Source organism: Neovison vison, chromosome 6, assembly GCF_020171115.1.
Source record: "Neovison vison isolate M4711 chromosome 6, ASM_NN_V1, whole genome shotgun sequence".
Classification (NCBI taxonomy): domain Eukaryota; kingdom Metazoa; phylum Chordata; class Mammalia; order Carnivora; family Mustelidae; genus Neogale; species Neogale vison.
This window is the reverse complement of record NC_058096.1, coordinates 39916558-39988646: the sequence shown is the minus strand read 5'-3', so window position 1 is coordinate 39988646 and position 72089 is coordinate 39916558. Positions and strand designations below refer to the sequence as shown.

General features: G+C 36.1%; 1 protein-coding gene across 2 annotated transcripts; it reads left to right on the top strand.

Moving 5' to 3' along the window:
- The first annotated feature begins 54426 nt into the window (after positions 1-54426).
- On the top strand, positions 54427-71207 carry POU1F1 (POU class 1 homeobox 1). 2 transcript variants are annotated; one of them, XM_044255002.1, is made up of 6 exons: positions 54427-54568; positions 56999-57070; positions 66418-66642; positions 69076-69240; positions 69957-70017; positions 70956-71207. In XM_044255002.1, the coding sequence occupies exons 1-6, from the start codon at positions 54427-54429 to the stop codon at positions 71164-71166; spliced, it is 876 nt and encodes a 291-aa protein (XP_044110937.1). In that variant the 3' UTR covers positions 71167-71207. The 2 variants fall into 2 exon arrangements, with proteins under 2 accessions (XP_044110937.1, XP_044110936.1); XM_044255001.1 differs by having other exon boundaries at positions 56921-57070.
- The last annotated feature ends 882 nt before the right edge of the window (positions 71208-72089 follow it).

Below are 72089 nucleotides of genomic sequence, written 5' to 3'. Positions count from 1 at the left end.
TGGATCCCTAGTGTGTGGCATAGTACAAATGCATTTTATTTATTTGGATTTATATTGACTTCAGATTGTCTCTTTATTATTTTGCTCAGACACTCACACATTTTGCCGCATTAATTACTCTCACACCCAAGAAGCTTGAGTGAGCCCGTTGTGCATGAGAGAGCAAGAACAGGGGCTTCGGCACAGCCCAGAGCCTCTAGCGTTCCGTCAGAGGTCTCTGATTCCTTTTTCCATCATTGAGGCTATGTGCCTCATAGAAGTACAGTACAATATCAGAGAATATTTTTATTATGTCTGCCACTGCTCATTAGTTTTTTATTAAAAATTATTTCATTGGTGGAACTGTCAAAACCACAAATTCATTTAACATTTTGAAACCTTATCAACTTTTCTTTTTTAATTTCCACTTTGCAGTGAGAATATGCAACGCTGTTCAACTCTTCCATAACTGAGATAATCCTTTATAATAATTTTAATTGAAAATATAAATTGGCTATCAGCATAATGAAGAAGGCAGTAAAACATTTTACAAAAGATTTATTGTGGAGTTCAAGAAATAAAGCACAGTTATCCAAAGCCATGAGTTAAACAGAAGAAAAGAGGAAGTAAAGAAAATTAAAATTAGACCAGACTAGGAATGAAATAATTTTAGAGGAAAGGATCTTGCCTGGTCCTTGGATATATGATTTTTATAACGTATGAAACAGGCCTTATGGATTTTTCCTTCTCAAATGTTTTACAACAACTGAGAAAAGTTCTTAAAATATTTTCCCTCTGGGTGCCAAGATCTTCTTATACTTCCTTCACAAATGAGCTTCTTTGAAATGCTGATTAATAAGACAGAGATGCAGTTGTATTAGTCTTTTGATTTCTCGTGTTTGTTTCTCATTTTCATGAAAAGTGGGATAAGATTCACTCCCTAATCAAATTCTCTGTGTCCATTAATGTTGAACATCACATCGTCCCCTTGGCTCTTGGGTCATGCTTGTCCTGATACTTTTTTTCTTCTGCTTTTTCCTTTAAGCAAGGCTTCAGAGTAGCTGTGGCTTGCCACTTACCTTTTTATATTCTTCGTCAGGTAGAAATCATATAGCTTACATCTACCCTTTTCATTTTCGTTGGATTGGCACCTTTTCATCTACCCTTTCATCCTACTTTATATTGATTTTATAGCATCTTTTATCTTTGTTTCCATTACAGCTTTTATTACTGTTTTTATACAAACAAGTATATAATGGGGCTCACTTTCCATCAATCTTGTGACAGTCCATTCAATAATTCAACAAATACTCTGATGACTTCTTGAATGTTGCTTTTATAAACCAACAAATCTCCTATCTTCTGAATGTGACTTTTGTGTCGTTTCCTTTTAGGTCCTGTGAATTTGCTTTCCATTGATGTTTGCACTTTAAAAAAAAATATTTTAAAGAAGTAGTCATTGTTTTGCCAGTATTGGAGTGTGTATACATTCAATTAATCTTTCCTAAATTCTTGTCCTTTTCTGCCATGTTCTTATTAGGTTATAAAATACAAAAACACTCACATAGAAATCATGGTTTTTCCTCCTCCAGTGAAAGATACCTTAGATATGTTTGTCTCATAACATCATGAAAGAATCTCTAAAAATATACAGTGTAAGGATGTGAAATAACTAATTTACAGATAGACACATAATTCAAATCATATTTATATTAAAAACCTAGAAATTCATAAAAAGCTAATATTTACCCATACTGTTAGCCCTTTTAAAAAATTATATAAGGAAATCTCTTCCTTTTGGCTCTTCAGTGCCATCCTGCAAGTTAACAATTCTAAAGAGTTTTCTCCCCTACTTACACAGACATAGCAATATGTATATTATATACCTATTTTTACAAATCTCTCTATATATGTGCATATGTATGGGACATATTTTTATTACATATCAGTGTGCAACCTGCTTTGTTACTTAAAATTAGTTTATCACATATGATACATTTCCTTTAAGCAGATGCATAACATTGGGGCACCCGGGTAGCATAGTCAGTTAAGCCTCTGACTCTTGGTTTCAACTCAGGTCCTGGTCTCCCAGTAGTGGGATCGGCCCCTCCTCAGACTCCACTCTTAATGTGGTGTCTTCTTCAGATTCTTTCTCCCTCTCCCTCCGCCCTTCCTCGCCTGCTCTCTCTCTTTCTCAGATGAAAAAATAAAATCTTAAAAAAAAAGATGCATAACACTGATGATACTTTAGATCATTTCAAGTTTTCGTTAATACTAATAATACTACAGTGAAATTCAAATAAATATGTGAGTGTGTGTGTATATATATATATATACATGTATGTATACACACATCCTATCTATATATATGTGTGTGTATATATATGTATATATGTGTATATATATGTGTGTATATATATATATTCATACCTATTATTTATGTGGATAGATAATTGTAGGGCCATGGATATGTATTTTTTTATACTTCTATTTTTATTTTCAGTGTTTTCCGATTTTACAAATAAATTATTTAAGTTTGCTTTTTTATATCATTGTTTCCCAACTCCCTTCTTACTCTCTAAGCTCATCCAGTATGCAAGGAATTCTTACCAACTCTGTCCCCATATTGATTTGTGCTACCTCCTCTCTTTTTATAAGAATTTTAATATCATGCCATGCTTTATTGATTCTTACAGCAATTGCCTTGGCATAGTCCCTGCGTATTAAAATTTAATCCTTGTCTCTTCTCACTTTCTATTACTGTCTATGTGATAATGTCAGTGAAGGCCATTAACAACCCTCAGTTCATCTATCAGTCTCGTATTCCCTCCTTTCCGGTTTATCCTTCATTTTTTACCCTGACGTGTTTGCTCAAGAATTATCTTCATTCAGCTAAGAATTGCATAAGCAGGCTTGTTTCTTTAATTTCCTTCATCTGTGAGCACATAGACCACAATCATCCCCAACAGCCTGTGTCCATATTTGATCAGTCGTTTAGTGAAGAAGGCATTTGGAGAATGAGGATTATAATTAAACGTTTCACTTTACCTGCAGTAGCCATGATTACACTGGGCCTTTGTCCAAATCACTTCCGTGATCTTGGTTTTTGGCAATAATAGGAAGGTAATGTCTGTGGAACAGAAATGAAACTATTGCTTTTCCTTAGTGGCCTTGAAAGTTCAGCCCTATAAACCACTCAAATGGAGCTTAAATGTCCTGATGTCCTGCTTAAGGAAAAAATAGCAACTGTGTATGAGGCTGGCTAAGCTTCAGGTCAATATATAACATTCTTTTTTTCACTGCACATATGTCATTTCCCAGAAATTTTCTATGACTTTGGATTTTATATCTTATAACAAACCAAAAATCTTTCTAATGGGCTTACATTGAATAATTTTAGTTCTAATGTCTGGGCTATATGGATTTGCTAAGTCTACATTTATACTTTCTGGGTTATTTTTTCTTAATACAGGCACCGTTTTTGCCTATGTTAATAAGTAGAAGTACCTATTAGTGCTTGGGCAAGGATACAAACAAGTTTCTATCTCTCTTTTCTTTTTTTAATCATGTGGATGTTACCTTACCTTGCACACCTGCCATGTAAAGCACATGACTCCCACTTTAATCAAGAACACAAAATGTTTGAACTCCAGATGCTCATAGAGAGATTAACTGTCTTATTTGGTAATAATGAGAGTCATCAATTCAAGTTAGGAGCCAAGTTTATTTTTGAGAAAGGTGAAATAAAATGCATGGCAAGCAATCATTCCTTCAATTTTTCTAAGTTTTATGTTTATATAACTGCAATGCGACATAGAGAAACTGCTCATTTGTAATATCCTTACATAAGAGGCAGTTTAAAAATTAAAAAATAAAGAAGCAGTCATGTAAGAAAATATTCCTGCATCATTTACCAAATCTTGTTTCTATCTGACCCAGGGCATATAGCTTTGCCTTGTTAAGACACAAATTTCTAGAGGTCAAATTATAGTCTTATATGACATCTTTTTTACTTTTCTAATGTTCATTTTCTATAATTCTATAAAGGAATATATTAAAGAAGTTCCATTCAGACTAAAAAAGTCAGGAGAAATTCCCTCTTCTAAAGAATGGGGTGGGCATCTGGGTGCCTCAGTGGGTGAAGCAGATGAGTTTTGACTTCAGTCTGGTGGAGATCTCAGGATCTTACGATCCAGCCTCCCCATGGGGCTCTGCAGTCAGCAAGTAGTCTGCTGGAGAATTCTCTCCTTCTCCCTCCTCTTCTGCCCCTCACCATGTTCATGCTCTCTCTTGCCCTCATTCTTACACACATACATCTTTTTTTTTATCTTTAAAAATATTTTATTTATTTGTTTATTTATTTATTTATTGAGAGAGAGAGAGAGAGAGAGAGAGCACTCTGTTGAGCAGAGAGTCCTGATGGGGGGCTCAATCCCAGGACCCTGAGACTATGACCTGAGCTGAAGCCAGACACTTAACCAACTGAGTCACCCACGCACCCCTAAATAAACCTTTAACAACAACAGAAAAAGTGCTTTTTTAAAATCAGAAAATAGATAGAAAATCACTCTTGTGCTTTCTCGTCCCCCCTTGACTGCTAGAAAACTCAAATTTTATGTTTAGTTGCTATAGTTTTCTTGGTTCTTGGCATGATATCTACCAACTCTATAATTAGCTTAATTTTTATTTTTTGAAATGAATTTTGACTACGGCATAGGTATTCTACTCTAAGCTAGCTCAAATCTTTTTGGACTTAGATACACTATAAATATGTAGAATGCATTTTTACTTTGACCACCCAGCTATATTGCTTGATTTTTAAATGTTTTTTATTATGAATTTCTTAAAATGTTTAAATAAAAATCATTTTTCTTGATTATAAAAATTCTATATTTTCAATATGCCAATTTGCGTGATTCAAAAAAGTACACAAAAGAAAGTTAAAATTATTCACCTTCTCTTCGTGAATTGTTTGGTTATAAGAAACCTGACTTTACTTAAACAACTAATGCCAGAAGGGGCACTGATTGACAGATCCAGGGACTTTTATGAAACCCACAACTGAAAAAGACAGAAGATGCTTACAAGGGAAGAGTCAGCAGCTACAGAGATCTTGTTTCCTCTTTTCCACTTGTCAGCTTTATTTCCTTTCTCTGTAAATTTGTTCTTGCTGCTGCAGTATACAATTAAATGTCTGTAGTAGAAAATGACTGGTCCAGCCTTATTTTTATCATGAATTCCAGTTTAAAATTCCCAGGGACTGAGTTTTTTTTTTTAAAGATTTTATTTATTTATTTGACAGAGAGAGATCACAAGTAGGCAGAGAGGCAGGCAGAGAGAGAGAGGAGGAAGCAGGCTCCCTGCTGGGCAGAGAGCCCGATGCGGGACTCGATCCCAGGACCCTGAGATCATGACCTGAGTCAAAGGCAGCGGCTTAACCCACTGAGCCACCCAGGCGCCCCCAGGGACTGAGTTTTTAATTGGCTTAACTTTGATTAGGTGCCCTCTAGCAGACACATCTAAAAGCTTAACTCTTTAATAGCATCTGTGGGTAATGAAAAGTTTTCAAAGAGGCAGTGGGAGATTCATCTTCCTCTCCAAAAGATGACCACCACTTCTATCTTCTTCTTGCTGCCTAGATTACTGTTTATGTATATTTTTCTATAAATTCAGTTTTAGATTTTTGTAAGGTCATGAATATAAATGATATGTAAGGTCTGGATCCTGTAATTTCCATTTAACAATAGCATAAACACTTTCTTTTCTTATCATTAAGAACTTTTAGGCCACAAAGTTTTCTATTACTACCTAACAAATTACTGTAAACATGGCAGCTTAAAGCAGCAGGTACTTTTTAGCTGATAGTCCTATAGGTCAGGTGCACAGGCAAACTCAACTGGATTCTCTGCTTAGGGTCTCAGCAGACTGAAAGCAAGGTATTGGCTGGGCTGGGCTTATTTGGAGGCTTAGGGGAGAATCCTTCCAAGCTCATTTAATGTGTTGGTAGACTTGAGATCCATGCATTTGTAGGGTTATGGCTACCATTTCCTTTTTTTGCTGACAGGAGGGGACCTCTTTCAGAAGTCCCCTTCTTTCAGAGGTCCCCACTTTTTCTTACTGCCCTGCTCAGTTGTCAAAGCCAGGGATTTGAACCCTGTGTCCTTGGGATCTTTCTCTCTCTTATACTGTGGTAGAAAATAAAAGACTTTATTTATTTTTTTTTAAGATTTTATTTATTTGAGAGAGAGCATGAGAGAGGAGAAGGTCAGAGGGAGAAGCAGACTCCCCATGGAGCTGGGAGCCCAATGCGAGACTCGATCCCAGGACTCTGGGACCATGACCTGAGCCCAAGGCAGTCACTTACCCAACTGAGCCACCCAGGGACCCAAGGCTCTACCTTTAAAAGAGTTCATGTGATTAGATTAGGTTCGCCTGGGTAATTTCCCTATTTCAAGGTTATCTGGGGCCCATAACATAGCATAATCATGGGAATGATATTTCTTATAATCAGTTTCCAGGGATTGGGTATGAAATCTTGAGGACACACCACAAAAAGCATATAAACAGATTTGTTTAAATAAACAAAAAACCCAGTCACTTGCTTCAAAACCATTTACTGACTATTTATTTGGTTCCTAATGGTTTGTTATTACATATTTATAAACTCTTAATTTATATAAATATTAACAGAATAGATAGTATTTCCAAGCTAACTATTTGTTCCATTATAGTCTTCTCATGCTTATTGACATATTTTAGTTGTTTAGTGAATGTATCATCATAATAGAATACCTAGAAAGGCAAATTTTCCTTGAACTTTGTTAAATTCATGTTTGGCAATTTTTATTTTTCAAATTATCTTAGCTACATATGCTTATGTGCCATGCTAGATAATTTTATGTATTTTTTCTTATTTTCACAAAATGTTGACATTGGGTTGGCACCGTATTAAACTATCATTATATGTGGGCAAACTTGAAATTCAATCTAAGAACATTAGTCGAGGTCCATACTTACCTTTCACTGTAATTATAGAAAGCTCCTAATTTTTTACCCATATGTTCTCAAAAATATATGCAAGGTCTTAGTAAGTGGTCACTATACCCCTAAGTTAAAAGAAAATTCTGAAAATCTCAGTATCGCCAAAGCTAAAATCTTATTATATATAATTTAATATAAACTTCCATTATGAGTTCAAAAACACCAAATTTCCTCAACTGTAAAAATAATCACAGGATTATTTTAGAGAACAGGACTTTTGAAAATGATACTATATTTTATCAAAGGAAAAATGAATTTTCAAACAGTGCAAGTAGTTTAAATATAAACTTATAGTTTTAACTATAAGATCTTATTCTATAATGAAGCTATAAAAATTAATACAGAGTTGTTGTATAGACCATCAAACGAAACACTCAATATAAAACAGTGGGAAAATAGAGATGTATCAGGATTAATAAAACAAAGAATCACTTCTAATCAGTGGATTAAAACTATACTTTTCAATTAATAGTTTTCTTTTTTTTTAAGATTTTTATTTTATTTATTTGACAAAGAAAGAGATCACAAGTAGACAGAGAGGCAGGCAGAGAGAGGGGGAAGCAGGATTTCTGCTGAGCGGAGAGCCCAATGTGGGGCTCGATCCCAGGACCCTGAGATCACGACCTGAGCCAAAGGCAGAAGCTTACCCCACTGAGCCACCCAGGTGCCCCTCAATTAACAGTTTCTGCTGACTGACTAGCCATTTGAAATATTTGATGAATGAAATGAAAACTGTAAAAGTTAAAAAAAAGAAATATTTGATGAATGAAGCTCTGTCTTTACTTCACTGACTGCATCCAAATAAATCATAAATCAATCTATTTATTTATTCAACACGTGTTTTTGAGCACTAATATTTTGTCCAGGTTCTATTCTATGCACTTGCGATACAGCAACAAAGATTTAGAGGAAAAAAATCATTGAAAGTGATAGAATAAAACATTTTTAGGTCTTCATATACCTCAGGAGAGAAAAATACATGAATTCAAAAGCCAGGAAAAAAAGAAGAAAGAAAAAAAGAGGTACACTTAACTGTACACGTAGTTAAAATTTCTGCTGGAAAAAAGTTCAGGGCTAGGGGCGCCTGGGTGGCTCAGTTGTTAAGCATCTGCCTTCAGCTCAGGTCATGATCCCAGGGTACTGGGATCGAGCCCTGCAGCATTGGGCTTCCTGTTCAGCAGGGAGCCTGCTTCTGCCTCTCCCACTGCCCCTCCTGGTGTTCCTCTCTCACTGTGTTTCTCTCTGTCAAATAAATAAATTCTTTAAAAAAAAGAAGTTCAGACCTATCAGGAATGTAATAATAACAAGATAAGATATTAAAAAACAGAATGACAATAATGTTTCCAGCATTTATTGCAAAGCAGTAATTTCTTGAATACAAAAAAATTACTTTTAATTGAATATGATGATTAACCAATAAAAATACACAACACCTTAAAGTTTCACTCATATTTAAATTAATGCAAGTTTCTGAAGTAAGGTGCTGCTTTTGCCCGTTATAATGGCAAAGATTAAAAAATATCATATTAGTTTTCTGTTGCTGCTGTCCCAAAGTGAGTGGCTTAAGACAACACACATTTACAGTGTTACTGTGATGGAGATTAGAAGTCTGAAATGAGTTTCAGGAGTCTAAAATGAAGGTCTTGGCAGAATCATGTTCCTTTTGGAGCCTCTAGGGAGGAATCCATTTCCTAATGTCTAGTGGTGACCACATTCCTTGACCCATGGTTCTCAACCAGCATCTACATGAGTCCAACCTCTTCCACCCTCATCCCATCTCTTTCTCTGCCTCTTTCCCTCTTTCCCTGGTAAGGCCCCTTGCAATTGCATCAGACCCACCCAGGTAATCTAGAACAATCTCTCATCTCAAAATCTTTACCTTGATCACAGTTGCAAAGTTTTCTTTTGCAACCTACGGTAATGTATCCGTCGGTTCTGGGGATTAGGATATGGACATCTTTACAGAGCCATTGGTCTGCCTATCACACTAACATCCAGGATTGTGAGGAAAGATTGTGAGGAACTGGAGGGAATGGATGCCATCTCTAAAATATCCTTTTCATAGCCTTCAGATTAAAGTCTCACATTCTCCTTGACCCAGTGGCAAATCATACATTCTTCTAGTTGTGAATCATAAACCCATGCTCTAGGCAGTATTCAAAATGTATGTATAGGGAAGCTTAGTACAGCACTGTTTGTGCTAGCAGACACTTGTAAGAATTAAATATTTACTTATTAGGAATTGATTCAATAAATTATGATACATCCACACAATAGTTTTCTGCATTAGTATAACATTATTCAGGTATATCTGTACGCCCTTATATAGAAAAATGCTTACACTAAGAATTCCTTGTAAAAATAAAAAACAAAGGTTAAAGGATTCTATGATTTCATTAGTGAAAAGATCCTCTTTATATATTTTCCTAAGATGCTAACTTTTTTGCCATGAGCAAGAATGACTTCTATTAGAAAAACCAATTCTAACGCAGTATTATGAGTCTCTCACATTTATTCATGGCTTATAAGCAGAAGCACTGACAACTTTGTACGCTAGACTCTCAGGGATGTTTGCTCAGTAGACAGCTTTAGAAGACAGAGATAGTTTCCCTTTAGAGCAGAGGGCAGGTTTGTTTTGTTTTGTTTTTTACTGCCAGTATAATAATGTCTCCCTCTAGTGAAGAGATTGGGTCAGTTTGCTTGCAGTGTTCTTAGAGAAGACTGAGTTTCCTAACTCTGGGTTCTCCAGTTGTGACATAAACTCACTGTGTGTTTGGCATCTGTCTATGCCCACCTCACTTCACCCCATGAGGCTTGGTTGGCAGCAGAGATGGCAAGTGTTGGTAGAGCATAAAGCTCATACCGCTTATTGTACCTTGAGTAATAAAAAAGCCTTTAGTCTCCAACCCAAGAGTCTGTCTCCTTCTGCCGGGGTCCATTAAAGTGTCTCTTTAAAGAGGCTAAATTTGGGTACCTGGGTGACTCAGTGGGTTAAAGCCTCTACCTTTGGCTCAGGTCATGATCCCAGGGTCTTGGGATTGAGCCCTACATCGGGCTCTCTGCTCAGCGGGAAGCCTGCTTCCTCCTCTCTCTCTGCCTGCCTCACCACCTACTTATGATCTCTGTCTGTCAAATAAATAAATAAATAAATAAATAATGGGCTAAATTATTAGCTTTCGAGTATGGTAAAATCTCTCCATGTTTCTTGACCTGTGAATTACACAAAAATTTATTTTGAATAAGATACACAACATTGGGGTGCCTGGGTGGTTCAGTGGGTTAAAGCCTCTGCCTTCAGCTCAGGTCATGATCCCAGAGTCCTGGGATGGAGCCCCAGATCAGGCTCTCTGTTCAGCAGGGAACCTGCTTCCTCCTCTCTCTGACTGCCTCTCTGCCTACTTGTAATCTCTGTCTGTCAAATAAATAAATAACATCTTTAAAAAAATTTTTAAAAAAGATACATAAGATTATAATTTAAATTACACAAAAATTTAATTTATAACTTAAAGAAAATAAAATATTGTGACACATAGTATTCTGAGTGATCACATTTTCATTAGAAGAAAGAAAAAGAAGCATTTATCATCCAAGTTATTATTAATATTCCAAAAGAGTGGTTCACTTGAAATACTGTCTGCCACAGTGTAGCACATTTTGGTTTAAGTGGTATCAGAAATTAATAGCCCTATCTTTTAGCATTATTCTGGAGAAAAAGTTCAATAATAGTAGGATGCACTATATCATTATAGAATTTGAAGGGTAATATAATAAGCATCGAGACTTCATGTATTCCTCAAAAAAAAAAAAGGCAATTCAGATTATTTAGAGGTTCTAGAAGCAGATTCTTAAAGACTAGCCTTGGGTAACAGTCATTCTTTAGAAATTACTTCCAGAACTATCAAATAAAAAGCAACTTTTTGGTATTAGCATAATTTTGTTGAATGAATTGCATTCTCTATGCAGTGAAAATGCTTTCTGCTTTTATGACCAGTAGTTACACGCAGAGGTTGAGAGAATTAAAATTAAGTGGTCTCATTTACAGTCAGATGAATTCCTTATCCACTTCTATAAACCCTCAAGAGCCTGCTTAGGATTCTTTCCATTTGGCTCAGAATGTAAGACTTGGACCAATCTGAGGGGAAAGACACAGTTGCTTCTCCACAGGATGGAGGACACTGTAAGCTTATATAACTGCTGTGAATCCTGAGATTATCGAGATGAAATATTATGAGTTTGTGCTTTTATTATTTTTAAGATTTTATTTATTTTTTTGACAGACAGAGATCACAAGTAGGCAGAGAAGCAGGCAGAGAGAGAGGGAGGAAGCAGGCTTCCCGCTGAGCAGAGAGGCCGATGCAGGGCTCGATCCCAGAACCCCAGGACCATGACCTGAGCCAAAGGCAGAGGCTTAACCCACTGAGCCAGCCAGGTACCCCGTGAGTTTGTGCTTTTGCAAGTGTGGATGCTTCAGGTCACCTAGAGTTCTTCTGCTTACTTGACTTATTTCCCTCTTTCTCTTTCTTTTTTCTCAATGTCTTTCTTTTTTCTCTAGTCAGATCATCTCACTCCTTGGTCCAGAAGCCTGCACTCAAAGCAAGCCAAAGTCTTACCCAGTCATAAATGACCTCTGTGATCTGACTTGACCTGGCTATCCTGCTCTCTCTTCACTTCCCATTTTCCTAAAAGGCAGAGCTGGAGACAAGGGCTTACAAGCAAGAAATTTATTTGGGGAAGTAATTCTGGAGAACCAGAGTGAGGGAACGAGGGACACCAAAGAGGGTCAGAGAAATGAGCAAGGATGAGCTGCCCTCTGTGGCAACTGTAGCTCAATCCTCGGGACCCTTCTGAGGTCAGGGGTCCTGTGTGCCTAGACACAGTGGGGGAAGCTGGCGTCCTTCATTGTTCCTGAGCTGCTCTGGGGCATGGCAGCCAGGAACTTCCAGTTTTGCTCAGGACCGAGAAGAAAAGGCCAGGACTCACGGGCATCCTCCCAGTACACAAGCAGCCTAGGGACTCAGTGACAGCAGGTCCCACGGGTCTCCTGAAGCAACAGTGGCCAGAGTGAAAGAGGGGTGAGAAGGAAAGGATATTAGGTGGCACCCCAACACAACACACACACACATAATTCCTCTCTGAGCTCCCCTTCCAAGACTTACCCTCTCTTTGATGTCCCTTTACCAAACCAGGCACCCTCTAGTGCCTTAAGAGCCTTAAGGCATTTGCATCAGTTGTTCTTTCTGTGTTAAAGGCTATTTCCATAGTGTCTTCAGGTTTTTGTTCAGACACCATCTTAAGGAGGCAGATATTGGTCAATCCCTTTAATATCACATTGCCCTCGGTGGTCTTCCCCACAACACACACTCTCAATACCCCACACCTCAATTCCCCACAAACTCAGCCCTTAAATGATTGCTCTCTCCTTTTCTTAGCCATTATCACCTTCAAACCAGCTTTATCACTTATTATTTATATTTATTACTAATAAATTTTCTCCCACCCCTAATGTATAGAATGGAAGCTTCTTTAGGGTTTTAATTTGATTTATTCACTGATGAATATATTTCAGACTTTGGACCCATCCCAGTTCCTTCCTTTTATAATATGTTCTTTTTTTTAAAGTGTATGATGTCAAAGTTTACATTCTTTCATTTTGTGAATCCTGTCACTGATTTTTGTAGCTATAACTGATTTTTACTGCTTTTATCTTTAATTTCTATACCAATTTTATAAGTGATTTCATAACCTGTTTTGATTCAAATAAAATGTGACACCAATTACGCAGGTTCAAAAAATAGAAATCAAGGGACCAAAGGTCCTACCTTTTTTTTGCAGTGACTATTAAACATCAGTGCTCTTAAAGGAGAATAAAGTGTTCAAGATGAATTCAAAGCAATTGCACTGTTTTGAACCTTCTAAAGGCATCAAGTGCAAATCTCTTGTAGTTTGGATAGTTTTCGCATTATAAACCTTAGGTCAATATGTTCACTTGATGAATATTTAAAGTAAAAAAGATGACCACATAGTTCAATAATAACTAATTGGCAGGGGTAAGGCAACAGTATTATGAATTTTACATTAGAAAAATCTATCTACCTATTATCTATCTATCTGTCTATCTACCTGCCTATCTATTATCTTTTTAAATGTCTTTTGAACTTATGCCACCTTTGATATCTGCTTATTTCATATTTTTATGATTTTATCATTTTAAATGTTATACTTTAATATAGTTAACATGAATTTCCTTTATTCCTCAGCTCATTTGAATTAAGTTTCTTTAGCTTTCAATTAAAAATCATACAACACATAGAAGTTTACTCATTTCTCCTAATTTTGGATTTATATGTATGAGCTGGGATCTGATTGCAGTTGTTGAATGAACTAAAATATGTACCAGATAACAATCTTATACAGAACAAAGAGACACCAAATTGAACTTTCCATATGTGAAGAACACTTCATATTCATGAATATAATTTCACTTTCAATTTTTACAAGCTCACACAATGATGGGTATATAAGAAAGCAATGGCAGAAGGAGTATATGAAGGAACATCCCTATATCCTATTATTATTAAAACTGGCCAAAATATTTTAGGGATTTTGAAGGGGAGGAAAATATGCATCTCAGAAGGGATGAAATATCGCATCGCTCTTGACAGAGAGAGAGAGAAGCATCATAGGAGTGCTACAACAAAAGCTTCTTGAAACTTCAAGGTAGGAGAGAGAATTTTTATTGGAAAGATCAGGAAGATATTTCTGGAGGGAGTGGTAGCTAAGATGAGCTTTGATAAGTTAGGATTTGGCAGTCTGAGCCTGTCTATAAATGTGACACACAGAGAAAATAGCAACAACAAGGCAAAGAATGCATGGGCATGCTCAGGAGATAGCAAATATGAGAGAAAACCCTAGAGAAATGCAGTTATTGCTATGGACTGGATTTTTTCCCTCAAAATTAGTATGTTGAAGCCATCACCCTCAAATGCAACTATATTTAGCAATGGGGGCATATAAGGAAGTGAAGTTAAATGAGGTCGTAAGAGTGGGACCTAATCTGATAGAAGATATTGTTAAAAAAGAGGACAAGACACCCGAGTTCTCTCTCCACGTGCACAGGTGCACAAAGGATAAAACGTGTAAGGACAGAGTGAGAAGACAGTCATCTACCAATCAGGAAGAGAGAGACTAGAAGAGAAAGAGAAACTAGAAGAGAGAAAACAGAAACTAACCCCAAGGGCACTTGGATATGGACTTCTAAGCCCTAGAACTGTGAGAAGATAAATGTCTGTTGTTTAACCACCCAGCCTATGGTGTTTTGCTATCAGGGCCTGAGTAGATTAAGGCAGTGATGTGATTACTGTAATAAGAGAGAGCATTCAATGAGCATCTATTCAGTGAGTGACACTCACTGATAATATTCAGGGAGTGTCTATTTGTTACTTTGCATGCTACTTTGCACATAGGACCTCTCTTTCTCAAAAATCCCTACACAGTGAAGGTTACTTGATAGACAGAAAATAAGATGAGATTTTAGTAGCTTGATCCGAGCCATATAATTGGTGAACAGACAAAACCTCGAACTGATTCCAGTACGCTAATGGGTGTTCTGGAGCTGGCTTGTTCCAGATCTTGAGAACCGATTGTGGACATCTCTTCCCAAAGGATCATGCTTGAAACCAGCCATGGTTGGAGTACTTACACCACAGAAATTGGCCAACACTAAAATTAGGTCTTCCCCAACTTCCCCCCACCTCAAAGAAAGCTAGTTATTAAACATTTATTAAACATCATCCTACTGATGACAACATATTACCTCCTACATAAAGAAGAGGAAGAAAAAATTGCAAAGACAGGTTGAAGTCACTATAGAGCATTTACTTTATTTGTTTTATTTTTTTTAGGAAGGTAAGAGTTTTTTACCTTTTTTAAAGATTTTATTTATTTATTTTTAAATTTTTATTTATTTTTTAAATTTCCTTTCAGTGTTCCAGAATCGATTGTTTAAGCACCACACCCAGTGCTCCATGCAATATGTGCCCCCCATAATACCCACCACCACGCTCCATTTTAGAGAGAGAAAGAGCACACATGAGCTGGGGGAAGGGCAAAGGGAGAATCCCAAGCAGGTTCCATATCAGGTAATGGAGCCTGTTATAGGCCTCGAACACAGGACCCTGAGATCATGACCTGAACTGAAATCACGAGTCCACCACTTAAATGACTGAGCCCCCCAGGTTTCCCAACTGTAGGGGGTTTAAATGATGATTATTATTTGTTGTTGCTGCTGAACAGCACTGATTATTCAAGTTTAGTTGATTGCCAAAATATTAATTGCATTGAAATTACAGTTAATTTTTTTTCTTATTGTCTAATAAAAGAGAATATGGAGTAATATTCTAATGTTCTCAGCCAAGAAGAAGACCACCATTGTGTTTTTCTTTCCTACGCTCGTGGCTTTTTATAAATGCTTCGTCACTCTGCTTTAGTCTCTGCTTTTATGTTGCTTTCTAGAGAAAGTATGAACTGAAATGGCTGGCAAAAAGCTGCAGCAGAAGGTACTAGAGGGATGTTGAAAATGTCTAGAAAAATTGCCATACTGGGTATAGAAATGCAAATTTTATGAATGTTCAGGGCAGGGGAATATCCCAGGAATTGGTGGAGAAAACAGATGGCAACAAGGCCATATTAGAGATTACTGCACATTGTCTTCTATCATAAAAGGCGTCGTAAAAAGTACTACGATCTGAGCAGAAGCAAAAAGCAATGCGTGAGTGGTATCTAAAAGAAACTGTAGCTGAGGGCCAAACCTCAAACTCTGAGGAGCTGAGAAGAAGGAAACCCCCAATGTCTTGAGCACATTTCCATAACATCTAGACTCTAAAGGGATGGACCACTGTGTATTTCATTATGATCACACCCCCACTTTGATGAGCATCATCTGTCTATAGTTTTTGCTATGTGGATGAAGAGATGCTGATAGGGTTTGTGTAAAAAAATAAGTTACTTTGAGTGTTGTTTGACAGAAACAATTAAGTCTGATTTTACTTAATGTTCTGATTTGCTATTTTGGTTTGCCAACAGTGAACCTCTGTACTTCACAGAAACCGTCATCTGTACCTATTGATAAGCATAACCATAGAATTGCATTTTATGTTAAAAATTCAACTTCAAAGATAGATGAAGTCAGCTGAGTGTGTATGCTTTATAAGGAACCCAATGGGTCCGAAAGAATAACTGATAATAGTATCAGGCATACTGTTTGGATTACTATAGCTTTGTACTGTATCTTGAAATCCAAAATTGTTATACCTCTAGCTTTGTTCTTGTTTCTCAAGATTGTTTTAGTTATTCGGGGTCTTTTCTGGTTTCATATAAATTTTAGCATTATTTGCTCCGGGTCTGTGAGAAATGTTGTTGGTATTTTGATAGGGATTGAATTAAATTTGTAGATTGCTTTGGGTAATGGACAGTTTAACTATTAATTTAATAAATCCATGGGCACCGGGTAGCTTTCCATTTGTGTCATCTTCAATTCCTTTCATTAGTGTGAAAGAAAGGCCAAGGTCTTTCTTTTCCTTGGTTAAGTTTCTTCCTAAGTTGTTTCTCCTTCTCCTTCACCTTCTTCTCCTTCTCCTCTTCCTCTTCTTTTTTTTTTGAGAGAGGAAGGGGATAGGGGCAGAAAGAGAGGGAGAATCTTAAGCAGCAGGCTCCACACCCAGTGCAGAGCCCAAGGTGGGGCTCTATCTCACAACCCTGAGATCATGACCTGAGCTGAAATCAAAAGTCACTTAAGCAACTGAGCCACCAAGGCACCCCTTAAGCATTTTATTCTTTTGGATGCAATAATAAATCGAACTGTCTTTTAAAATTTCTCTTTCTGCAGCTTCATTTTGAGTGTATAGAAATGCTACCAATTTCTGGATATTAATTCTATATCCTGCAACTTTACTGACTTCATTTATTCTAGTGGTGTTTTGCTGGAGTCTTCAGGGTTCTCTGTGTATAGTAATGTGTCATCTGCAAATGGTGGCAGTTTAACTTCTTCTCCTTACCAATATGGATGACTCTTCTTTCTCTTAGCTGAGTGCTGTGCCTAGGATGTCCAGTACTATGTTGAATAAAAGTGGTGAGAGTGGATATCCTTGTCTTGTTCAGACCTATAAATACAGAGAGCAAACTGGTGTTTGCCAGAGGGAAAAGGGTGATGGGTTGGGCAAAACGTGTGAAGAGGAGTGGGAAGTACAGACTTCTAGTTATGGAATGAGTAAATCCTAGGAATAGAAGTAGAGCATAGGGAATAGAGTCAATGATATTTTTTAAAAGTTTTATTTAATTTATTTATTTAAATTTCAATTAACATACAATGTAATATTTGTTTCAGGTGTGCAATACAGTGACTCAGCACTTCAGTGCTCATCACAACTAGTCAATGATATTGTAATAGCATTCAGTGGTGTCAGATGGTTGCTACACGTTTTGGTGAGCACAGCATTTAACTACAGAGCTGTTGAATCACTGTTTTATACTTGAAACAAATGTAACAGTGTGTGTCAACTATGCTTAAAAATAATTTAAAAAACTAGTATCAGGCAACTGAAAAATGGCTTCTTAAAGGAAGTTCAAGATATTCCATGATATATTGTCTTAGAATTTATTTAGTGTATTTTAGTTACAATGAAGACATGGAGAAGAAACCATCATGCAAAGAGATAATGGAAATAATGCTATTAACATAAATATAAAAATATTTCAATCACATAATTTATGGTAATAGTTACTATTTTATACTAACTTATTATCTTTTTCTGTCCATGTTTCTAAGCAAAAATAATGAAAAGGGTAATACTTAGAGAAGAAACTTATGTAGAAAGAACTGTCCGGTAGTGTTTTATCAACTGAAATTTTTTTTTAAAGATTTTTATTTATCTATTTGACAGAGAGATCACAAGTAGGCAAAGAGGCAGGCAGGGGCGGGCAGGGGTGGGGGGGGAGCAGGCTCCCCACTGAGCAGAGAGCCCAATGTGGGGCTCGATCCCAGGACCCTGAGTCATGACCTGAGCTGAAGGTAGAGGCTTAACCCACTGAGCCACCCAGGCACTCCTCAACTGAAATGTTTTTAACTGGAATACTAACATGGTTATTTTTTTAATTAACATATGAATGATTTTTAAATGTTAAATAGTTAAATCTTAGAATTTGATGAAAACACATGTGAGTATAGTTGACCTTTGAATAAGAGAGGTTTGAATTGTGCTGGTCTACTTACATGTGGATTTTTTTTTTTTAATAAATACGATACAGTGCTCTAAATGTATTTTATCTTCCTTATAATTTTCTTAATATTTTCTTCTCTTTAGCTAACCTCATTGTAAGAATATAGTCCACAATACATATAACATAAAAAATAAATCTTAATGACTATTTATGTTATTGGTAAGGTTTCTGGTCAGCAGTAGACTATTAGAAGTTAAGTAGAAGTTAAGTTTTGAGGGAGTCAAAAGTTACACTCACATTTTTGACTGCACGTGGTGTTGGTGCCCCTAACCCCCACATTGTTCAAGGTCAACCTTTATATGAATTGATGTATCATCAACTCCAGTAATTTTTTTTTTAAGATTCTATTTATTTGTTTGACAGAGAGAGAGTACAAGCAGGGGGAGTGGCAGGGAGAGGGAGAAGCAGGCTCCTGCTGAACAGAGAGCCCAACATGGGGCTAGATCCTAACAGCCTGGGATCATGACCTGAGCCAAAGGCAGAGGCTTAACTGACTGAACCACCCAGACATCCCCAACTCCAGTAATTTGATCCAATCATTTGAACAAACAAAAGCACATAAATAGGATATGTGCAATGGAACAAAAACCAGGTTGTCTTCAAAATGTATCTGTGCTGGATGCCTGGGTGGTTCCGTTGGTTAAGCATCTGCCTTTGGCTCAGGTTACGACCCCGTGTCCTGGGATTGAGTCCCGCATTGGACTCCCTGCTCAGCAGGGAGTTTGCTTTTCCCTCTGCCTGTTGCTCCCCTTGCTTGTGATTGCTCTCTCTAACAAATAAATAAATAAAATATTAAAAAAAAATGTATCTGTGCAATATCAAATGATAGGAAAAAATGAAACAATATAGTATTTTGAAATTAAAAGAATGAGTGCTCAGTCACACATCATTTAGGTATAATAGTTAAATATGCAAAAATAGATCATCTTAATGATTAACTGCATAAAGATTTGCTAAAAAAGTGAGAAATGAATAAAAATTAGGAACTCATTATCTAGGTTATTATGACTGAAAAGGATTTGACTTGAGCATTAAATCATATCAACATACAGAGCTACCATAATTTATTGTAAATTTTCATGCAAAGTTAAATTAAAAATGAAAAAAGGGAATATCAGATAATAATTAAATTCTGAGTTAAATTAATGAAATTATGTAAAAGGATACAGATAGTGGGGATATTGTTATTTCAAAGAGTGGAACAAAAATGTTGTATTTCTGACATTTAGTATAGGAGTTTCAAAATGATTGTTATAGTCTTTACTTGTATAAGAAAAATGGAAACCATGAATTTTTAAAATTTACTATAAAATATATTGAAACATTTTGATGGAAGAAAATGGCTCCTAGAATTTATTGTTAAGAAATAATCCTATATGTACCATAAAGTACATAAATATTTTAGTACTACATTATTTTTAACAGCAGAAACTTGGAAACAACCTCTTTAATGCTAGGAAAAGAGTTATATAAGTTTAGTTATCCATAATATAGTTAATAAGTAGGCATTAAAAGTGATGGTGAGAAATAATCCTTTTTTTTTTAATATTTTATTTATTTATTTGACAGACAGAGATCACAAGTAGGCAGAGAGGCAGGCAGAGAGAGAGAGAGGAGGAAGCAGGCTTCCCGCTGAGCAGAGAGCCTGATGCGGGGCTCGATCCCAGGACCCTGGGATCATGACCTGAGCCGAAGGCAGAAGCTTTAACCCTCTGAGCCACCCAGGCGCCCCGAGAAATAATCCTTAATACTAAGGAAATGCTAAAAATTTTGAGTGAAAAATTAAAATGTATGTAATCTATGTGTGTATGCACACTTAGGCACACTACACACTGCATACATAGGACATAAGAAATTCGCTACCTACCTGAACTATATGCTGAAATAAGGACACAAAAATTTTTCCTGTTGTGTAATAGTCATGAAACCTTTGGTAATGCTTCCTCTTTAGGTAATGTTTAACACATAGATATAATAACAGTTAAATTCTATAAAGTCACGACAAACATTGAATCAGTCATATTAAACTATTACTCCCCAGGAAAACACAAAATTATGTCCTATAAGCTTTTGTTCACAACATTTTCATCAATTAATCGATATATAAACTTGTTTTATGTGTTTCTATTTAAAAACACTATATGTATTTCTTATAAGTAATTATGTTCAGCATTGCTTTATAATAAAGCGCTGGTCATGAAAGGTTCACATTTTCCTGATTCTGGGTACGTGGCTGTAAATTACTTTGGCTTTCAGCCTCACGACAGTGATGTCCAGAACACTTTTTTTTTTTAATGTCATCATCTCATAAATTCACAAATTTAGCCATTTTCTATTTTTTCCATAACTTAGCAGGATAGGTGTTACTTTAGCACTTTCTGGAGCAGCCTCATGTATAAATCAATGAATTTTTTCTTCTTTATCCTGGATGTGTCATGTTGTTGATTCATTAACATTGGACTCAAGGCCAACAGTTCTATAACTCAGGCTTGAGTGAAACTTATCCAACACATGCATTTTGTCCTCCTCAAGACACAGCATAGCTTCTTGTTCTTAGGAACACTAGATAACACTTCAGTCCTGTATTTGGAGCCCATTTTAAACAACAAATCACCAACAAAAAGTCCATGAATGCAAACTCATGTCACTAAACTGACTAGGAAAAGGACACTTGCTTATAACCTACGAGCTGGAGCAAGAAGGCAGAGTGCAGCCTTCTTTGACCTCAGCTGGTAATGTGTGTTGAAGGGTGAATCAGATTTTCACTGCTTTGTGCATGTCCACAAATGATCTGGAATGATTGTAAAAAGCATTGAGAGTATTGATTTGGGGATTACAAATAAATTTTAGTAAGTGAATTTGCCAATCCAGAATCTGTGAATAATGAGGGTCAAGTGTGCGCGTGTGTGTGTATGTACCTATTTATAGCATAGTTTATTGTATTCACATGCTTTTATACCTAGAAAATATAATTGGCTGAGAAAGTTTTTGTCTATAAAATTTATCAGTTTTCTTGTATATAAAGAAAAAACCTCATTCGTAATGATAGAAATTCTTAGTTCTTAATATTTAATATTTAAATTAAAAATTTTTATTTAATTACAAATTTAGTTGGTTATCAAATTTGATTGGTTAATTATAAACTTAATAATTTTGGTAGGGAAATTTTGAAAAATTTTTTTAATTTATTTTTTAAGATTTTATTTATTTGACAGAGAGAGTAGGCAGAAAGGCAGGCAGAGAGAGAGGAGGAAGCGGGCTCCCTGCTAAGCAGAGAGTCCGAGTGGGGGCTTGATCTCAGAACACAGGGCTGGATCCTAGGACGTGGGGCTCGATCCCAGGGCCCTGAAATCACGACCTGAGCCAAAGGCAAAGGCTTTAACCCACTGAGCCACCCAGGCGCCCCTGAAAATATATTTTAAAGAAGTCTGGAAAAATATGCAAAAAATGCCAAATGGTATTTTCAGAAAAAGCGCATAGTATTTCTTAGCAAATATTAAAACAAAGTCACAGAAGACGACAGAAAAAAAAAATGGAGCAGGATATATAACCAGAAACACCCCTTATAAGCATTTAATAAGTAATGAAGAGACATCATACCTTAGCAGGAAAAAAAATCAGTAAATATAGGCATACCTCATTTTACTGTGCTCTCCTATTGCACTTCATATATACTACATTTTTTTTCTTTATTTGAGATAGAGCCAGTGTGAGGGAGAGCACGAGTTGAGGGAGGCAGAGGGAAGAGAAGCAGGGTCTCCACTGAGCAGGGAGCCCTCCACAGGGCTTGATCCCAGGACCCTGAGATCAGGACCTGAGCCAAAGGCAGATGCTTAACCAACACAGGCACCCCAACAGATACTGTATTTTTTTTTTTTTTTTACAAATTGAAGTTTTGTGGCCATCCTGAATGGAACAAATCTATTGGTGCCATTTTTTCCAACACCATTTGTTCACTTTGTGTCTCTGTGCCACATTTTGGATATTCTTGCAGTTTTTCAACTTTGAAAAAAATTATATTTGTCAGAGTAATCTATGATCAGTGACTATGACATGCCAAAAACTCAGATGATGGTTACTACTTTTTAGCAGTAACTTTTTTTTTTAAGATTTATTTATTTATTTGAGAGAGAGAGAGATAGATAGCCGGGGTAGGAACAGAGAGGCAGAGGAAGAGGGGGAGAGAGTCTTAAGCCAACTCTGCACACAGAGCAGACTCTGAGATCACAATCTGAGCTGAAACCAAGACTCAGATGCTTAACCAACTGTGCCACTCAAGTACCCCCAGTATAGAGTATTTTAAATTAAGGTCTACACATTGGGTTTTTTTTTTTTTTTTAGATATAAGAGTATTGCATACTTAATGGACTACAATATAGTGTAAATTTTATATAAAGACCAAAAAGTTTGACTAGCTTTATTGAGACATTTGCTTTATTGCAGTGGTCTGGAACCGAACCTGACCGTATCTTTGCAGGATGCGTATGGTGTTAGGTTAATTGAGACCCTTATTTATTAATGTGTTTATGTGTATGTGTGTTTGTTTACACATATATTTTAGAGTTTTATATCACAAGCTGCTTCAATATTAATTAAAACTATTATTTTAATAAGTTATTTTTTATTTAAAACAAGGCACTCCCAAAAGTTTATTTTTGCTTTTGTTTCCTTTGCCTTTGGAGACATATCTTGAAAGAAGTTGCTGTGGCTGATATCAAAGAGATTACTGCCTATGTTCTCCTCTAGGATTCTGATGGATTCCTGTCTCACGTTGAGGTCTTTTATCCATTTTGAGTTTATCTTTGTGTACGGTGTAAGAGAATGGTTGAATTTCATCCTTCTACATATAGCTGTCCAGTTTTCCCAGCACCATTTATTGAAGAGACTGTCTTTTTTCCACTGTATATTTTTTCCTGTTTTATCGAAGATTAATTGACCATAGAATTGAGGGTCCATATCTGGGCTCTCTACTCTGTTCCACTTGTCTATGTGTCTGTTTTTATGCCAGTACCATGCTGTCTTGGTGACCACAGCTTTGTAATAAAGCTTGAAATCAGGTAACATGATGCCCCCAGTTTTATTTTTGTTTTTCAACATTTCCTTAGCGATTCAGGGTCTCTTCTGATTCCATACAAATTTCTGGATTATTTGCTCCAGCTCTTTGAAGAATACTGGTGGAATTTTGATCGGAATGGCATTAAAAGTATAGATTGCTCTAGGCGGTATAGACATTTTAACAATGTTTATTCTTCCGATCCAAGAGCATGGAATGGTCTTCCATCTTTTTGTGTCTTCTTCAATTTCCTTCATGAGTGTTCTGTAGTTCCTCAAGTACAGATCCTTTACCTCTTTGGTTAGGTTTATTCCCAGCTATCTTATGGTTCTTGGTGCTATCGTAAATGGAATCGATTCTCTAATTTCCCTTTCTGTATTTTCATTGTTAGTGTATAAGAAAGCCACTGATTTCTGCACATTGACTTTATATCCTGCCATGTAGCTGAATTGCTGTATGAGTTCTAGTAGTTTGGGGGTGGAGTCTTTTGGGTTTTCCATATAAAGAAACAAAAGCGAAAATAAACTTTTGGGACTTCATCAAAATCAAAAGCTTCTGCACTGCAAAGGAGACAGTCAAAAAAACAATCTGAGGGGTTTGAAGTGGCGGGGGGGGGTGGGAGGTTGGGGTACCAGGTGGTGGGTATTATAGAGGGCACGGATTGCATGGAGCACTGGGTGTGGTGAAAAAATAATGAATACTGTTATGCTGAAAATAAATAAATTTAATTTAAAAAACAAAAAAAAAACCCCAAAACAAGGCACTCAAACCCTCTTCATCTTGAATTCTTTATTTATAAAATGAGGTAGTAGATCTATAATTCTATAATGGATGATTGATAGCCTTAGTACGGTGGCTTTGGGAGCAGGCCCTCAGGCCCATGAAAGCTGACTGAACATGTCTTTTCCAAATTCCATTTTTTTTTTTTAAGATTTTATTTTATTTATTTGAGAGAGAGAGACAGTGAGAGAGAGCATGAGCGAGGAGAAGGTCAGAGGGAGAAGCAGACTCCCCATGGAGCTGGGAGCCCGATGTGGGACTCGATCCCGGGACTCCAGGATCACGCCCTGAGCCGGAGGCAGTTGTTTAACCAACTGCGCCACCCAGGCGTCCCTCCAAATTCCATTTTTAATGACAGCAAGTTGGTAGCTTGACCATGGTGGGAATATTTTCACAGGGAAATTGACAAATGCTATGAATTAGGCTTTTTTTTCTCCCAGAAGATCAGTGCTTAAACACATGTCCACACACTACTATTTATACTTCTATAGATTATATCTGTGTTAAATATAAAACATTTATTAATCCAAAATAATTTCTAATGAGTAAGAATTTCAATAGCATGAAGGGATTCTTTGTAAAAACCTGAAGGCTATGAAATTATATTTTGGTATAAACGTAAGATGGAGATTGAGAATAATATGGAGATATTTGGGATATAAAATACGTGTTGCCCGGGGCACCAGGGTGGCTCAGTGGGTTGAAGCCTCTGCCTTCGGCTCAGGTCATGATCCCAGGGTCCTGGGATCGAGCCCCGTATTGGGCTCTCTGCTCATCAGGGAGCCTGCTTCCTCCTCCCTCTCTCTCTGCCTGCCTCTCTGCCTACTTGTGATCTCTATCTGTCAAATAAAATAAATGGAATCTTAAAAAAAAAAAAAATACGTGTTGCCCTTTCAGGCATGTCAGTGATCTAAAGTAGTGATACTCAGTTTTGACTACACATTTGAACGACATGAGGCACTTCCTGAGATCTTTCCTCCCAACATTTTATGATTTAGTTGATTTGAAGTGGGGCCCAGGCACCCATGTTTGTTTAAAAGTTTCTGAAGTGAATCTACTGTGCAGTCAGATTGTCCTAAGGTAAATATATAGTGATAAGGTAATAATAAAGTGATTAAATAGTGTTATTTAACTATATAATTAGGGAGCTTCACCTTCCAAGTTCCCATTTATGCCAAGACATGCTTGAGGATAAAGTTTTGTTTAGTTTTAAAAGTTGCACTTAAAAATTTCAGTTTTTGTATCTCTGCCTTTACAGATTGTCAGGGAGAAAATGGTAAATGAATGACCTCGAAGCTACTTTCTTTGGCTATTAAAAAAAAATCAATCTGTTGCTTAGACTACCAAATTAATCTATGAATAGAATGTCTATAATTCTAAGGCTGACATATAATTTCCAAATCAGCAGAGAGGAAAACAGGAAATAAGGAAAATCCAGCAATCGAATAGGAAACAAAAAAAGGAGTGAGGTATTTGATGCATAGAAATAGCATTTCTCAGGATGCCTGGGTGGCTCAGTCAGTTAAGCATCAGCCTTTGGCCCGGGTGATGATCCCAGGGTTCTGGGATCAAGTTGTGCATCAGGCTCCTTGTGCAGCCCCTCCCCCTGCTTGTGTGCTCACACACTCTCTCTCTCTTACTCTTCTGTCTCTGGCAAATAAATAAATAAAATCTTTGAAAAAAAGACATACCATTTCCCAAACCACTAATATGATTGAAATAACATCTATGACAAAAGTCTAAAGGAACTAAACATGACAATTAGAAGATGAGAAAGACTTTACTAAAGAATATCCCAATTATATGTTATATGTATATATGAGAGAGACACAGAAACATAAGGGAAAGAGAAAGTTCAGCATTTGCTCATTTTTTCATTTACTCAATTTTTTTTTCCTGAGTGCCTACTATGTGCTGGGCAACATTCTGTGTTCTATTAGTAGGGCTAAAGAACAAATCTCTGCCCTTTTGGAGCTTCTGTTCTTGGAGATTGGGGATGGGGCCAAAGGGTGACAGACTATAACTAAAGTAACTGTTCTATTCTATATTAGTAGAGGGAAATTGTTATGCCTGAGTTTTCATGTCCGGGAGACCGCCAAGGAGCCAAGCACCGATGCAATCACACGAGGGTTTATTTGACAAGCTTAAGCTTGGGCCCAAGTATACCCGACTTGGGTAGGTACTTGGACCCTGAGGCTAGTTAAGGCACGGGTTTTTATGGGTCATTACAAGAGTAGGGACTTGGACTTGGACCCTGAGGCTAGTTAAGGCAGGGGTTTTTATGGGTCATTACAAGAGGCTTGGGGTGGGGAGGAGGAGAAGTTTCAGACTTTTCTGCAGTAAGCTGATTAGCTGTTGCCGGGGTGTTGCAGGGTGGGGTACTTTCTTGGAACTAAAGCAGGGTGGGGGTCCCTGGAACTAAAGTAGGGGAAAGTTCAGCCCATGGTCACAGGGGCCTGAGATGACTGCTGAAGCTAAGATGGCTGTACTTATGCTAAGGCTAAACCTGAGGTGGGAGGGCCTTAATTTTTCTCAGCCTCCACAGAAATGTTTTATGAGGAAAAATAAAGCAGAAAAAAGCAATAGAAAATTTGAAGAGACTGCAGTTTACCAGGCCCCTGGGTGGCTTGGTGAGCTAAACCTCTGCCTTTGGCTCAGGTCATAATCTTGGAGTCTTGGAATGGAGTCCCACATCAGGCTCCCTGCCTGTTGGGGAGTCTGCTTCTCCCTCTTCCTCTCCTCCTGTTTGTGCTCACATGTACTCTCTCTCTCTCTCAGGCTCTGTCTCACTCTTTCTCTCATGCTCTGTCTCATGTTCTCTCTCTCTCAAATAAAGAAAATATTTAAAAATAAATAAATAGAATGATGAGAGGCAGAACAGAAAATGAAATTTGAGTAAATCCAAAAGGGGAGGGCATTGTTTCAACAGCATGGCTATTGGGAGCTGGATCCTGGAAGGAACTGGACACTGGGGAGCCTGCCTTGGATATTCAAGGACTGGCAAGGAAGCCTGAATGAGCAGAGGAAATGAGGACAGGGAGGTCTTGTCCAGACTGCACAGAACTTTTTGAGTCATATAAGGATTTTGCCTTTTATACTGAGTGGAATTAAAAGCTACCAAAGTATTATAAACAGTGGATGAAACTGGTTTTCCAGCTAAGAGTCACACCCTAACAGCTGTATGAATGAGAAAGGGACAACCAGGAGGATGTTGTGTTGATCTGCATGAGAGAAGATGGTGATTTAGACCCAGATGGTAGCAATGGAAATACTAGCAAGTAGAGCCCAAGGGATTCTGTCATAATTGCATAAGAACAAAGAAGAATCAGAGAAAACTCTAGAATTTCTGACCTGAGTAATGGGACCTAGGAAATTTACATTAGCTGAGATAAAGTTTTTAGGGGTTGCAGACAGGAGAGGGAGAAGGTAGGATTTTGAGTTCAGGTCAATGTGAACTGACAGGAATGTCAGTGGAGATTACGGCTGCTTATAGTGAAGTTGAGAAGAATGGAAGAGGAGGAGCCAGAGTGAGCTCAAACAGTTTTACAGGAACGAAAAGAAGAATGGGACAGTAGTTGAAGGGCAAAGAAGTGCCAAGACTTTTTATTCATGGGATCTATAAGAGCATGTTTGTTTGATGATAGGTTAAATCTCTGGTAAGGAAGTATTTTTGAAACATTTTGTATGTATTTACAATAATCCTTAAATTTACATGACATCACCAATATTCAAGTTGAAACAAACTTCTAAACTTTCAATAATAAATACGAAATATATCACTTTTTCCAAATTTCTTAAACTTGAAATCTATAGTGATTTATTCTGTTTTAAATCAATTCCACATTTGTACTATTTTATATTATTTTGTACTCTTTTTTTTTTTAACTCTTTTCTGAAAGAGGGCTCTTCAAATCTGTAAGCTCTGGCCCCACAAAACCCTGGATCTGCTCTTGGCAAGATGTCCTTGAGAAGTTTAAAGAATTTAGAATGCAAAAGGAGGTTTCATTCATTCAAATTAGAGATGAGGTAGAGTATGTGGATAAAAATGCAGGGAAGTGGGAGAAGAGGTAGTGGGAGCTTTAGAAACTTTTTGATTATTTTATGTTTTCTCAGTGAAATAAGATGCCAGGTGGTTATCAGGGAATGAGGATGAGAATGGATATGATAGAAGTTTGAAGAATGAGAAAGCGACATAAAATCAATGTGAAACAGAGGGAGAAAGTAAATGGATTGGGGAAATACCTGATTCCTGCACAGCCCTGAGAGCCCACTTGAGGCCAGTAATCATGAGTATGAAGTAGCACTTAGCCTGGCCTTTTGGTTTCCCTCTCTGTGGGAAGATGCACGAAACAGCCAAAATGGCTTTATCTGTGTGATTTCATCCCACTACGAGAGAAGGTCAAGATAGTTGAAGAAGTGTTCCAGAGAATATCGGAATGCATGATAAAAAAGTTCATTTGGCTAAGGAGAAGAAAGAGGACACAAGAGAGCAGCAATAAGAAGTAGGGTTATTGATGGATTATAGGTCCTTGAGGGGCATAAATAATATTAAAGTCGAGTTATCAGAAATACGGTCGGTGATGTATGGGAAGCTGGATATTTCCATAGAGATAAAAGGAAATGTCACCATTATTAGTAATGACAGTCTGTTAAATGCCCACTAGCATTGGAGGTAGGGTGGGGGAGGAATCAAGGAACTGAGTAACCAGTATCCTGGAATTATTCATCAAATGGATATTGAAATCAACAAGAATTATGTCAGGAATAACATTATAGAGAGTGCAATGAATCTAGATGCTGTGGATGACAGCAATGGAAAGGGAGTGTAGATGATGTAGTTAAATGATAGGACATTTAAAGCAGAGGAGGTTTTGAGAGGAGGGGGCAGTGAATAATCTTATAGCCAGGATGAGGAACAAGGGGAAGATTTTCCTAACCCCCTAGCCCAATGTCACTTGAGGATGGAAAAGAGAACTTCTTCTTTTTTTTTTCCCTTTCCTTTCCTTTTCTTTCTTTCTTTCTTTCTTTTTTTTTTTTTAAGATTTTATTTATTTATTTGACAAAGAGAGATCACAAGTAGGCAGAGAGGCAGGCAGGGAGAGAAGAGAAGCAGGATCCCCGCTGAGCAGAGAACCTGATATGGGGCTCAGTCCCAGGACCCTGAGATCATGACCTGAGCCAAAGGCAGAGGTTTAACCCACTGAGCCACCCAGGCACCCAGGAAAAGAGAACTTCTAAACTTCAGAGGAAAGTGCTATTTCCATGGGACAGCAGTAGCAAGTGAGAGGCACAATAAGGAAAGTAAAATGATGTAACCAAGAAAAATAAAAACAAATTGATGGCACTATATCAATCCAGCCCAAACTGACAAAGGCAAATAAGCAATGTTAGAGATGATTTCTAAACTTTTTGGTTCCATCTGTTCCTATAAACATAGCCATGATGATTGGTCCACACAGGAGTTGAAAAACTAGTATCCAAGTCCTCAAGAGAATCTACTTGGCACCCACCAACACACGTTCTGAAAGTGCGAAGGAGTTAACACTGGTGAAGCCATTCTTGACCAGTGAGGATCAAAGTGCTTTTGTGTCCTGGGCAAATAGTCCGGACATGCATTCATAAGGTAATTAAGAATATTCTCTGGAATGTAGTACTAGGTGGTGCCAAGAGTCATGACCAACTCCATAAGGCATCCTTGACCAGCCCTCTACCTTCCTTATTCCACTTGGCTTGTTCCCCACTCTTGCTCCCTGGCACCCTCTCCAGATAAATTACCTGCCTGCAAGCCTTTGTCTCAGGTTCTGCTTTTAAAGGAAGCCAAGCTAAGTATGTAATTATAATATTTTTGTAGCCTGGTTACATACAGACATATGTGTATAGTTAGAAATAGATCTTATAATAGCTCCTACTGTGATCATTTATATGCACTTTGTGTACCTTTAGAAGTTCCAGAACTTAAGAGAACATGATAACTTAGTCATGTGGTTTCAGCTGAAGAGGAGAATTTGATGAAATGTTTAAAAGATTTATAAAATCAAGATCTTAAATCTTAAGCAAGGCTATGATAGCTTCTCTTTGTGCAAAAGATGTCTCAGATGCTGAAGATACTGCCAGAAGTCTAGCCACATTTTCAAGGGGCACAGAGAACTTTCAGCCTTCCTTGGGATTTTTTAAGAACTTTGGAGATAAACAATCCAGGAAGCTGTGGGTGATGGGCTCTGGGCCTCAGAGCAGCAGAGCCCGCGGCCTCAGGGATCCCAAGGAGGGGTATGTGGTCTCTCTGTGTCTCCCAGTCAGTCCGTGTTGAACTTGGTCTTCTCTTCCCCCGCTATAACACAGGCACACGTCACTGATTCCTAACCCTCTCTTTGTGTCGTTGAAGTCTCGCGTGTCCATGTCCCTGGAGCTTGTCACTGAATCTCCAACTTCAGTAGCATCATGTTGCTCATTTTCTCCCCAAAACTGGGTTATTTCCCTTTATTCAGTTTGGCCTTTCTTGCACAAGGAAACCCAGAACAAATATTCCAAAACCTGGCTGTACTTTTTATGAGTGTGAAGAGACAGGTTAAAAAAAATTTTTTTTGCTTATTTATTCATAATGACAAAATAACCAAAAAAAGTGGGGGGGAAGGACTCATGAATCAATTAGCCAACATGCTATTATTCAGTAATGAGTATTTTCTCCTATTTTGAAGTGTTTCTTGGGGAAAGATTCCCATAAGTGGAATACTGAAATAGAACTATATATAAAAATTATTATATAAATTTATAATTTATAATAATATATATACATGTGCACTGTGTTTGATGCCCACTAGCAAATTGAACGCCTTACATTACTCACAAGAAAGCAATAAACATACTAGTTTGCCTTCATTATGGCTGGCATTTTTTTTTTAAAGAAGTTGCTGATTTAATAGTAAAAATGAAAATAAGAACTGACCACACAACCATTAACGTTCTTTTACAACTGCTGCTACTGGATAATGATATTCTGTAATTTTTCTAAATTATTTTTATTAACAGGCAAGTGGAAACAGCCCACTGTTTGTGTACAATGTTCATTTGAAACAAAAATTATTGTTTAATTATATCATCATCCATTGAGAACAGGCATCTGAACAATTTACAAACAAGGCTCCTCATTATCTGTAAAAGCTGAGTGTAATCAATTAAGTTAAATGCTTCACTGATGCTGAAAGAATTGTCCCCTAAATATTTATTCTGATTACCTGCCATCAGACTAATGTTAACTATGACCACAACATTTGTTTAGTATCAGTCAGTATTGACTAATAATATGAACAGCAGGTTAAAATGATTGAACATGTTGGATCATTAGAAGCCGGAAGTTTCTTCTCTTTCCAGAGCATGAGGTGAGTCTAATCTGCACAAAGTTAAGTCCTTGGGAATTAGAGCTGAAAGTCCTTTCGGTGTTAGTTCCATATTTAAGTAGTGATGTTTTTGTGAGCACTCTAGTTTGTCTTCAAATGGCCAGGATAGAATTGGGATACAAACAAAGTGTGTCTCTGAATTATTCCAGTCTGTATCTGTACGAAAATCTATAGATCTAATTTTAATCTTCCTTTTGAACTTCAAGATTCTGTATTCAATTACCTACTGGCTGTTCATAAGAGACTGAAATTCAAAATATGCAAAATTAAATTTTTATCTTTCAACCCATACACTTGCCTATCCCTGGTATTTCCCGTCTCCTTGAGTGGCTCCAGCCCCTTCCCCTTTGCCTAATCCAGAAATTCCATTACCACCCTTGACTTCTCTCTCTACCTCCATCTATATATTCTGCTAATTATGATCTTCTATCTATTCTAACTTTATGCTGTCATCCAGTATTTACTGAGCATCTAAAAAAGTGGTAGGCCAGTGCTTCACAGACTTTAATGTGTATACAAATCACTTGGATCTTGTTTGGCTACTAATGCAGTAGTTCTAGAATTCTGCATTTTTAATAATCTCAAAGGTGATGCCCATGCTCCTTCGTCCACAGGTTATACTCTGAGTAGCAAGGTGCTAGGAAATCTTCTAGGAGCCAGGAATACTACAGTGCCACAAAGTTCTGACCCCGAGCATCTTACATTCTAATGAAGGGGGACAGAAAATATACAAATATATCTGAGGAAAATTAGCATTCTGAAAATATAAAGCAGAGTAAAGGGGTACAGTATGAAGGTGAAGCTGTTCTAGTGTGAAACACGCGTAGACGACACATAAATGAGCATAGCTATGTTCTAATAAAATGTATTTACCAAAACAGGTGATGAGCCAGATTTGGCCGCCCAGATCTAGAAGGCTTTTCTAATGTGTTGTTCTAGAGTGTTGACCAGGATATATTAACTAAAAAGCATGTATTTCATTTACACTTAGGGATACCGAATAAATAAACCAATATTCACTCAGTAGAGTTTAATTTTTTCACATTTTTTAAAAAGATTTCTTTATTTGAGAGAGAGAGAGAGAGAGGAAGAGAGGGAGTTGTGGGGGAGCAACAGAAGGAGAGGGAGAAAGGGATTCCCAAGCAGACTCCTCACTGAGCATGGAGCCTGTTGTAGGCTTTGATCTCACAACCCCAAGATCTTGACTTGAGCCAAAATCAAGAGTCAGACACTCAACTGACTGAGCCACCCAGGTGCCCCTATTTTTTTTTCACGTACTTTTTGATAACAAATTTTATGCTAACAAGTTTAATGTAGGCTTTGATATTGCAAATTTTGAAGATACTTTATATTACAGCATAACTTTTCTTTGTTTTATAAACATTATTTTGTTTCCTCATGTATCTGTGGTTTCAGTGGTAAGATTATTTAGATAAAATAATAAAATAAATGTTCCTTTTTTTCTTGAGAACTGAAACAAATAATTATCACTTACCCATGATGCAGAGTTTATTCCAAGGAGTTTTACCATGGAGTATAATTTTTTATTAGTCAATAAATTCAGTATATTTGCGAATCCCTTTCTTAGGAAATGCCACTTTAAGGGTTTTCCAGGTACCAGGCAAGAATTTGAAAAACTATCTGCCCTCTTTCTATTTGTCCTAGAAACACATTCAGTGTGTATTCTGTGTGCTTCTTTCTCTCTCTCTCTCCCCCTCTCTGTGTATTTGTGTGTATGGATATAGATAGATAGATAGATAGATAGATATGGATATATTTGATCATCTCTGTATAATTCATTAAAGTACTCAGAAGTCAAGCTTTGACTTTTTATTACAGATATTACTTAAAAATAATATTAGACTTGTTTCTAAGAAATATTAAACTTGTTTCTATTTTCCTGATGAGAACATTCTCAGATAAATCTTCACAATTCCTTTTGTTTTCTAGGCTCTAGGTGTGTGGTAGTGCCACCTGCTGGTGGACTTGAGGCAAATGTCAGTATCATGAGTAAAAGTAATCTACATGGAGAGCCAGATGAACGTTAAGGAGCTAGAAAATTACATAAGGTTGAGCACTATTCAAGGTGCATAGAAGTATTTCACCTAAATTGAATTTTATTTTTTAAACATTTATTTTTAAATGCAGTAAAATTGTCTATCTCAGACCTTTAGTCAAATTTTTAGAGATAGTAAAACTTTAAACTTTCTAATGAGGAATTTACAACTTTAGGAACCAAAATTGTTCTTATTCAACTTTTTTTTTTTTACAATTTTTATGAAATGTCTTTATATTTCTCAACTTTCTTGAGCAGAATAGTAAGAGGACAATTTATCTGATGCACACACACTGATAGCAATCAGACCTTCAATCAACTTCCCACTTGATTTCCCAAGTCAGCTGATGAATGATCACTGCATGTGTGGTACTAGCCTCTCTCTTTCCCTCCAGTTTTCTTTTCCTAACCATTTGTATTCATGGAAACCACCTAAACAATCAACAGAAACTTGAAACTGCTTTTAAAATAACATTTAAAAATAATCAGGGGGGAAGTATTCGTGTCAGTTTGCAAAAAGCTTTGCAATTTAATGCTAGAGTGTGTGTAGAGAGAGAAGGAGAGAAGACTAACTTCTACCTCAGAAAGTCTTTTTTTTCTTTTTTCTTTTTTTTTTTTTTAAAGATTTTATTTATTTGTTTGACAGAGAGAAATCACAAGTAGACGGAGAGGCAGGCAGAGAGAGAGCGAGGGAAGCAGGCTCCCTGCTGAGCAGAGAGCCAGACGCGGGACTCGATCCCAGGACCCTGAGATCATGACCCGAGCCGAAGGCAGCGGCTTAACCCACCGAGCCACCCAGGCGCCCCCTTTTTTCTTTTTTTAAAGATTTTATTTATATATTTGAGAGAGAGACAGAGAGAGAGAGAGCATGAGAGGGAGAAGGTCAGAGGGAGTAGCAGACTCCCTGTGGAGCTGGAGCCCGATATGGGACTCCATCCTGGGACTCCAGGACCATGACCCGAGCTGAAGGCAGTTGCTCAACCAACTGAGCCACCTAGGTGCCCCAGTTTTGTTTTGTTTTTTCCTTAATTAACAAATGAACCAAAAGGTTTGGTGCCATATATTAACTCACAGTAACTGACTTTCATTTACCCCATTCCGCCAACTCTTTTGAATAATAATTAACTACCATCTTCTGAGAGCAGAAGAATATGTAGAAGAGAAATGGCAAAGCAGACTCACTCTGGAGGTGAAACTGGAGACAAAATTTGCATAACTGTAGTAGTTTTGTCATGTCAACTTTCTGAGCATTTCTAGAATCTCCTCCAGCAACTGTCCCCTCTAGTGTCTATGTCTTCATGGTGCACAGCACTTACACGACTTTGCCACTAAAGTGCTAAATACGTGGGATATTCACTGTCTCCTTGATGCAGTCATCAATATGCCTTCCTTGGACTAAAGACCACAGTACCACTCGCTGCTTCCCTTTGGCTAAATGCCAATATTTCAATATTTCTTTTTTTAAACTCTGCTTTTAATTGTCAGATTTTAAGTGCTTTGCAGTAACTTACTTCAAATTCCTTTAAAAACATCGTGGGCATTCTTTAAACATATTCAGTAAATAAATATCTATTCTAGCTTGTTTTTTTTTTTGTTTTTTTACATAGAGGGTATTTTTCTGGAAAACGATCAGTAAGGCTAGTGACTTATGAATTCTTGGCTAAGGCTTTGCATGGTTGCTTCACAATCTTTGCTTAAACTAAAAGGAGCATTTTATCTACCTGATGGGTTAGTGCCAGGTTATGGGGAAGTTTCAAGCTCTTGTGGGCCCCCTGGAAGTCTATAATTTGTTTATTGCTTTTTCTATCCCAGACCAGAGCTGCCCCTATGCGAATTTATAGTGAAGGTACCAGAACAGCTCTCACCTTAAATTCTATTCACATCATACCCACTTTGACAAAACAAAGAATTTCTATTTTTTTAAAATTTTATTCATTTATTTGAGAGAGAACGAGTACATGAGCCGGGGAGGGAGAGAGGGAAAATAAGCCTCCCTACTGAGCAGGGAGCCTGATGCGGGGCTCGATCCCAGGACCCTGAGATCATGACCTGAGCTGAAGGCAAATGCTTAGCCAATTGAGCCACCAGGCACCCCAGAAAAAGAATTTCTAAAACTTTTGTCGGCTAGCTAATATAAATCAAATCTAATGTGATTTCTATACAAAAATACCAAATGTTTACATATTCTAACAAAATGTAGAAAAACCATGTATTATCACCTATCACTGTGGAGACACATTATTTGACCTAAATAAAGAATATTGTATATAGATTCAAAGTATTAATCTCCTTCCGAGGGGAAAATTCATATAGTGTGCAGTGTTGTTTTATCACTAAATAGTGGTCAATTCTGGGCATCTGCTTGAATGAACAACAGGAAAAGTGACTAATACCATTTGGTGCTAATTTGTTGAGAATTTGAATTGACGTATCTTTGAAGAAAATTTTTCATTCCCTTAAACAACTTTTATCTTTATGTCAGTTTGCTCAAAGTGTCCTCCCTTAAACAACTTTTATCTTTGTCAGTTTGCTGAAAGTGTCCTCTCTTCCTCTACAGAACTGTTTATAAGAGATAGTTTCAATCTGAATAAGAAAACTCCAACTTACCCCATTACACTTAAAATTCTACATCTATATTTGGAAACTACCTAGCCCAACCTTGAACCTCACAATGTACAATCTCTTATCAATAAACTACTCTGTAAGAGTCAGTTGGATAACTTTGAAGATGCAGGAATTACCAAAATGTAGCAGAAGGAAAAATGAGTCCTAATTTAGTGAAAAGTGCCTGCTTTTATGATAGAAGATTATCTGCTATCAGAAGAGGATGACACATTAACTCCTCGTGTGTTGTTGATGCTTATTATGATGGACACATGGTCACAGACTAATTCAAAGACTGAAAGGGCTGGCTGTGATTTGCTTAAGGGCAAGAGTGCCTACAGTATTGGTGGATGTGAATGCCCAGGAAATGCCTGATGGCCAAATGCCAGAACGTGGGACCTAAAAAGGCACACTAAGTATCTCCTAAGTTCTCAGGATCCTGTGCTGCGATATACACAGACACAGGTTTTCATCCATTTGCTTACTTAAGCTTGAGATCACTGCTGGTATAATTTGCTATTCCAGATACCAACCTGGTGTATAAAATGGTTTTCTTCTTTTTTTATCATTTTACTTTTTCATCATAATAAATATTCTCTTTAATCCCTAACCCCTATTTCTCTCATCCCCTGACCCACCTCCCTCTTGATAATAATCAGTTTGTTCTCTATCGTTGAGTCCATTTTTTGGTTTGTCTCTTTTTTCTTCATTCACTTTGTTTCTTACATTCATTATGAGTGAAATCATATTGTATTTGTCTTTCTCTGACTTATTTCACTTAGCATTATACTATCTCCATTCATGTCACTGCAAATGACAAGATTTCATTCTTTTTTATGGCTGGGTGGTATTCCATTATATATATATATTTTTTTCAATCTGAATAAGAATATATATATATAAAAATTAGTTATATATATGTATGTCTCTTCTTTTTTAATTTCATTTTCTTAATTTAAGTTCAATTAATAACATAATGTATTATTGGTTTCAGAGGTAGAAGTCAGTGATTCATCAGTCTTATATAATACCCATATGTGCTCTTAACATCATGTTCCCTCCTTTCTGTCCATCACTCAGTACACCTAGGGGGACAAATACACTGAGAATAGTAAAAAAATATTTTTACCATCAGAGGGAGTATTGACTAATTTTCTTATTAGTTTTAGTCATATTTTTATATAATACTTTGCAAGATGTAGAAATGTGAGAGTTAATTGGCATTAACTCATTGACATCTTCTGTATCCCCAAAATCCAACATTTTTTGGGTTACATTTGACCTTTGGCAATGCTTTGGCAATATGTGTAATTTGAGAGGAAACTGCAAACATGTTTCAAGTAAACATGTAGATAACTTGAGTCTTATGAGACATCAAGTAAACATGTAGATGACTTGAGACTTACGAGAAAGGACTAAGTACTAGCTTTGGAGAATGCTTCAGTCTAGGCACATATTTGTAGGGTTGGGGTGTAGGATATCATGGTAACATTGATGGTCTAATATTTTTACTTCAAGTCCTTTTTCACAGTAATATTTGACTTAAGCCTGTGTTATCATGCATTTATTTATTGTGTTGTTCCACCATAAAATTTGCAGCTTTCTAAGACTGTGATACTACTTGGGTTATTGACAACACCAGTAATAATCACTTATCTGATCAACTGGAATATGTCACTATCCGTGTAAGTGTGTGAACTTTGAAACATTTATGGACAGATGATAGAGAATTCTCTAATACAATACAATTTGCAATTTGTTTAGTGTATGCTGCTAGTACATTCAGTTTTATATTTATACCTGACTAATTTTAGTTATGATTTTACTTTAAAATATACTTCAAGCTCTTTTAAATCCTGAAATCCAAAACATTCTGGCACAATCTCATAGACTACCGTGTTTATTCATATTTTGTCTTTTTCTGTGCATTTTCTCTCTTCCAGTTCTGGTTAGAGATACTACATGTAGCCAGGTATTGTCTTTAAAAATAGTAAAGATTATTCAGTTAGCCAATAATCTTGGACACTAATGTTGGTTAATAGCTGTATCAGTTAAGGTTCTCTACAGAAAGAGATGCATAGAATCATAGAATGGGTGTATGTGCACACACGTGTGTGAGCGAGCCTGCACACGTGCATGGCTTTAAAGGAATTGGCTCAGGTGCCTGTGGGGTCTAGCAAGTCTGAAATCTGTAGCGCAGCCAGCCTATTGGAAACTCAGGCAGAAGTTGATGTTGCAGACTTGAGGTGGAATTTCTTTTTGTCTGTGAAATCTCAGTTTTTGCCCTTAAAGACTTCAATTAATTGGGTTAGGTCAATAACGTTATTGAGGATCATCTCCTTTTCTTAAGGTCAACTGTAGATGTTAACCACAACTACAAAATACCTTCATAGAGACCTAGGTCAGTATTTGATTAAATCACCAGTCACTATAACCTAGCCAAGTTAACATAAAAAAGTAAACATCACAGTAGCTAGTGGAATTGATTTCTCCTTATTGCCATTTTTTTTCTGTACTACTTTTCCCAAACCTTTGAAATAAAAGACAAAATATTAGATTCCTGGGGGTGGTGCTATTTTTGAAAAGCTGCTACACTTAAAGTTCTGTTAAAATGAAGTAACTCCCATTAAAGAATGAATTGTTATTTGGTTTTTGTTGCACAAAATGATTGGGGGGGGGGAACCAGAGAGGAGTGAATGCTCTAAAAAATGGAATGACTAATGCAAAAGACACCACAATGGAAAGAAAAAAGACTATGTTTTTAACAAGCCCCAAAAATAGAAGCTTTCCAAGAGTAATTATTCAAATGAAGGAAGTGAATTGGTTGACTTAGGAATTATGATACTCATACCCTGTTCTTTTTCTTCTATTTTTTCTTATTGAGGCAATAGAGATGAGGGAATATTTAGTTAGACTAAACAAACACTTGAGAAATACACATTTGTTTCACTTTCTAAATAAGCGCTTCTCATTCCTACATCCCACAGATGGAATTCCTTACACCTGCTCGAGTTATCACAGTGGCTCCATTCAACTAGACTCTGAATGTGTGCATGCCTCCTCAGGATTCACCAATGCAAAGTCTCTGAGATGCAAATATCATGAGCTTTTATCAGCAACCCTAGATGGTAGATGGATTTATTGTTAGAAGACTTCTCAGAGTAGATCTCTGATACTATCTCAAGACTGCAAGGAACAGACAGTGAACTACTAACTCTTCATCCGCTCCCACCACAACCCCACCCACCCAACTCGACTGACTTCTTTCTCTTCTTTTTTCTGTAACCTCTATGCTGTCGCCAAGTGCTCAGGTGGTAACGACATACTAGTTTTCATAAAAAGAACTGTGGAACTAGGTAGAAAGCCTGCTTCTGAAAAGCGTTCCCGAACTAAGAATCTATCATCTAAGTAATTGGCTGAATTCTTGGAGGTCTCGATAACTTCAAAAGTCCTTTCGGGCTTTAATTTTCTTTAGCAATGCTAGCAGGATTGTTACTCATGTTACTCATTTTTCATAGTTCCTTCCTGTATGCCAGACTTCAAAATTAGTTGATTATATTTATATCCACGGAAGGGGAGGACTGCTGAAATCGCATATATAATAATATTGACAGTACATTTGATACTCTCCCATATTTATCCCAGATCAAAAATTAAGACAGATCAAACAAAAGAATTACATAGTTGAAAGGCAAAAAGAAAAAAAGAATGGCCAATAGATAAATGCTATAAACCAGCAGTAAACATCCTCCTTAAGAAGAAAAAGAATGAATTAAAATGCAATAATCAGATACCATATTCTTTCTATGAATATATTATTCAATTTCTCAAGGGTATGTTGAGAACTTCACACTTCTGAATAGCGAGTAAAAGTATAAATTTAAAGGTCCCTTAGAGAATATAATTTGGCAGTATGTATCGCAACTCCTAAAATGTTCCTCAATTTTCAACAATCCATTTGCATTTTCATAACAGTCTAGTCTAAGGAAGTAACCATAGACATTAACAAATATTGATAAACAAAAATTTTCATGAGTGCATATGTATAATTAGTCAAATATTGAAATTGTCCTAAATATTAATAAGTTAACATTACCAAATATAATATATATGGTGAAATATTATATAGACAGTTAAAATGTCTTTATTAGACTTTTTAAAGACATGGAGAAATACCTACCCATGTTATTAAATAAAGGTGATGTAAATATATATGGATAGAAATTATTAACCAAATTTTATTTATTTGGCTAATTAAACACATATGTCCTAGTAGTGATTATTTTTGTATTTTTGTTTATAGTAATTGAGGTATAATTGTCATATAACATATTAGTTTCAGGTGATGTACATAGTGATCTGCTATTTAAATACACTGAAAAATGATCACCTTGGTAAGTCTATTTAACATCCCTGCCCATAATAGTTACGATGTCTTTTTTTTCTTTGTGATGGGAACATTTAAGATTTACTCTCTTAGTAACTTTCATATATGTAATGCTGAATTATTAATTATAGTCACCATGCTTTACATTACTTGCCAATGGTTTATTTTTTTTAAAGATTTTATTTATTTATTTGACAGATCACAAGTAGGCAGAGAGGCAGGCAGAGAGAGAGGGGGAAGCAGGCTCCCTGCTGAGCAGAGAGCCAGATGTGGGACCCGATCCCAGGATCCTGGGATCATGACCTGAGCAGAAGGCAGAGGCTTTAACCCACTGAGCCACCCAGGCGCCCCATTTTTCCCCCTATGGTTTATTTATTTTGCAACTGAAGTGTGTATCTTTTAACCCACTTCACCCATTTCACCCACCCTCCACCCCCACCCTGTGACAACCATTAATCTCTGTATCTATGAAACTACTTTTTTCTTTTTTTAATTCCACATGTAAGTGAGATCATCTTTGTCTTATTCTACTTAGCATAATGCTTTTGAGGTCCATCCAACTGAAAAATCAAACACTGTAGGTTTTAAATTTTAAATATTTTGCTCAAATATTAAATTCAATAAAATTTTACATAGCTCTCACAATCTAATTAATAAAAGGAAGAAACTCCGTGCTCTTTTTGATCAATATTTTTTAAATAGTCACTTCCTAAGTCACTGTAGGCAATCTGGATGGTGGATAGGTAGTTTTTATTTTAATTCCCATTAATCTTTGGAAGGTGAATGCCACTGCCCTCCACCATACTTTGTATGTATTCTTAGCCTGGCAGTTATAAGCTATCTCACCAGGATGCCCAAATTAAATATTCCCACCATCCATTTTTAAATTCCTTGCCAGAATTTAAAATGTCCATTTGGGTTTCTGTGTCATGCTACATAAATCTTACCAGTAATGGTTACAATGGGTCATAACTGCTTCCACAACCATGCCAGACCCCGTATCCCAGTTTACCCAGTTTACACCTGGTACACAGTACAATTTTTAAAAGCACTACTTTTTTTTTCTAAAAACTATCCCTATTTGGATAGTAAATTATGTGGTCACCCTAATCATAAGAGAAGGAGACTATTTTAATAAAGGGATAACCAGTGATAATCATCAAAGTCTTGTGAGTGGAGACACCTGGGGAGTAAGAAAGTCATGTTCAGCAATATCGTGTGAGCTGCTATGAATTAGCCTTCGTAGAGCACTAGCTGTGTTATTGACTCAGTGCCAGAAGTGACATTTCTGTGTTTTTCCACCATTGACTCATTCTATTTTTGCCACTTGAATAACTTAAAATAACTTTTTGAACCTTTATTTCCTCATCTGTATTGCCAAAAATAGATTGTAAATTGAATAAAACTATAGATTATAAGTTCACTGGAAAGGAAAACATGCAGCATCAATTTACAAAGACCTGCCTCTTTTTGGTAACACGTATTTTGGTTACTTCTGTTTTTTAATTGATTTGTCTCTTTCTTTCACACTTTCACAAGGTATCATAATGTATTCCACATCTTCCTAAGAAGCCTGATTTCCATTTAGCCAACAGGGTTAAGTTTGATCCTTTTATACGTCCCATGAAATCATTCATTTCAAGTACAATCTTTTAGAATTTAAAGCTCAATGTTAATTGAAGAATTGCTCTTTCTCCAAGCTCTGCTTTCACTAAGTGGGATAACACAGCATTGCAAGTGACCATTTAAAATCAACAGATGCACCCCCTCCAGGATCTAGCTCCTCCAAAAATGGTGCATGAGGCCTGGGAGTAGGTGGACACAGACATGAGGCTTACTCATCTCAAATACGTAATTTTGAAAATGTAGTAAAAATCATTATTGTGGAGAGAAGTACATATGAAGAGATGTTGAGAGGATTGTATGATAGTTATATTCTTATCCAATTTTTTAAACAATTACTTATTCAACAAGTTCCAGCCCTCCTCCACATCCAAGATTATTTATTTGGATAAAGTGAGATTTAAGTTTTTTGTTTCAAGTCAGTATTTGAAAATGGTAGTATAATTAAGATATTGTCATGGTGGCCTTGAAGACAAGCAAGAAAGCAGGCTAGTTGCTTACTATGTTTCTTCCAACATCCCCCTGCAGTTTTTCTAATTATGTCTTCTATTTCTGTCAGCCTAGAATGTCTTTCCTTCTGTTCAAGTACTACTCATTCTTCACAGCTGAATTCCAGCCTCAAGCTCTCCATAAATAATTTTCACAATGACTTCAACTTGAAAAATATTTTCCATTTGCAATCTTCTTTAAATAATCTTAGAATTTAGGGTAAAATACTTTATGGAAATGTTTATTTACATTTTCTCTTCTCTTTCTCCATCTTTTCTTTCCATCTCTTCAAGTGATTTCATAAAGCTTGAGGCAAGATGTTTTCTGGATTATGTTTCCAAAAGTCTAGATGGTGAGCCTTCAAACTCTCCAGGCTGAGAGGACAGAGTGGTGTTGGTACTGGGAGAAAAGAGGACTTGCAATGATTCCCTGGCAGGACCCAAGGACTTCAGGATGGACACCAGTGCCTGAGGAGTTTCAATCCTTACCCAGAGCTCTGAGCCAAAGATACCTGTGTCTCAAATATGGCAGAAACCTAACAACGAAGCCTTGAAGGGACTATTCCAGCAACCCAGGTGTGGTATAGATTCACCTCTATTGGTTTCTATTATATAGAGTGTTTACCTTCCTTCCTTCCTTGCTTCTTTTCTTTCTTGTTCCTTCCTTCCTTCCATCTGTAGCTCAGCTACACATATAAAGAAACCTTTATTTTATGCAGCATTTCTATTTGTAACAGTAAGTTTTCAAGGTTATATGACTGCCATTTTTCCAGAATTCAAAGTATTAAAATTAATATGTTTTTGGTGATTTTGATATAAAGGCCTTTTAAAATATGTATCTATAGCTGAATCTGCATGTGTTTCCCAATCCTTTTATTTTTCTTTAAAACTCAGTTTAAGGGGCACCTGGGGGGCTCAGTCGTTAAGCGTCTGTTTTCTGCTCGGGTCATGATTCCCTGGTCCTGGGCTCCAGCTCCCTGATCTGTGGGAAGCCTGCTTCTCCCTCTCCCACTCCCCCAGCTTGTTTTCCCTCTCCAGCTGTCTCTCTCTCTCTCTGTCAAATAAATAAATATTTTTTTTTAAAAAATCCGTTTATGTCATGAGTTAATCACCTATAACTTCTACCTGTAAGACTGCATTTTTTTATAACAGATGCCTTAATCCATGTGTACTTGTTTGATATATGCTCAGAAACAAAGCTCCTATTCTGATGTTTTTCAAAAGTAAGCCAAGAGTCATGGGACCACTTATTAAATAACACTGTCTTTTCCTACTGATTCTTAAAAACATTTTCACCAAAAATGAAATTCTCACATCGAGATTTGTACAAGTGATTTTAAACTTATTAGTAGAATTTGACAAATTGTAAATATGAAATATTAAAAGTGATTTTGTTAGAAAACAATTCCACTGTAATGTTTTTAGGTTCAAGTCTTGTCTTCTCTGTCTTATGTTTCGAAGTGTTACAAGTGACCTTTTACGGAGCTCAGCATTGATTTAAATATGCTGATGAAATCACTTGGCTTGCAAGATGTTTGATAGAAAATTGAAACCTTAAACTACCAACTGAGTTTGAACAGATGATGTTTTTCTGACTAACACACCAATATTCATTAAACAGAAGTATGTGTCCAAAGTTCAGGTATGAATAAAAATGAAATGGCTTTTCTGGGTGCTTATATGTTAAGCTCCATTAGGTCATTATTTCTCAATACCATTATGATTTGTACTTTACTCTTCAATATAAAAAAAGCAATTAAAATATTACAAAGCCCCCATGAACTCCGAAGAACTTTTGTTCCCATTACTAATCATTTGTAAACTGGAATTCTGAGGTTAGCTTTACAAACTTGCGTAATTGACTAATTCTAGGAACTTGTTCTTCTCCTATTTTCATCCCTATTCCCCTATATTTTCTCTCTGGGTAACAAGTACAAGCAGAGGAAATACTAAGAATAATAATTTAAGAAGACAAAATCCTTTGTCATATTTTACATTGTGCTTATCATCTCTATCATAATGAACTGAATCATATGATGGTATAGTTTGCTTTTGTATCCATCACATGTGAAACATGACCAGCATTCTCTGCTTCGTATCTTCCATGCACCTGTTCCTACCTACCGTTAAATGGGATTCTCAATGGTCTTTAAACACATGATGTAAAATTAATCCTCTTCAATCCCTCAACCTCCCTTCCCCCACTCCCTCTAACTTATCCTCTTCTCTTTTCCCCTCATGCATTCCAATCTATTTGATCCCTTGGAAAATATAGAGAATAGAATTAAGACAAATAAGAAACATGTTCATTTCGCTGTGCATCTAATCAGTACATGCGTTTATTAAAGGGAAATGTACTTGGAAAAGTAATTGTCATGTGTTTTTTAATATTTTATAAATATCAATATTTAATTATTTATCATTTATGACTTCTGAATCACTGATTCGATTTTTCATTAGAAATATAATTATATTCAATTTAATATACAATGTACTTTTAAGTGATCTTATTTTATAGTGTGAAGTAATTAGGTGATTCTGTCAGATTCAACTTTATATTCCATTAGATGACTTGATTAAAACTCCCTTTTTAATTTTCATTTATTCATGGTATCTCAATATCAATGCCATTGGTTTTATGACACCTACTGGTTTTATTTATTTTATGTGTTCAATTTTGTCATAAACATTCACCATTCAGCTCATTGTTTTACTCAGATTATCATCCTTTATAATTCAGAAGTTAGCTTATCTAATTTTAAAAACTTTTTTTGAAACACTTTGTTTATATACCCTACATGTTCTCTGAGAACCGTGGGAAGAACAGCTTTATCCTCAGAGATAGTTCTTTCTTCAGTGTACAACAGAGGGTTTTCGTTTGCAAAATCAATCTAGTACAAGGCAGGTGTCTCAGTGAAAGAAATTCTAATTTTATTTGTCCTTTATTGAAACCTTCATTTTTTTTTTGAACTTCTAGGTTCAGTCAAGAGTAATGTAATTATGTTTGTTTTTATTCAGAGACCTAAGACCTAGACAGGTAATTAATCACAAATATATATATTTACACACACACACACACACACACACAATGTACTTAATTGCTATTATTCAGGGTATGAGGAAGCATTCTTCTCATATTGTCTTAATCTGTTGTCTCCATTTATTCCTGCAGAGACACATTCTACTTGCTTATTACAGAACTAAACTTGAATTTTCCTCTAGTCTTGTTCAATTACTACATTGAAAGAATTCTAGGACTTGGAGAGATTACTAGTTTCAAGGTAAAGTGCAAATATTTGGAGATTTCTTTGAGTCACACTACAAGAAATATAAAAGAAGTATTTCAAATAAAGATATATAAATAACAAATTTATACTTGATGAGCCACATATCTAACAATGTCAGGAAAATATAGGACAGAGATTAGTCTAAAATCACTCAGAGATCATTAGAATTACACTCACTTAAATAACATGTTGGAATAATATACTTCAAAGCACTCAGGACAAATGGGTCACAGGGTAGATGCTCAGTAAACACTAACAGAATCTGAATTCATATTAGAAAGAAATGTCTTATTATCAAAAATAGTGTTTTCTAATAATTGAGTACTAAACAGTATGTGTGCCTATGTGCCAAGAACAGTCTTCATCATTATTATTTTTTTGAAAGACTTTACTTATTTATTTATTTGTCAGAGAGGGTGAGAGAACAAACACAGGGAGACCAGTCAGAGGGAGAAGCAGGCTTCCCAGGGAGCAAGGAGTCTGACACTCAGTGGGACTTGACCCCAGGACCTGGGATCATGATCTGAGCCAGAGGCAGATGTTTAACTAAATGAGTCACCCAGGTGTCCCCTCAGTATTATTTTTAAATAATGTCTCCTTATTACTGGAATTTTTCAATGCATTTAATATACAATGCCACTTAAATTCTCCCACATCCATCAAGCCATTCATTTTTTTCCCCATTTGAATTACAGAGAAACATTTAGCCATATAAGATTCAGAGTCATAGATTTATGAAAGTTTAAGTCGTTAGATCCTCTACTCCTCAGGTGATCACACAGAAATTTACAAAGATTTCATCTGCCGGTGGCAGTCTTGCAATATAAGTAGGAAATATAAAAGCAGCATAAATTATACTTTTAACCCACTGAGCCACCCAGGCGCCCCTAAAAGCAGCATAAATTATACTTTTAAACACGGTAGTAGAAGTAAACAAAGGATAAGTGGAAGAAAATACAAATGGTATAGATAACATTTTAGGATAAGTAGTGTTAAAGCAGAACATAGTATGACTGTCTTCTGAAAGCCTTCTCTTTCTTCACTGTGATCTGTAATAAGTCTTGCTTGCCTTCACTTTAATGAGAACTTTGGGAGTTACACAGAAATGACTAGATTTTTTTAGTTGACATATTCTGCCCCTCCACCAAAACAAAACAAAACAAAACAAAAAAACCAGCAAAACACTTAGGCAATCCCAAATAATCAAATGTAGCCTTTGATCTCTACCAGAGGAAATGAAACACCTTTCTTTCTCCCACTTCACACCCCTGTTTACCTTGTCTCCCTTCTACAAACCCTACATTAGATTATCTTGTATCATGAACTAAGCCATAGCCAGATGATTATAATTAAATAACCTCACTGCAGTAACTAAGGAAAGCATTCTGTTTCTTTCATCTTCAGAAATACCTAAATGAAAAAAGGAGACACGCTCCCTCAGCACAGTATCAATTAATTTGCCGTGTTCTGTATTTATTTCTTGTTACACCATACAATATGCGTGTGTCACTCTGACTACTAAGGAGCTAATTTTCTTTCCATCATGAGTTTAAGGAACAAAAATATCACTTCTAATTCAGGTACCAATAGAAAACATCTCTTGTGAAAGATTTATACACTTCAAAATATATCACTGTGCATCGTGTGTTAATGCTGTCTAATGAAACTCAGAGCAAAGAGGTTTCCCAACTAAATTAATTCAGATGCAGCAGTCCATTGTTTAGACAAGACTTACTCTCTTTAAGTGAGGGAGACAATGATAAATCTACCTATGAACTGTAGTACCGCGGGGAGACAGTCCTTATGGGCGAGCATCACTCCTAAGTCAGTGTCTCACCTTGACATTTATTATCCGTAAGTAATGAGTTTACCCTTTAGACAGCATTAAGAGAGCATTCATCTTCGGGAAGGTTGCAAGCCATTGACATTATCTCTTCCTTGGGCAATAAAGAACCTTGATTTCTGGATCTGAAGGAATTTAAGTAAGAATGAACTGAATAATGCACACATTCATTGCTGTTTTCACAATCAATAAAGAGCCAAACATGGCGTGTGTGACGGATGTGCACTTTAAATAACGTCTGCTTCCAGTGTGACGGAGTTCCTTTTCAAGCCATATGGTTGTATAATCTTTTCCTTAAAAAACTTCTTTGAGTAAAATTTATCATCTTTTCAGAAGTTATGAGTTGTGGGAATTCTATATTTTATTGCCACTAAGACTATCTGAATAAATTAATTTAGATTCATTTTCATATCCTGATGGGAATCCCCCATCTCAATTCCTTTTTCTGTTTTCTCTCTCCTCTCAGCATATATGTATCTGTATATAAATACCAATAGATAACCTATAACTATATACAGCTATAGTTAACTATAGTATTTACTATATATAGTATAGATATAGATATGTTTATATAAATATATATACATATATATTTACATATATATACATATATATTTACATATATACATATATATTTATATAAACATATCTATATCTATACTATATATAGTAAATACTATAGTATTTATTATATTATTATACTATATAATGTCTCAGGTCATGATCTCAGGATCTGGGATCAAGCCCTGAGTAGAGCTCCCTGATCAGGGGGAAATCTACTTCTCCTTCTGCCCCTTTCTTGTGATTTTTCTCTCTCTCAAATAAATAGATGAAATCTTAAAATATCCACAAATTTGATTCAGTTTGAAGTGCTTTGAATTGTAAGTTGAAGAAAGGATTATTAATATTATTAGATAGGGTTAAATTATTCAGCAGTGTTAGTCCTTTGCCCCATAAGAAGCAATGTCTATATTATTCTTGTAATATACCTGCATACTCGTATAGGTTTATACAGCAATCTGGATGTTGAAAAGATAGAACACTATATCTTTTAAAGAGTTATCCTTTTTCCCATGTTTTCTCTCTGAAGCCATGTGACAAACAAGAAGTCTGCATATAGAGGTACATGGAGATAGGGAACAGACTTAGATTCATCTCAATATCAACATTTTCTTTATATAATAAAAGGCAGTATTGTGTAGCTTGCTCAGGCTTCAGATGGCTTGAATTCCTACACCAGCTCCACTATTTACTATATGACTTTTAGTAAAGCTTTAGGCTCTCTATGACTCAGTTTCTCAGTCTGTACAATGGCGCCTACCTTACTGGATTCATGTGAGGTTTAAGTGAAATACCCATAACATATGCAGACTTAATAAGCATAAACACTATTATAAAAAGTCACTTATTAATGATTACTAATATTTATTGAGAGCTTATTACACACCTGGCATTCCTCTCTGTGAAACGAGTATTAGAATTGTCTCCATTTTATGGATAAGATAAACTGAGACACTGAAAGGGGAAGCTAACTATCAGTCATTACATAGCCGCTAAGGTGTAAATCTTGAGTTCAAGGCCAGACAGTCTAACTCCAGAACCTATCTATATGTCGTATCATATAGACATATAGACATATAGATGTCGTATCATATAGACATATATCATATCATTTCAGCTCAAACAAAAACATAAGAATATCAGCTATTATTTCTTAATAGCATGTTTCTAGATTTGTATGTTTTTCTCAAAATATGATCATTCTGCCCAAAACTCAAACAATATATTCAAAAAAAAAAAAAAAAAATTCTTGGCTGCACTGAAGAGGAGCTATAATGAGTGAACAAAACTAACAAATCGGCCTGGCCAAGATTTCAGCTCTATTTTCCTTTATTACTTTAACCTGATTAGACTTTTTATTTATATGATAGTTTTCAAATTATGCTACAGTATTCATTAGTATCTAAGCAATTATAAAGAAACTCTAGAAACATTATGAATATGGCAACTTAAAATGTCAAAAGGAATTCTTAAGACTCTAAAATAACAAAATACAAAACAAACAAATATCTGGATAAGTGGCGCCTGGGTGTCTCAGTCATTAAGCATCTGCCTTTGACTCAGCTCATGATACCAGAGTCCTGGGATGGAGTTCTGTGTCTGGCTCCCTGCTCAGCAGGGAGTCTGCTTCTTCCTCTGATCCTACCCCCAAATCATGCTCTCTCTCTCTTTCTGTCAAATAATTTTTTAAAAAATAAATTTAAAAAACAAAAACAAAAATTACTGGGCAAGAGAAAATGTAAAAAGTTGAAATTATTAAGAAATGTAAAAAGAAAAGATCAATGTATTTAGTTCATACCTAACCTATTATGTATGTCAGTGTCCAATATAAATTTTAAAAGACAAGAAATTAGGAAAATTTCAATCAAAATAAAAACACTAAAAATTAACATTCTTCATATATTTTAAAACACACTAGTTGATAAAAAAACAAAAAGATATTAAATAATGGGGTGAAATATACTGCTAATTAACAAAACAGTAAATACAAATAGCTAATACAGATATGAAAAATAGCATATTAGCAATAAAAATGTAAATTAATTAGTAAGATGCCATTGTCTTAACAGACTAATATTTAGTATTTAAGCCTAAGTATTTAGTCTTTTATTACTGACATGGAGAATGCAAGAAAATTGTCAATTTCACTCTACTGGTGCTTTTGTAAAATTATAGAACACATTTTAAGAACATCTTCCCAGATAACATTCTATCCATCATTGTCTGCAAATGCCTGACTGCTTCCAATGCAAACCAATCCATTCATAAGTTTGGGCACCAGGAACAATGTTGTACTTCTAGAACATGTCCTTAGCCATGGCCAATCAGGATGTTTCTCTCATAAATGTAGACTGAGAAGCTTTCACCTGGCTAAAAACTTTAAGACATGATCTAGAGATAGATGGAGAATCAGTCAGACAGGGAGTAAGGAAAAGGAGATAGACAAGTCAGAGAGATTTGGCAGATGGCTTCCCATTTTCTATTTAGCATCTCCCAGTGGCCTGACTTTCTTTTTTTGTGAGTTCCAAGAAACCCCATGTCTCTTAATAATAAATAATTATTTTTTGCTCAACTTGTTCCTGATATTTGAAACCAAATAATAATAGAATAAATTGCTTGAAAAATTAAGCCAAAGACTGGAAGAAAATATTTGCAACAGAGATATCTGAAAATGGATTGTTACCCAAAATATACAAAGAGCACTTAAAATTCAACAGAAAGAAAACTAACAAACCAATTTAAGAATGGGCAAATGACCTGAATAGACACCTCACTAAAGAAGACATACAGTTGGAAAATTAGCATATGAAAACAAGTTAAACATCATATGTTATCATGGAATTACAAATTAACTTAATGAGATACCACTGGACACCCACCAGAATGGCTAAGGCCCAAAATAGTGACGATACCAAATGTGGAGCAAAAGGAACTCTCATTCATTGCTAGTGGGAATACAAAATGCTATAGCCACTTTGGAAAAACCGGTATTTCTTACGAAACTAGATGTGTACCTACCATGCAATCCAACAGTCACATTCCTTGGTATTTACCTTAAGGGACTGAAAACACGTCTACACAAAAATCTGCACACAAATGTTTTTAGTATCCTTATTCATAAATGACAAGACTTGGAAGTAACAAGATGTCCTAACAAGATGTCCTTCAGTAACTGAATGGATAACTGTTGCACATCAAAACAATGGAATATTATTCAGCACTAAAAAGAAATGAGCTATCAAGGCATGAAAGACCCAGAATTTAAGATTCTTAAGTGCATATTACTAAAGGGAAATATGCCAATCTGAAAAGGCTACATACTATGAAATTCAAACTATATGACATCTTGGAAAAGGCAAAACTATGTAGACAATAAAAAGGTGAGTGGTATCAGAGACTCAGGTCATGATCTGGGGGTCCTAGGATGGAGCGCTCAACAATGAGTCTGCTTGAGGATTTCTCTCCCTCTCTATCTGCCCCTCTCCCCCATTCCTGCACACTCTGTCTCAAATAAATAAATAAACAAATCTTTAAAAAAATAATGGTGAGTGGTACCAGAGGTTAGAAGGGAAGGATGAAGAGGCAAAGCACAGAAGATTTGTAGGGCTGTGAAACTTTTCTGTACCTTTCTGACACTACAATGGTAGATTCAAGTAATTATGGATTCGTCAAAACCCATAGAATATATTATAAGAGGGAACTGCAATATAAACTGACTTTGGGTGATAATTCTGTCAATGCAGATTCATCAGAGTTGTAACAAATGTAACAATCTGGTGGATGATTTTGATAGTGGGGAGGACTGTGCATGTTCGGGTATAAGGGGTAGATGGGAACTCTCAGCACTTTCTGCTCAATTTTGCTATGAACATAAAACTATTCTTTTTTTAAAAAAGTCTTTTTTGAAAAAGCAATTTGGGTATGTTTTTTAAGACCTCAGTATTATGCAAAATTATAATTGTTTATGAAACTGATTTTAAAAACTGTTAATAGTACTAAGTGAGATTACTGTAGTGGAAAAGTCCATTTTCTGGCTTTGCACAGTTTTAACCAGAGCATTCTCGTTCGCATTTCACAGCCCAAAGAGTTAAAAGTTTTAAAACTATTATTAAATGTCTAAGATTCAACTGTAAAATTCTACATAGTATGACAAACTGCGGGGAAAGCTTTTTGCTTTGTCCAGGGAGGTTTTACAATGCCCCTTGTTACCTGCCACTGGGTTGATATGCTTTCTCAGCATATTCCAAGGACTCTATCATTTAGCTTATTTTTTTTTATATTCAATGCCCATTAAAGTTATTTTTATTTAGTTTTCTTAGGAAATTCTCTGCATAAATACATTGAAAAACCTGTAAAACCTTTTGTTTCTTTGTTTATATGGTCTGAAAATTATATAAATTCTGCAAGTGTGAAATACATACTTTTGGTTACCTGTAACTCCTCTCATTTAGAGAAAACAGAGCTTCAAAGACACAGAATTCAGAATGAAAAAATATGTCACTTTCACAATAAATACTTTTCAGGCAATATTTAACGATTTGGGTAATCTTATATTTTCCAAAAAATATCAACTGGTTACTAACAAAACACTCAAGTTGCAAGATTTTTGAGATCGTATTCTTATCAACACAAACATTAGGTTTAGCACAAAACAGCCAATTCCAAGTTATCTGGAAACATTCTATAACAAAATTTCAAAAAAGCTAATGGGGCATGGCCCTTTCTTAGAAAGTCAGTAATCTCTATGCCTCTCAGTTTGCTTCTGTCTTATTATCCCCAGCAGACATTCTAAAAATAGTATTGCATTCACTCATTTATTTATAGAAATCATGATCATTGTACTTGATGCTAATATATTTATCTTTGAATGAACTATCAGTAGTATATATATATATATATGTATGTATATCCATATATATTTTTTTTCTGATGCTAATATATTTATCTTTGAATGAACTATTAGTAGTATAGAACTATTAGTAGTGTGTGTATATATATATGTGTGTTTATATATGGGGTTTCTTCCCCCCATGCTCATGTGATGTGAAAGGTTTGCACCCAGCGCTGCCATGGTTACTGTAGGCTCTGGAGCAGAATGGTTAAGATCAGGGGTTCTGGAGGAGTTAAGCATAGTGAGGACAGTATGGTATGGTAAATAATTCACACAGATGTGAGATTTGCACCATGTGAATTATAGAAAGTGCCTCGGATAGTGTCAGCATCTAGTAAGGGCTTCTCACTAAGCCCTAAACTAAATGTTCATTCTTAATGAGTAAATTGAAATCAAGGAAAAATGATACTATCAGTCATGTTTGTCTTCTCTACACAGTACTACAACTGTATTCAAAATTTTTCTATTTTCTACTTATATAACAAATTAGTTTACATGATTTTTCACAATTGCATGTTAAGTCTGAATCAGTAGTTGGCAATATATTCATTCTCAGATTGAGTTTTCTATGCATCTTTCAATTTAAACTTAGAGTTTCTTTCGATTACAAACTCAAATACAGTTTCTTAAATAGAGTTTCTTAAAAATTGTGTAATATTTGTTTTATGTTGTTTTGCAGATTGAATGAGAAGTTACCAAAAAGAATCTCCCGTATAAAAATTTGTTATTGTGTTAGTAACCCAGAGGCACCTAGTATTTTTCAATTCATTTTAGGATTATTTCTTGGAGGGACACTTAACTTCTGAAGCTCTTGAATCCTTTCTAAAAGGTCTCAATCATGAAAGTTCTCCACTCAAGTTTCAGATTTCTCCCTTTCCCCTCCATCTATACCCCAGAACCAGGGTCCCTCTTGGGCATGGATTAGGTTCCGGTGAGAAGGAAGATGGTTCACATTGATAAAGCAATACCCCTGGGAAAAGACGATTAACATGTATAAAGGGATTTCCCTGCAGTATAAGTACCAAGCACGCGCCCTCCTGGTGCTCAGGGCCTTCCTGATGTATATATGCAGGGAGTGAGATTTGAAACGGCCCTTGGAAACAGTAATAGAATAAAAGTCTGAGTTAGGGAGCAGGAGTTCTCAGCTTTCTACTGTCTTGTGGGAATGAGTTGCCAACCTTTTACTTCGGCTGATACCTTCATACCTCTGAATTCGGAGGCTTCTGCAACTCTGCCTCTAATCATGCATCACAGCGCTGCCGAGTGCCTCCCGGTCTCCAACCATGCTACCAACGTGATGTCCACAGGTACGGACTCCCCTACCAGTCTGCGTGTGGCCGGACGGATGCTTTCAATCTTGTTAATTTAGAATCTCTTTGCTTCTTTTATTTTCTCCTTCATTTTAATTCCCTTTACGTTAAATATGGAGGCTATTTTAAAAAGGCCGAACTACCTTAGACATTTTTAAAGAATATTATTAAGTGTAGTAATTTCAATTGTTGGCTTTATTATAAAGGAGATCTATTTTCTACAAAAGTAAACAGCAAGCCTGGGTGTTTTTAATCCAGAAAACGTTTCTATGGAAATATTTATGGGTAAGGAACAAAACTAAAGGGATAGGTAAAATAATTTAGTGCTTAAAAGGTGTTACTTATTTATCTTAGAGATTCGTTTGGTTTTACTACGTCCAAGAACATCCATATACCTTGTAGTAAACACAACTGAATGATTCCCAATACCAACAACAGTCGATTTCAAAGAAAACAATAACTAAGTGATTTTAACAAACATTATTAGCATCATTCAAAACTCAAAAATCAAAGCTAGAAGCAATATGTAGCATTTGCCCACAAACTGAGTTAAAATATCTTAAAACTGAGTTCCAAAGAGTCTTCAGTCTCTCTAACCAAGTTTTAATATTTTCTTACGTAATTTTCTAATGTAAAAAGTAAGCTTGAAAATTGAATATATTGTCTCAAATGCAATCAAATAGGTGTGTGTTGCTAATGTGTCCTTTATGTGGTAATGAAGTAGGTTTATAAATTGACAAAGTCTTGGATTGAGTAAATTTCTTTCATATGTAAGTTTGGGATTAATCTGCAGCTGAATTTTTAAAATCTAGAAAGTGGATATCTGGATTTGGGTGAAATCATTAAGGTAGACGGTTTTTTGTTTTGTTTTTCATCTACCAAAGAGTCTCATAATTTAAATTAAAAAAAAATGGGAGTTTTCCCAAACATATTTTTTAGAAAATAGAGTATTTTAACCAAATTTTGTACTATATGTAAATTTAAGCAATTATCACATAACTGATTATATATTTTAAATAATAGATATATCTATTGTAAATTAGACAAATAATAGTATTTAAATACATGATAATAGCATCAGTTTTATAATTTTTCCATCAAATTATTAATTACTTTGTAAGAAACTAGAAATATTGCTTATAATGAAAAGAACACTTGGACATTACATGGGTTTCTTGTTTATTTGTTTAATTTTAGATGGCATAGTAAGATATTTACATGTAATCATTATAATATAAAATATCATTATACTGTAAAGTGACTTCATTTCTTTCTACATGTTAATTATAAAACGAAAATCTGTGCAAGTATTTTAAAATATTGAAGATTTTCAATATGAAGAGAAAATGTTTTGCTCTCCAAAGTGAACTCAAGTCTTTAATCACTGGATGGCATCTCAATATTGTCAAAGGATTCTAATTCTATACTTTTAATATCTCATATGTATTCAAGGATTTATGATCCTATTATATTTATGAAAACCCATCATTATGGTCAGGATATGAAGGAAAACTGAGAAAATAAAATACATAAATGGTGGTTTTATTGTCAATACCCAAACTCTTGGTTGGTGATTCATGTTTAAAGCTCGATTAAAATTTAGTATTTTAAATTTACTTCCATAATATACTTTGATTCCACAAGGCGAGTAACTATGAATGGTTATGTTTATATACTGGGTTCAACCTTTATAGATCTCAAGTCATTCAACAATCAATTTTTTTTGACCAGCTTTTATTACTATAATTGTTGAACTGATTGTGTACACGCAAAAAGCATACCACCTCTTGGTTTCAGCATCAACATAAATGCATCATACACTGTCATAGATTTTTCATAAACCTCTGAATTTACTGGGATTTTTATGATTGTATCCAATTAGAGGCTAGTTGCTTGGCCATTTTCTTTTGAACGGAAGAAATTGTTAGGAGAATAAGCAGAAGTAAAGATTATTCAAGAGTTGATTTCTCTATTCATTCTTCCAGAGAAAGACCACTCCATATTACCATATTACACAAGAATTTAAAGAGATTATTCCTCTAGTCAGTTTATTGTAATGTTTATATGAGATGTAACCTACAAGAATTCTGCAACTCCCAACTGGCCAACATCCAAACTGGCCAGTCACCCCTTCACAGAGCACAGCATAGTTAATGAATACTATCATCCACACTGATCATTTATGATCTGATTATTTGAGGCAAACTTTGATTCCTGCTTTTAATCTACTCATCAGAGGATTTCCATTAAGAGAAAAACAAATTATGCCATATACTTTAAGAATCACATAAATGTGTGTTTTTACAATGAAATGAATGTATCTTGAATCCTCATACATTTTCTTACCAGTCCCGTCTATTTTGTCTTTGATCCAAACTCCTAAATGTTTGTGCACATATTTCTCGGTGACAACGTTGGGAAACACAGCAACGGGACTTCATTATTCTGTTCCTTCCTGTCATTATGGAAACCAGCCATCGACCTATGGAGTGATGGCAGGTAAGAAAAATTGTCTGCCTATAGAGATTGAGTTTGGGGACACTTAGATGGATTTCTTGGGTCCGAGGGAATCTTGAATCATGAAATTCTCATCTCTTAACTTTGGAAATTGCTGGTAAACCACTATTTATTGATATGTTCCCTGATAGTGGGATGCATTCAGTGATCATAATGATTAAATCTCATTGCTCCTGTTCTCCATAGACCCGAACTTCTGTGCTTAACTCTTTTATTTGCTTTGTATGCTTTTTACTCTAATTGATGACTACCAAACGGCTGACTGTCACTTGATGTTATCAGTGGGTTCGATCCAGTAATAATACAGCAGTGACTAATCTCATGTGGTTATTTCAAATTTTTTATTTAAATTCAATTAGCCAATGTATAGTATATCATTAGTTTTTGATATAATGTTCAATGATTCATTAGTTGTAAATAATACCCATTGCTCATCACATCAGGTGCCTTCCATATGCCCATTACCTAGTTACCCCATTCTTCCACCCAAATCCCCTCCAGCAACCCTCAGTTTGTTTCCCAGAGTCCAGAGTCTCATATTGTTTATCTCCCTCTCTGATCTCTTCCCCTTCAATGTTCCCTCCCTTCCCCTAAATTATTTAAATTTAAACATAAATTAGCTCAAATAAAGTCAAATTTAGAATTGAGTTCCTCTGTTGCACTAGCCACATCTGAAGGGCTCACTAACTTCGTGGCTACCAAAGCAGACAACACAGATTTATAAAACGTCTTCAGTGCAACATTTCTTCTGGATGTGTGGTCCAAAGATAAATAAGACATTGAAAGCTAAGAGTCCGTTGCAGTGGGTTCAGTGATATTCATTTGAAATTCTGGCAGCTCAGAGTTGTTGCTAGTCTTAAATGAGATTGAAGAGTTAAAGTTACTTATGTTTCTCCCTTAGATAAATAAAGCATCAGTAGATCAAGGTTAATTATTTCTTGATACTTGTATGAAGGCAGTGATAACACGTTCCTTAAAGAAGAGGAAAATCTGACCTAATCCATTCAGAACAAAACTTTATAACTCAATTTTAGGATAAGGCCAGAAAAAAAAATTTTCATGGTTGAATAAAGTACACAATTTTGTTCACTTAATTTTTTAAGCTATTCTTTGATGTTTTATATTCACTGCTACAGCAGGGAGAGAAACCTGATGAGTGACAAAAACTACTGGGGCTCTGTGAGAAAAAAAGTGTGAAAAGTGTGTGTGTGTGTGAGAGAGAGAGAGAGAGAGAGAAAAGCTTTAGATAAAGGAATCATATCATAGGGAAATCTTTTCTCACTGCTGTGTCTTGTTATCATCCATAATAAGTCATAGGAAAAAATGGATCTATGACTATAAATTTGAAATAAAACTGAATAAAAAATTAGTTCACTGGCATTTAATTTCTCCATATTTTTCAGTTTGAGACTAAATAAAACACTAAAACTTTAAAATAAAATATTCCAGAATAAATTAGCTTCACTTACATCCTACCAAGCAGCATTCTTGAATAAACTAGTGTCCTCACTTTTATAGTAAAATGAAGACTGACCTGTAAATCCTAGTGTCTCTTTTTTTTTAAATAATTTTGAAATAGGAACAACCATATTTTCCCCTTTGAAAACTGATCATTTATGATTCATATATTTAATAGCTAATCAGTATTCATGGTTAATGAAAGTAGCCTTTTTTGATGATAAACTACTTTCATTATAAAAATAGTTAATTGTGCATTTAGCCACTAGAGAGGCAGGCAAAATGCTTCTTGTGGCCCACACTACATTTTGATTATGAAAATAGGAATGACGAGCACGTGGCCGTGTGCTGCTGTCTCTTGGAGGGGAGTCTTTGCTGTTCATTCACAGGAATTCCCACAAACTCAGCTCCACATTTAGGCTCCTTCTAAACCCAGTGACAGGCAGCCATAGATTGAGGTTAGCACAAAGGTAACATCAGTCACAGGCCAAATACTTTTTTTTTTTTTTATTTAAGAGAGGGAGGGAGAAAAGAAAGTGGGGGTTGCTGAGAGAGGGGCAGAGGGCAAGGGAGGGAGAATCCTAAGCAGGCTCCAAACACAGTGCAGAGACTCATGTGGGGCTCGATCCCAATCCTGAGTCAGGAACTGAGCCAAAATCAAAGTGGGACACTTAACTGACTGAGCCACTCAGGCACCCCCCCAAATACTATAGCATGGTTTTTGCTACCACCTCCCTCCCCACCAGATGAAGGCCACTGGCTACTAGCCTAGTGAATTTGCAGCTGGCCTGAGAATTTTGACATGTTTCTTGTTTCCAGACCCGGGTTCACAATGAGAGTCTACGGGCAGCTCGGGCTATATTACCAAGTCCTCTCAGCAGGCCCTCAGCAAACCCACTTTCTCCCTGCAGCTGGAAAGGAGAGGCTCCCAGACAAGCCCTTTAGAGTGACCCAAAGCCTGGGTGGTTAGTACCATGAGGAGCAAAAATGGTTATCCTAAGATTTGAATGTATCACCGTAGTCTTAAAAGCAAATATATGTTGTCCCTGGAAGAAAAACTCACCATGGCAAGCATAGAGATGGTATTTGAATATTTTTTTGAGAGTGATACGCTTTATTATTGGTTAGAATGTCACTAATTTGACATATGTTTAGTGTGAGTATTTGCATCATAGCAGATTAAACCTCAGAGCATCTGAACTCTCCTGTATTTATCCCCAGAGAGGCTATACAAATTGAGTTATAAAACACAGGAATTCAAATATAAGAGAGCAAAGGTATAAAATACACAAGAGAAACCTGGTTAATGTCATTAGAATTTTCCAAGAAGTCTCAAAGCTTTCATCAAATCAGCCACTGCCACACAATTCACAGAAGTATCTTATCACCTACAACAAAGACAGGTTCATTGTCACATATGCCATAGGAAAGGAAAGGTACAGAAAGACCTATATTTAAAAGCATATGAAATTGCTTTATTTTAATGTGGCAACCTTAGAACCTAGTCTGATGCTTCCATTTAGCTTGAGCATTTCCTTGAATGAATAAAGGCTCTCACTAATTTTTTGTTAAGGTTGAGAGAGAGGACTTTGCAGTTACCAGATGAATCCACTGTGCCTTATAGTCTAGGAGTGGACACACTGAAAAGAATGACTAATTGGGAAAAATGAATTAGCCGCACCATGAACCAATTAGAAACCTTGTTCAAGTCCCTTCACCTCTCTGAGTTCCCGTCTCTTTCTATTTTTTTAGACATACACCCTGTGCTTCACTTTATCTTTATTAATATTTAAATATATCTTTCTGTTCCTTTTTAACAACATATAATGTATTCTTTGCTTCGGGGGTACAGGTGTATGATTCTTGAGTCTTACACAATTCATGCTCTCCAGGGCATACACTCTCCCCAGTGTCCCTCCCCGCAACACCTCCCGCCCCTCCCCTCCTGCAACCCTCACTTTGTTTCCTGAGATTAAGTCTCTGATGGTTTGTCTCCCTCTCTGGTTTCATCTTGTTTCATTTTTTCCTCTTTTCCCATACGCTTCTCTGTCTTGTTTCTTAAATTTCACATATCAGTGAGATCATATGATAACTATCTTTCTCTGATTGATTGATTTCGCTTAGCATAATACCCTCTAGTTCCATCCTCGGCCTTGCTAATAGTTTCATCCTCTTCCTGGCTGAGTTGTGGAGAGAGCCACCACTCGCTGAAGCTGGATTGTGGCAGGTTTGTACCAGCTCAACCTGGTTTCTCCTATGATCTTCTTTTTCGATACACTTCCAACGGAATGTCTTCTGGGCCTTCATTCCTGAGAGTTTAGACCCTTCAACAGCCTAGAATGAATTAAAAATGCTCTTCAAAAGCTCTTCTAGAGGGGCGCCTGGGTGGCTCAGTTGGTTGAGCGACTGCCTTTGGCTCAGGTCATGATCCTGGAGTCCTGGGATCGAGTCCCACATCAGGCTCCCTGCTCAGCAGGGAGTCTGCTTCTCCTGCTGACCTCTCTCCTCATGCTGTCTCCTCTCTCATTAATAAATAAATAAAATCTTTAAAAAAAAAAAAAAAAGCTCTTCTAGATAAACATGCATTAAAATAACAACAACAACAAAAAAGCCCTCTCGAAACTCTAATTCTTGGGTATCTGAAATTGGTTCTGTTCTCTGGTTTCCGAAGCTGGGTGAAGCTGGGAAACCTGTTCAGCGGGCTGCCCACCCTGCCGCCCTCCTGTGCAGACGGCCCATCAGCCACACAGGGATGACCTAAGCCAGGCCGGGTCAGATTATGTAATGGCCAAACTAAGGTGAATTGTGAGAGTCCACGTTTCAAAGCTCATTTTTTTTGTTTTAAGATTTTATTTATTTACTTGACAGAGAGATCACAAGTAGGCAGAGAGGCTGGCAGAGAGAGAGAGAGAAAGGAGGAAGCAGGCTCCCTGCTGAGCAGAGAGCCCGATGCGGGACTCGATCCCAGGACCCTGAGACCACAGCCCGGGCTGAAGGCAGCGGCTCAACCCACTGAGCCACCCAGGTGCCCTCAAAGCTCATTTTAAGAGAAAAGCAAAATAGCGGAGGTTTGGGAATTAACCACGAAGATGAATGTCCTTTTTTTTGCTGTTGTTTTATTTTTTAATGGGAAGTGGATAAGAGAAAAGATAATTGTGGCTGAAAGTGCCCTCTCCATCGCTCTTAGGCACAAAGCAACAGAAATCAGTTTGATGGCTGACATGGAAAAATAGTCAACTTTAGAGCCCATCTCTTATTCTTAAGTTATTTTCTTTCTTCTCCTTCTTCTCTTTCTCCTCCCCCTGTTTCTCCTCCTTCCTTTCTCATCCCTTTTCTTCTTTCTTCTACTTCCTTTCTCTCCCATTTTGTTTCTCCCTAACTTGGTCTGGTTGTATTGACTCTGAGGGAAGAAGTGATTCTGAAGGTTTTTTTTAACTTCTGAATCAGAAAAGGCTGTTCAGTAGCAGTAGCATGAGGTAATTTCCCAAAGTTTCCTTAGTCTCTCAACTACTCGGTTCAGCAGCCATAGGCGATGTGTAAACAACTCTGCATGGCTGTGTTCCAAATAAATTACAGCACCAGGCAGAGGATCCCTGTTGTATATGGATAGGATTTACCAATGCACAAAAGAGAAGACATCACAAGTCGCATTCATGGTTTGCTTTGCATTGTCTTGTGTGATGAAAAAGAAATAAATGGAAATATCCAATACACCTTCCTTTGCACGTCTCCATCAAGATGGTGTGTCTTACTGTATCCCTCTGCTTTCCCTGCCTGTTCTTCTAAGGCTTCAGGCCCATAATCTCAGAGATGTTGGCAGTTACAGGGGGCAGGGCCCCAGTGTTGAGCCGGCCACCTCTGCCTCCCCATGGCCTGCTTGAAAAGATTGACCTCTTCTCCTACTTCTGCCACACACAAGTATATACACAGCCATTGAGAACGGCTTTGGTGGATTCATCCACAATGTGAACATATACTTTGGGCTGTAAATAATGTGCAAACGCTTCCAGGCTCTTTCACTATGTGCTTCTCTGGGGCTTACAGATAATTTTGCTTTATCAATGTTTTGGAAATGGTTTACAAGACCTCTACTGCACAAGGCTCCCTGTTGCTTTTATCTTCTTCTTATTTTTTTTTCTTTTTCAATAATCCATGCCGCCTTAGAAAGGTTTTTAAAATATTTTTCCATAATTACCATACCATAGTCACTCTCTACTCTCCCCCAAATACAGGATCACAGGATAGACACTGCCGTTTGTTTGGCTGTGCCTGTGACCATCATGAATTTCTGTTCAAGACTGGTTAGCTCCAGGAAAACCGTGTCTGTGTGGGTAAATATGGATATATTCGCTGAATGAAAAATACAAACGTATCACACATCGTGTTTTCCTTTTTGCTCCGGACGCCAGACCTCTGAACATGGCGTCTTCTGTGCTCTTCTCATGGACTTGTGTTCAAATTAATTTTTAAATGTTGATTTTTTTTCCCCATAGTGTTTACAATGTATAAACTACATTCATAATTTTCCAGAAATAGAGGTGACTATCTTCTAAGATTCTAATAATTATAATAGTTTTGTCTGAAATCATCTGTTTAATGTAGACAAATGTGTTTAAATTGCAGATGTCTTTTTTTTTTTAAGATTTTATTTATTTATTTGACAGAGATCACAAGTAGGCAGAGAGGCAGGCAGAGAAAGAGGAAGGGAAGCAGGCTCCCTGCTGAGCAGAGAGCCCCATGCGGGACTCGATCCCAGGACCCTGAGATCATGATCTGAGCCGAAGGCAGCGGCTTAACACACTGAGCCACCCAGGCGCCCTGCAGATGTCTTTAAAGGAAAGTCATCTGGTTTACCGGAGGACAGACTGCCGGAAAAATGAATGAGGTTTTTGTTTTGATGTGGTTTATTGAAGTGATCATTGGACTTCAGTTCTGCTTTCAATGGTATCGTTGATTCATTGTGGCACCCGAGGGAGGTTATTGCCTTTTACCTAAATTTTCTAAATTTTAAGTTGTGAATAAAAAAAAAATCTTTCTAGCTTTTATATAAGACTAAGAAGATGACAAATGTGAAATGAATACAGCACAAAGTATCACATGGAAGATTCGTCGTGGTGTGTGACTATGGTCAGCAAGAGAAATTGAAAATAGTGACCAAGATTGCTAACAAATTCAGAACTTACGGCTTATCATATAAAAACTATGTAACAAACTACTTACGGACAATAAAAATAATTTGACATAGGTTAAATGAGTTATCTAAAGTGCCTTAAAATACATTAAATGTGCAAAAATCAAACAGTAGTGTGCACATATATATAGAGAGAGATTACTCAGCCTTAAATAAAGAATGAGAGGGAGCACCTGGGTGGCTCAGTCGGTTAAGCATCCAACTCTTGATTTCAGCTCAGGTCATGATCTCGGGGTTGGGAGATCGAGCCCCAGGTCGGGCGCCATGCTGGGTATGCAACCTACTTCGGATTCTCTTCCTCTCTCCCCCTTGGCCCCTCCTCCTCCTCTCTTGATGGCTATTTGTGATAACATGGATGGACCTAGAGGGTATTATGCTAAGTGAAATAAGTCAGAGAAAGGCAAATACCATATGAGTTCATTTATATGTGGGATTTAAAAGGAAAACAAATGAACAAACAAGGTAGAAACAGACCCATAAATACAAAGAACAAACTGATGGCAGCCAGAGGAAAGTAGGTGGAGAAACAGACAAATTGGGTGAAGGGGAGTGGGAGATACAGGCTTCCAGTCATGGACTGAATAAGTCACAGGTTGGAAAGGTACAGACCATAGTCCATGATACTCTAATGGCATCTTCTGACGATGGATGGTAGCCATACTTAAAGCAGGCGGAGCATAACATAGAGGGTTGTTCAATCACTATGGCGTACATCTGAAACTAATGTAACATTGTGTGTCAACTGTAATTCAAATAAAAAAAAATACAGTAAGAAAGAGAAAAAACCCAGCAACCTCATTTTTGCTCACTGCTTTTACTCTTTCTCAGAGTAGTTCATCGTTAAGTGTCTTAATGGCATGTGATATTTTTGAATCATGAAAGAAGCAAAGATTTTTCATATATCTAACATCCAAGTCTGAAAGCCTAAGTGAAAACATAATCTTGAGATAAATATCAAATAAATGCTAAAATAAATTGATCAGTATTCTTTTAAGCTAGGTTAGTCTTTTACTTCAACTAGCAGAAATCCAAAATGAATAGAAAGCTGAAAATAACCCCCAAATTAATAATAACCATTTTCAAAAGTTAAACTATGTAATGAATTAAAAAGTCAAAAACTTCTCTTAAAAAAATGGTATCTGGTCTGATCAATATACTACCCACTAAAGCATAAAATGGATGATTAACTGACTTTTAAAAAGTAAAGCAGTAATATTGGTTTGTAAAAAGTAGCATGGATTTTTCTTTTAGACAGAAATTATTTCTTTCACATAGTTTTCACAGAAGCTGAATTTATTTTGTGCTATTTTGTTTAACTCCTCCCTTGTATATTTACTTTTCTTCCAGAAAAAATATAGTCTATTGGAAAGGGGTATACCTTATAATTACCTATTGTCATATAAATAATACGAGCCAACAATTTGCTGACTTACACTATTCTTTGGTCATTACATATTGATATATTAATGTAAGATTTATATATTCTGGAAAACTACATTATTACTCATGTCTTTGATTCGTGAATGTATTTATAGAGAACTAATAGGTAGCATAAACTTGATAAATTTTTCCAGTGTTTTTAAGAATGATTATTGCCTATATCCTATAGCAATTTATTTTTAGTTTAAATATTTATTTATAATCATAAGAAAAATGAATAATTACCAAATATTCTATTTATATTAAAATGTGTTGGTTATACAAGTGTCATTTAATATAAATCAAAGTGAAATCTCTACCAATAAAAACATGATATATTGATGAGGAAAACAGAAATAAAATGTGTGGAAATTTGGCTTATGCTATCCTCTAGCCAATGTCCCCAACTCTTCTTTTCTAGTAAAGAATGAAATCTGGAAGCAATTTTTTTTAAGAATTAGATCTTTTTTGGTCATTTATCATTTAACTCAATCAACTGATCTAATGCTTCATTTATGGGTAAATGCCCATCATATCTAGGATTACACCCTTCCTGCCACTTACTTTTGTTTCTTACATAATAGTCAAGAAATGATTCCATTATATTGTGTACTTTTCAAGAAATCTTGTTGCTGACTTTTTAATAGAACTTTAGAAATTACTTTTTTCTATTCACTCCTTGAATCTATTTAAGCATATTAGTGTAATTTATGTTCTCATAGTTTTCCTTTTACCTGTCTTCATTCAATTTTTAAAAAGACATGATTATTTCCCCTTGAAATTAAGCACTGGCTGGTAAAACCATGGAGTTTCTTAATATCGTAAAGTCCACTTTCGAATCCTAAGAAAACTTCCCAGCATAGCCCTTAACCATATGCCTTGATTATAATAAACATCACAGATTGTGTAATGAATTAAAACAGAGGTCAAAACATACATCCGGCTTTCAGTTGAACCTCAGATTCACAGGAACAGGTGTCTTTTAAGAGAAAACAAAATAATGGAAAACATACTTCTGAGAGAATTTGCTCTTTGGCGTTATTTTTGTTTTCACTGCTCTGAGGAAGGTGGAAAAGAAATAACCACATTTATACTAAGCTACCCTGACTTCCATTTCAGATGGCTCAATGTTATTTAACCTTGTAGAATTGTGATGGCTGCAGGGGAATAATGGCTTCTAAGGTGCAAAACTTTTGCTTGTGTAGAAACGGCGGATAATTACAAATGGCCCTTTTCTTTCTCTTTCTTTGTTTATTCACAGGTAGCTTAACACCTTGTCTTTATAAGTTTCCTGACCATACCTTGAGTCATGGTTTTCCTTCCATGCACCAGCCTCTCCTGGCAGAGGACCCCACAGTCACTGATTTCAAGCAGGAACTCAGGCGGAAAAGTAAATTGGTTGAAGAACCAATAGACATGGATTCTCCAGAAATCCGAGAACTTGAGAAGTTTGCCAATGAATTTAAAGTGAGAAGAATTAAGTTAGGTATGCACTTCTTAAGGGTAATGGGCGTACAACTTGGTCTGCAAATCCTTGATCGTACTGGTCAGTCTCATTCTCTGCTCAGAAGTCCACGATACTTCTCATTCTACATCTGTGCTGTGGATTTAAGTTAGTCCAATTATGAAAATCCTACCAAAAAAAAAAAAAAACCCTTTATTTCCGTGTTCATTCTATATATCCTAAATACATAGATTTTTAAATTGATATTTTTTTCAACTTACCTACCTCAAGATTAACTTTGAAGTCCTTGCTTTTCTTTCTATTTTGTTTGAACTTTTTTGAATAGATGAGCCATTCATATGATTCAAAGGCATAAAGGGTGTAAGTGAAATGTATTTTTTATGTTTGTCTTTCCTGTTTATCAATGTTGTTGGTTTCTTTGCATCCTTCCAGAGATACCGTTTGCACATATAAGCAAATACTTACATATCTTCAGATTTTTTTTATTTAACCATTTATCTGCTCTATAGAGCTTTCCTTATTAATTTTTAGAGAGATTTTTTAAATAGGTCTATCAAATTCCATTTCATGAATATATTATTTAACCAGTCCCCTACTGATGACAAATTTAGGTTGTCTCCAATCTTACATTGTTACCACCCTACAATGATTCACTCCACTGATGGCATTTTGTACCTGTATAAATACACACATTTTTTTTTAAGATTTTATTTATTTATTTGACAGAGAGAGAGATCACAAGTAGGCAGAGGCAGGCAGAGAGAGAGGAGGAAGCAGGTTCCCCGCTGAGCAGAGAGTCCTATGCAGGGCTCGACTCCAGGACCCTGGGTTCATGACCTGAGCCTAACGCAAAGGCTTTAACCCACTGAGCCACCCAGGCGCCCCAATATATACAATTTCTTAAAGTGCACGTATATTTGTAATTCTGATAGATGTCATCAAATTGGTCTATACAGAGGTTATGCCAAATTTTACCACCACCACGAGTGTCACTTGGCAAACTCCTTAGAATATAATCTCTATGAAAGCAGTAGTTTTTTCTTTATCCACTTTTGTTTTTCCTTAAAAGCATATTCTCAGCACTTAGAACAGTGACTGGCAGCACATAGAATAAATTATTGAAGGAAAACTATGGTCTAATCTTTTGGATCTTTGCAAATCAGATAGGTTGAAGTGGTTCCCGTGGTAGGTTTTTGGGTTTTTTGTTTTTGTTTTTTGTTCGTTTTTCCTGAGAAGGGAAGAGAGAGCATGTGCAAGCGGTAGGAGAGAGCGAGAGGGAGACAGAGAATCATAAGCAGGCTCCATATCCCACGCAGAGCCCCACACGGGGCTCCATCTTGTGACCCTGAGATCATGACCTGAGCCGAAATCAAGAGTCCAGTGCTTACCTGACGGAGCCACCCACGTGCTCTGGTGGTTTCATTTCAAATTTATGAGTGAATATTGAAAAGTGTTATTTCACGTGTTTTACAGTCATTTGTAATTCTCTGCGAACTGTCTGTTCGCACACTTTCTATTCAATAGTGTTCTTAACATAAAATAACTATAATAATTAACCTTGACTTGAATTCATGAAGTAGTGTCTCTTAAATGGATTGAAAATGATAGTTCCACCATCTGCACTTGTGGCATGAAGCACAGGTAATTTTGTAATGATATTTATTGATGGGCATTGTACGTAGCTATTTTATGCATACAGATATATAGCTCTAGGCCCTGAATTAATATGCAGTTACTATATGGAATAAACACAGCAGTGGGCATCTTTGTAACAGCGATTTTCAGTTTGCTATTCATATGGCTGTATTTCAAATTCTGTGTTGACAGTTGATACTAACCTGTACTCTAAAAATATTTTGGGACAATCTAAACAGAGCTTTGGCCTGAAGATAGTAGCATTACCAAATGATAAAATGAATGTGCTCAGAAATACATGTACAATATTGGGTGATCCCACTGTCATCCCTAAACACGTTTTCAGGGAAAGTCAGCATAATTCTTAGTTTTATTTGGTACCATTTAACAATATAGTTGAATTTTGTACTCTTACAGTTGAGATAAAAGTATTTATATCATTATAACTTATGCATTACATTTAATATACTATATTGTTGAGCATATATCAGATATTTAATAATAGTAGAGAGAAAGAATTTATAAGTATCTTATATATAACATGTTTATGACATATCTATCCAGTTTCACTAAATACTATGAATGGCAGGGGTTCCTGTCTGAATAATTTTGACTTCTAGAAAAAGATAACTAGAAGTATTTTTTAGAGTACTGAGCAATTCTGCACTGAACTTACTAAGCAATTCTAAATTGCCAATGAATATATGCTTTAAAGCAATATGTAATAGTTGATGAAGAAGGACACAATTTGTGATAACCGGCCAAAATGAATGCTTCTAGAAGAGCTGAAGCTAACAGATCTCTCCTGCCCTTTCACAGGCTACACCCAAACCAACGTCGGGGAAGCCCTGGCAGCTGTGCATGGCTCTGAATTCAGTCAAACAACTATCTGCCGATTCGAAAACCTGCAGCTCAGCTTTAAAAATGCCTGCAAGCTAAAAGCAATATTATCTAAATGGCTGGAGGAAGCTGAGCAAGTAGGAGGTACTGAAGTTACAGGGTCTGTGATGTCTTAACCTAAAAACGATGGCTTCCTTGCTAGGATTTAAGCTAAAGCAGAGAGGTTTGCAGTTTAGTTGGCTTTTTTCTCTTTCAGATGAAAAATAAATGTTTCATATTCCCGAAAAGAGGAAAGCTCATGCATGTGCAGAAATAAGTTTCTTGAGAAGGTAAATATAGTGAGAAAAGAAGCTGCATAAGGATGCTTTCTGGATAACGTGGCAGAGGCGTGAAGTGGTGAAATGATTTTTTTTTAACACATCCAGATTTTCTGGCTCTGTTCGTACTGTAGTGATCATCCATGAATTTTTATAACCCGATATTACTGTAACCAGAGCATTTGTGCACACCAGTCTTCCAAGTAAGTACAGAAGCAATTGCTAATGTAATAAAATTATCTACTCAACTAATGAGAAGGCTGGATAAAAAGCAAGGTTTAAAAGCATTTAAAGCAAGTGTTCCAAGAAAAGTATGGTCAGGATATCACTAATAGACAGTTGTCTGTGCAAAGTTAATATTTCTGCATTAACATCTGTATCTTGGTCTTGTACTCTAAAATAATGAAGAGTGCAAAAATCTAAGACAAAAATGCATAGTGACTTTATTTTGCATCGCTTTACAAAGAAAATTTGAAACTCAAATCTGATTGTTTTTTAACCTGCTTTATTTTTGTAATCATTTCTCTTTTCCCCACATTACAGCTTTGTACAATGAAAAAGTGGGAGCAAATGAAAGAAAAAGGAAGCGAAGAACAACAATAAGGTATCAAGATATTAAAACATTCAGAGGAGATGGAATATATAATATAAACAGAAGAGTGAGGATAATATAGGTGTAACGAAATGTATGTATGATACATGTATGGTGAGTAGAGTCAACTGAAAAAAACAAGATTGGTGAAAAAGCGTAATTTAGTAATTTAGTAGTGAGAAAGGGAGAGCTAGTAATTCTTAACATTTGATTGAAAAGTAGGTTATTTGATTCAAGAACACTTGCTCTACAAGTCTTAGATAAAATACAAATTGAACAATCACTTCTACAAAGAGTGATCATTTCTGCTGTCCTTTTCGATACATCTTGCTGTGGCAACTTGTTATCTATGTTATTAAAAACAGCAAAACTAGTCATCAGTGTTTCAGTCTCAAAGTCCAACATGATACCTTGCATTTCAAACCAGAAAAATTGCTGATCTTTTGGTAATTTGCATAAAAATTACAGAGGAAATTCTAAAATACAGGTTTTGTTTTGGTCGATGAGTTCACTAAACACTTCGTCTATTGTAAATAACATGATTCTGAGAGACATTTAGAAATGCCTGCACCAATGTTCATTTCCTTTTTAGGAAATCAGTGCCCTCTAGTGGCACAAAATGGGATAAATACAGAAAGCCCAGAACACCTTACTACTTTCCTCGTTACTTGGCTCAGGATACCCTGCATAAGACAAGCATCTAAATATTCTACAGACTGCATATTCAGCTTTGTTGACGCTTTGGAAAGTCTTTAAATGGTATTAATATTGATATTTAGGATATTCAACATTACTTAATTTTGATCTGCCAAAACATCATAGTCTTTCAAAGTCTTTAAATGGTATTAATGTTGATATTTAGGATATTCAACATTACTTAATTTTGATCTGCCAAAACATCATAAAAACACTATCATCTCACCCTTCTTTCTCTACGCCCCTCCCCTCAGTATTGCCGCTAAAGATGCTCTGGAGAGGCACTTCGGAGAACAGAATAAACCTTCCTCTCAAGAGATCATGCGGATGGCTGAAGAACTGAATCTTGAGAAAGAAGTAGTAAGAGTTTGGTTTTGCAATCGAAGGCAGAGGGAAAAACGGGTGAAAACAAGTCTTAATCAGAGTTTATTTACTATTTCTAAGGAACATCTTGAATGCAGATAAAATTTATTATTGTGTGACAGCCAATTTTTTTCCATTCCTTTCTCTTCTTCAACGAAAATAGAAATTAGTTATTTGGTTGGCTTCAAAAATCATTTTATATCAGTAACTTTTACAGAAGCTTTTCTACTTTTTTAAAAGAGAATACAACTTCAATATTGATGAATTATTTTCTTTAAAGGAATTATTCTCTGAAGCCAAACTGTGCATGTTTCAACCAAAGATACCAAGAGGAATAAAACAGTGATCCTCTCACATTCTTTCTCTCTCTCCCTCTGGCTCTATCTACAGACACACACATGCACACACGGTGTCTGATTCCTTTTCCAAAGGCTGTTTATTAGCTTTTTAACATTTCAGTCACAATGCCAAGTAAAGAATATCACAACGGAAGATTCAATTAGAAAATTGATTAACCAATATCCTGCTTACCATCAGCTCTAATAGTTTGAACTGAATAGTTTGCACTTAAGAGCCAGAGGTGCCTCTGAATTTTATTAGTGCATTTAAGAAATAAATCTTAATCAGAAGCGACACTTTTTATCTTTTTATTCTTCCCAGAGATTTAGCTTTTTTGTTGTTTATTTATAGAAAATATCTTTTATGGATTCTTGAACCCCAAACAGCTCTTCTGTAAGTTACAACAGCACAAGAATGATACCTGGTTGGTTTGTCTTTGTTCCTCCATTCCCTGGGAACGTGTCTGCGCCTAGTGGGCATGCTGTCTTTGTTAAATCAACAAAGGAGTGGGCTGTTAACAACTGCTATGATCTTGAACGGTGCCTAACTTAGTAACATAATTTAAGTCTCACAACCAGAAAACCATCTGCAATCCTATCAAAAAAGACTATCATTTTGGTTTAATTGGTTAGAGTATGATTTATTATTGATGAAAAAGCTTGACATATTAAGTATTTAAATTTGGG

Coding starts and splice junctions, on each gene's coding strand:
- POU1F1 (XM_044255001.1), top strand. CDS start 54,427: ATGAGTTGCCAACCTTTTACTTCGGCTGATACCTTCATACCTCTGAAT. Junction 66,643..69,075: donor AGTGAGAAGAATTAAGTTAG/GTATGCACTTCT, acceptor GCCCTTTCACAG/GCTACACCCAAACCAACGTC. Junction 70,018..70,955: donor AAGCGAAGAACAACAATAAG/GTATCAAGATAT, acceptor CCCTCCCCTCAG/TATTGCCGCTAAAGATGCTC.